This window comes from Gymnodraco acuticeps, unplaced genomic scaffold (genome assembly GCF_902827175.1).
Source record: "Gymnodraco acuticeps unplaced genomic scaffold, fGymAcu1.1, whole genome shotgun sequence".
NCBI lineage: Eukaryota > Metazoa > Chordata > Actinopteri > Perciformes > Bathydraconidae > Gymnodraco > Gymnodraco acuticeps.
The window spans coordinates 1,564,673-1,636,761 of record NW_022991818.1 but is presented as its reverse complement, the minus strand read 5'-3'; the positions used below and the strand labels follow the sequence as shown (position 1 = coordinate 1,636,761).

The window sequence follows — 72,089 nt, the reverse complement described above, 5'->3', positions numbered from 1 at the left end:
GCCTAATTTCGGAAGTTTTCTTGACAATAACAGTATAAGCTATTATAAATGTGTCAGTGGAAAGTCAATTTCATTGTAAGTGGTCAAGGAAATCATGTATTCTATCATGACTGACAATTCACATTTTTAAGGGGGAACATTATATATTTACTATTATTTTAGTCTTTATTTGACAGAAGACAGTGTAGATATGGGAAAGCAAGAGAGAGGGCCATGACTTGGATAAAGATGACCAAAGGCCGAATTCAAACCAGGGATGCTGAGGTTATTAGGCATGCGCAATAACCACCATTTTTGAAAATGTAAGGAACGACAGCTATTGAAGACACCAATACTATCTATAACAAGTGAGCACAACCAATGTTATTAAATGTTTCCAGCTTAAAAGTAACTAAACATCCCATCTGTTTTAAAGCATATGGCAAGTTTTGCATGTAGGGTCAGCCAGAGAACAAGATGCAAAGCCAATAAGAAGAACACACAGGTACCGTTCACTCTAAGGTCATAATCTACACATCCTAACACCAAGTGCATCGCTTCTCAAATTCGGAGAAAAAAACGTTGCTGGGAATTATCTGCAGCCAGCAACCATAAAGACTGGAAACAATGGGAAACAGCTAGCCTGACTTTGTGAAAAGGTCAAAAATCCACATACAGGGCCCCCTTATATTGACAAAGCACATTGTTTAATCTGTACAGAAAGAAAGTGTCAAATTAAATATTGAGATTTTATGCTGTGCTAAAATATGTCATGGGAAGTTGCCAGTCTTGGAGTGTCTGCTTATTTCCCTGACAATCTTACCAAGATAACATGACTTAAATCTCACATGCTGAAGAAATTACCTATTTTTTCTCATTTAATAAATAGACCAACTGATTGCTCTTCATTTGGGATTTAAATAATGTAAGGAACGTGGTTGTTATGTTGCATACATATAAGATAATCACTATTAAAATCGCAGAATCAAACCAACATTGATTGACCTTTCTTATCCACCCTAAACACAACAAATTGGTTCAATGAGTGCAGTTTAATAAGGTGTTCAATGCAACGCAAGCGCAACAGATGAAAGCCTTAATCTGACAATGAACCCTGCTGTCTGGTACTTAAGGACAACATTAGTGGACCATATGGTTTGTGTTTATTCAATACAAAACATATATAGGTCATGATAGTAGGACACTATATAAATAATGTTAATAGCTTTTTCTCCTGGGCAGTGAGAACAATAGCCTATCAGACCTTTTTGGTTATTTCAAACTCTTTTGGTGTTTATATGTATTTAATGTCAGTTTCTCTAATATTATCTTGATATCTGTTTTAAATGTTGACCAAAAGTAAAAGGGATTAAGCAGTGGGATGTTTACCTAAGCAGAGGCAGAGCTGACCACAGGAATACATTGAGCCTTACCCCCTCCTCTCAAGGATGACGGACTTAAAGGATTGGTTGGATTTAGTGCTATTTAACGAAGGATTGACTGCAGGGTCTTTGTTCGGCTAGAGCAACATGCCCCCCACTCAAAAAGTCAAGTCATTGTTGTCACACGTGTCACTGCAGAAGAAGAACATGTGCGTGACATGCAGCAGCCGCAGATCATTATGAAGCAACCAACAACAAAAAAAACACATATCTTGTTTTTAAACATTGAATAATGTTCAGATTGCATGAATATTCAGCTATTTAAATGATTACTATAATTATAATTATTTAGCTTTCTATATCATCTGTTTATACTACATAAAGAGATATCCACATCATTATGTATTTCATTTTATATCCTTTTTATCTTATTACATCTTATTTGATATTTTTCCTATTCCTGCAACTTACTTGTTCCATTAAGTATCTTGTAATATTTGATTGTACTATACTATTTCTTTTTGTATGAAGTATATTGTATGTTGCAATGTTTGAGGAGCCAAAAATAAGATATTTTGTATCCACCTTTGAATCCTTAATAAACGTACGGCCCGTCTACACTACAGGCGTCAAAAAATGCTTTCAACGCTTCGCCCATTCATTTGAATGGGGTGACGTAGGATATTTTCAAACTTCGCCGAACTGCATTGTGGGTAGCATGGCAAGGCGTTGCAAGCATCGCGAGCGTCTATCGGCGTCAAAAGTTGAACAATGTTCAACTTTTGAGGCTCGATGCTTGCTCGAAGCTGGCGTCAGCCAATCAAATCCCGTTTTTGCAATTCCCGCCAGTACAAGCGCTAGCCAATCAAACCGCGTGCAAGCTGGGAGAGCCAGACCGCAGTTCATTTCCTCATATTCCAAACGAGAAATTACGGTAGCAAATCACCCGGTTCTTTCCGACCAGAACTATTTACCGGGATACAAACCGGAGGAACCAGGCATGGAGGGAGGTGGCAGAGACAGTGGGTGAAACTGGTAGGTTTTCGCCTGTTTGGGGATTTTATATCCAGTTTACTTCGTTTTAACATTGCTATTGCTTTGTATGTCGGGGGCGGAAGATTCATGTGATTGATTGTTGGTCGCGTTGCTCGCAAAAAATCGCCAAGCCTCACACGCCCAGCTTCAAGCTTTTTCGACGCCTGTAGTGTAGACGGGCCATTTAATTTCCAACTCCTGCTTGCTTTTGTTTGAGCTTATCCAAGCTAACATAGAGTACAGTGTCCGGACATGGTTCAGTTTTCAAAGCCAATCCCAGCACCCTCACATGGATCAATTATCCAGGATGACTGGATGTACGTCCAACAGCTCGGCCTCCTCCTCCCCCTGTTCTTACCCTGACCTCACCTTTTCCCTCTCGCATCACATCACATGAGTCAATCTGCCCTCCCCCTGTCAGGTGACCCGGCTTGATGGTGAGTCATGTCAGTCTCAACGTGACACTAAAACCATCGGCCCCTTGAGGACACTGTGTCAGAACGAACAGTATTCATTTCTTTAAAGACTATGGGAGAGCGTTTTAACACCTACAGTAGATGGACATTAATCTCACCTAGGCAATTAAGGAGCACAATGTGATACAAAAAAAACGTTTTTTCAGGGAACAATAAACACAATGAGAATACATTTGATTCATTTTGTAGAAGTTGTTGAATATATTTGTTAATGTTTTCACAATTTCGGATAAATTTAGCGGCTTACGTTTAATTTTGTATTCCTTTTAGCAGATTTTAGAAAATTCATAGACGTGGATTTATGTGATAAAATGTATGAAAACATCAATTATAATTGACCAGAAAACACTTTTCTTTGGGAAAAGGTCATACACATTTTTAAGATCAGCTTCTTTAAAAAGAAAAACCAAAGAAAAAGTTCTGAGTCAACCTTTAGCACAACTTCATTTTAAAAGGTATAGGCTACCGTGACATGGCTATTTCTACTGATCATAATTCCATTGTATGCAGACAGGCATCTTGTTAAAGTTATCTTATCTTAGCCAGCGCCATATAGATAGATTATATCTATATGGCGCTGATCTTAGCTATCTCTTAGTGGAGGAAATCAATTGTGACATCACTTACGCGACTCTGGGATTTGTAGTCTTTCTAGTTGCGTATTTTTCATAGTCTTACATTTCAACAGTTTTACGACAAACTGTGACTTTTTTGACATGGAAATTATTTTTTAAGATTGACAAACATCACATGTGTAATTCATGGCACAATTCAAACGGGATCGAAAGATACGTTTTCTCTCTCCATTGACTTCAATACATTATTTTTCCGAAATAAGGTCCCATGGACCGGAGGTAGATGAGCGTGACTTCGCCACTCTATTCGCTCTCGATGATGCCTTTTCAAATGAGTGTGCAAGTTTGATGTATTGTCAGCCGCATAACCGATTTTAGTTGAACAATGCCGACAAACAGTTTTGGTTCAGTCCACCTCTCTTTGTCCGTCATCCTTGTACGTAACTGCAATACCAAAATGTTCCCAAACCGGAGACTTCAATGATGCTGGAGGATGCTGGAGGATTTTCGAGCTCAACTTTATCTGCGTTCGCCATTTCCTCAAATTACTGACTACATTTGAACGCATCCCTGTGACCAGCTCTCATAGTATGCCTCTTGTCCAATGAAATGACTTGGTCGCTCTATGACGCGTTGAACCCAATGTGAGCAAATTACACTGAACGCAGCACCTGAGATTACTTCCAAAAATTGTTCACGTTCTCAATTTTTTACGTTTAACGTTATATTCGTTCGGTACACTTCGGTACACACGTGTACCGAACCGAAGGGCCCGTACTGAATAATTTCGGTACGAATACCATTACACCCCTAGAATACACATATTATTATTGATTGGTGATGGTGATTCTATGATTTTCTTATGGTTGCTTATCCTCCAGGACTTTTTCAAGGCTGCAAACAGAAGGAGAACGTTTTATGTTAGTTTAGCGGTTCTGTCCTGGAGAGATGATCATTTTACAAAATACAGTTACTCAAGTACATCTTTGATCTTCACAAATCAGTTATGAGGCTTCAAACAAATCAATAATGGTGAAGACTTTTGGTTGGTTTTCGGTTGAATTGCCTACATTTTTTGTCGTGAGGGCAGAAAAAGCCATCTTCAATCATTTTTCCATGAAAAAAAATGTCCTTACATAAAGAACGTCTTCTGTCATGTCGGTAATTACCACGGCCCTGTGCGGTCCATCAAAGCTAAGAGGGCGATGAAATATGACCTAATTTAAGAAGTCCATATGCAACAAATTAGTGTGATGATTTATGACTTGGTGTCATATTGCCTGTTTAACATAGCTGTCCTCCATATTTCAGTCATGTCAGAAAAGCTAAAACAAATGATCACATGATGGATCCAACACGGTTTACCAGCATAATAAAACAGTAGTTTATAATTAATTTCAAGTTATAAAACGTGCAGTACTCCTTTGGTAGAAATACTTATTAAACACACCTTGTTCTAACATGGCTATAATACTGAATAAATGCTATTACTCCTACTTGATTAGTTTTTTCATTCTATATATTTTAAAAGTGTTCTGTGTACCAGAGAAATCTAACACACTGTAACATATCTCCACTATCTCTGATAAGAGTTTATAACCAGCTGAAAGACAAACAAACACTATCAAGAATGACAATATCCGCTTCTTATAAAAAAGAACAAATTAGAAAATTCAGTAGCAGGAAAAGTGAAAAAGGGCCAAAGACGATTTACATATGTTTTGGAACCCAATCTCGCCCAATTACTAAATATAATCACAGTGTAGTAGAGCAAGGGTCAACAGCCTTCAGTTGTCAAGCCGCTAAGTGCCATATTTGGCAAGTGCTTTTACTCTACCTTTGCACTTTCTTATTTTGAGCACATTTGGATGTGAGTAATTGGGTCTTTTGTGATTTCAGTATAGTGTTGTCATTCACTTCACTTCACACATCCATTAGCCTGAACAGACAAAAGCAACAGAAGCAGCAGACAGTAGTTCTCTGACTGGTAATAAAAAACGCTCAAATGTCTCCTCACCTCCTGGCTTTGCCATCCCTCTATAACTGTCTGAAGTTACATAAAACAAGCAAAGCATCAAGACCTGACTGTAACCCAAACCTCGGCATAACCATTACCATTTTATTATTTATTTTAAAAGCAATAGAACATCGGGATATTAATACATGCTTTATCAAGAGGATCCCAATTCAATCATTTGTAATTATAAAGCCAACATAAATAAATGTTCTTTTATATGAAATAAGATTTTTGTACAACTTAGATCGTTCTAATTATCAAAAATGCATTTTCACATTTTCATACATACACAGAACACAAATCAGTTCATCTAAAGTAATAAATAAGGTACTGCTAGTTAAAATGTTGTGCCTACAGCAGCTTTTTTAGAAAAAGTAGTAAGAATTCAGCTTTTTCTCTGGAAGCACATGTGGAGTGATGCTTTATTGCAAATGTGCACTTGGCATAAGTGAACTCAGGCTAAATCCTGCTGCTAGTTTGGGTGAGGCTGAGGTCAGCGCCCTCAACTTACCCTGAGGTTAAGACAGCCGTGAGTTTACACAGTGAGGACTACGTCGCAGACCTTCCTGCCTGCGGAAGCCCTCGCCAATCCGGTTGGGAATACTTGTGATGCTGTTGAAGTGTAGCGGCTAATGTGACAATACGCTGGCTTAATGCAGGCAGCTCAGGTTTCTCAACAGGTCCACACTTTCTATTTCAACAGAGAGACTTCAATGAGTCGTTATCCCAAAAGGGTTCAAAGTCAACAGCTGACTAACAGTGACACAGAGTTTTGCTTCTTTCACATTCTGGACACAACAAGGGACTAATCATGATGTTTTTATCCATTGTATCGTTTTGTGAAGCGCTCTAGTTCAACAGGCCCTTGGTGTGAAGTTGCAGCAGCCACTTAAACATGCATTAGTCACATATTGTACTCTGCAAACCCAGAATTAGAAAGTACTCATCCTAAGCATGTTGATGACTGATGGTAGTGCTTAAAGTTTGGTCAGTTGTAGAACCTACAATACTGGAAATAATCTTTGAAATTATACCATCCTTTATGCAAATGATTTGGTTGGCCGCCACACTTGTCAAGATTTCAGATGTAAGGGGTGATGGATGTCACATTTTGTTTGTATCCTGTAAGCCAGGCGTGTCAAACTCAATTTCATCGCGGGCCACATCAGTATTATGGTTGCACTCAAATAAATATATAAATATATAATATATATAAAATAATGTGTTATATTACATTATTGCCTCTGAATTGGATTATTATCGGATAGGATAATGACTTAGTAATTAACTACGTCTGAAAGCAAATAATTGCAAGTCTCTTCAGTGCGCATGTCACAAAACGAGATGCATTGTGGGACATGTAGTTTATGGGCAACCTGATTCTGTAAAGCGGCATTTAATCGTATAATAAACGTATTACATTCTTTGCAAGCTCTTGCGGGGCCACATAAAATGAAGTCGCGGGCCGGATGTGGCCCCCGGGCCTTGAGTTTGACACCCCTGCTGTAAGCTGTCTCTGGCCTAGCTGCAACTGATGAAGAGGAGTCAGAGCAAGGTCCCAGCACTGCAGGTGAGGAGTCAGAGCAAGGTCCCAGCACTGCAGGTGACCCCAAGTCCATCCGCTTTGCGTCCACTGAGCCAAAAGCTCAGCAGGATATACAGAAAGGGAACTAGAAAGGATGCTAGGGTCACCACAACAAAAGACTATATATGTGTGTTTGACCCATATTGCTAATTTAACGTTGGTTGAACATTTTAAGTACAACAAAGGTAGATTAACTCCAGCATTACAGTTTGTTTGCTAACACTAAGGCAAATTCTGAGAAATAATTTTGGTGGAAAATGAAAAAATACCATAACATTGGATTTCAAATGAATACATGTGCTACAGTACAGTCTTTCTGAGTGTCAGTACTACACATAATGTGTTAATACTTGTGAATACGGGAGCTAAAACACATAGGGTGATAGCATGAAGGCTTAATGACGAGGTGTCAAACACCTGAAGATTTAAGCAGCATGTCATAGAAATCAAAGGCATTGAATACAATGGTGTTGCACATGTAGAGATGGGGATATTTGTTGAATTAGCCAGATAATATCAACAATAAAACAAAATATTGCTCCTGTTTGGGTAATCCAACAAGGGAAAAAAAAGAAAACCACCTTATAAAAACGAGACAATGCCAATAAGCGCATGTTTATGATTATCTGACGCGGAATCCAGTTATTAAAAGACCTTTTAAAAGTACACAGAGTTCAGAAAAAACGCAAATGCATTCACCTTTTGCCAGTGTTTTCTCAAAAACTACCTTGATCGCCAAAAGTTCAGTGTTTTATTTTATTTTATAGAAAGTTCAGATGTATTTCCAGGCGCAATTAAATCATTATCGCTGCTTTACTGTGCTTAATATGCAGTATTTACACATAAGCTCACAGCTTATGGGCAACTGTCAACTTGGTCCACTTGAGAAAATCCTTATGAGTGCATTACATAATAAATGTTTTACTAACAATATTGAACAAATAGATGAAGAAGTTTCCCATAAAAGGGGAGCTGATTTGAACATATTATACTGACATCTCATTCAGTCCGCCGGAGCATTATTTACATCATCTGGGTCGCTGTAAACAAACTACCTTAGGAGGATTTCTGAGTCCCAGACAAGCACTGCTGAAACAAGTTTTAGCAGTGCAATTACAATTCATTAAAATAAATGTTTCCCAGATCCAGAGACTTGCTTAACAGGAAATAATAAATTATTTTATAGGAAAGAAAAACAAATGTTTCTTACCTGCCTGCAAGTTTGAGGTCCGCAAGCTGGTTAGTCCATTCAGCACACTTATCAGCTTGAGAGGGATTGGCTTTAGGGTGGATAATTGTAACTCTCCCTCTCTCTCCCTTTATCTCTCTCTCATCCACTCACACCTCTTAACTGTATCTTCAGTCAGACATGCTCATAACTGCCATTTTGTGTCAGGCTTTCTTACTTTTTTTAGTGACTTGTTTTAATGCAAACATGCAGTTCTGTACTTAAAAAAAAGGACATTTGTCCTTCTTTCAAAGAAAGTTAAACATGCTTTCAGCAGAAAAGTCCTCTGTGAATGAATTAGATTTATTTTAGGAGCGAGTTAAAGACCTAGCAAGAAAGCCAAAGCAAAAACAAAGCAAAAAAAAGGTCTCAAGGTGAATTGACCACCAACAGTTTTTGTACTTATACAAGCTGCTCTAAGTAAAGCTAGTAAACTGACATAGGTCTCCAGATGTTCAATACTTTTTTTCAGTTTCTACTCAACATATTTAAACTGTGTTAATTTACCATAAATAAATTGCAATGTCTTAAACTGTCAGTAAGTGCTTGCTGTTAAACACCTAGTTTAAACTGGGTCAAACTGTATTTGAAGTCACTTTGGCATTTGAAGACCTTTTAATTGAAGATTAGGGTTGAGTCTCTAGCCTGGATCCAGTCACCTTGAAGGTCAACTACGCCCATCTATTTACATTTTTGAGTGTATCCCAGGAGCTGGACCGGCCCTCCGTCACGGATTTAATCCGGAGAAGACCCACGTCACTGATTGGCCGAATGACAGAGCTATTGTCATGATGCCACCAGAGTACATGCATGCAGCAATTTGTGTGACAGTTCATCTTCTCATTTAGGAGAAAAAAGGTTCTACTCAATTTGACTTGCTCTTAAGACATGTGGATTGTATGTGGTAAACATTTTTGGTACCTGTGTCGATGTTTGCTGTACAATTAAAAGAAATGCAGAAACCGTTGCTGATGACAGCGTTCAGAGAGTGTTGCAAAGCAGGACTCAACAAGTATGGCGTTAAAGATGATGTAACAGTAGTTAATGCAGTGTGCATCAGCTGATCAGCGGTGTTACTATCTGCATTGAAGATAGAAACAGAGAAAAGGACGTGGTACCTATATAGAGTCGAGTCAAGTTAAGCCAAACCATGCATTGGAAATGAAGTATTAGTTACTGCGATCAGGATGGGGGGCATCGAACAGGAGGAAGAGAGTTTGAGCCTTTGAGGTCCACCCAACAAGTCATAAAGATTAAATAACAAAGAATTTGTCTTACAACATACCATGATTTCCTATCTATAAATGGTTAGGGGACAATCATTGTAATGAAAATGGTTATGGAACAATTATACTCATGGTTTAAAAGAGTTTGTTTGGTCTCTTTCCGCTTTGTAATGTTACCTGACTTTCTCCTTTTATTCTGTTGAAATGACTACAGCTTCTATACAGTAGGGCTTTCTTATTTGAACACGAACATCTTTCATTTTGGGGAACTTGGTAATAAAACTAATGGTGTTTTACTTATTGGAATGACTGCCTCAACTCTTCTACGACAAACCATCATTTAATAGTTTAAGGAATAAAGCATAGGACAGAAAGAGACTGGCTGGGTAGTGGTTAAGTAGATGTAAAGTAGCTACCTTGTGCCCTTCTGCAGCACTTTAGATTTTCTACAACTCCCCAGCTTTTAAATGTTTTGCATTAGGTTGTGAGTTTTGCATGTACTGTAGGTGAAGAGGCGTATTGATAGTAAGAACTATGAAAGCCTATTCCAACTCCACAAAAAAGTGAGAGCTACACAAAGAGGTATTGTGTGTCCTTCTTCTTGTCTATTTTCTGCAACGTGGGTGTAGAAAAAGCTTTCTGTGTTTCTCAAAAGGAGCTCTCCCTGAAGATCTGTATTAGCTGTAGAAGGAAACAATGGTTTTATTTGTGTGGGATAAACACTTACTGTACTTTCATTTAAGCAAAGGCATATTAACTTTGATAGATCATGACCACGGCACTGGAAATAAATATAAGTCTCTCAGCCTGTCCTTCTCCAAAACAAGACCAAATAGGTCGATTGTTCAGCAGCTTATTACGACCTATAGTCACGTTTTAAAGTGTAGCCCCTCTAGTGGTCGTGTAAGAAACAACATGCTCCCATTGATTGCAAACGCTCCGGAGGGTCGTTTATTCACAAATAACCCTCTCTGGAAAATCCTAAATTGTAGAATAAATTGATTTCTAGCGAGAAGTGTATATTGTACTTTTAGAATCCAGGTCCAGCAGATGTGTAGGATCTATAGTTTGATAGATATTACGAAGATGATTTGAGGTCCCGCCAGGAGAACGTGTACATTTTTCCCCTATTCATTTCTATTGATGGCAGCGTCCATGTAAAGTTGGCGTCAACCCTCACGGGGTGAAAACAGTATTTCCGGTCTCGAAGTTTTCATAATAAAACCGGAAGTATTCCCCTCACTGTCAAATGATTACACAGTGATATCTGCCGTATTCATCCACTAAAACACATCAGTTTATTCTTGTTAATTACACAACATTGGTTTAAATTGTGTTCAATGCTTTTGTGTTTTTAACCTTCGATTTGGAGAAACAGTTAGTTTTTTCGGAGTTTAGGATGGCCGAAGACACTACACTACCCATAATCCTCAGCTATCGTTTGGGACTACAACATCCGCTTTGCTTGACAAACCCCGTGATTAGTCCTCAAGCTCTGTGATTGGATGTTGGAGTGGCAGTGCGCCAAGGTTACGCCGAGTGTCAAACAGCTCTTTGAAATGGAATGAAATATTACATTACATTGCATTTAGCTGACGCTTTTATCCAAAGCGACTTACAATAAGTGCATTCGACCAAGAAGATACAAACTTGAAGAAAACAGAATCATATCAAGCACATCAGGTTTCATAGAGCTAAAACATTTCAAGTGCTACTCAACTGGCTTTAGATAAGCCAGTCCTTTGTTAGTATATAAGTGCTTTGTTAGTAATTCTATTGCTCGAAGTGGAGTCGAAAGAGATGGGTTTTCAGTCTGCGCCGGAAGGTGTGTAAGCTTTCTGCTGTCCTGATGTCAATGGGGAGCTCATTCCGCCATTTTGGAGCCAGGATAGCAAACCCACGTGTTTTTGCTGATGGGAACTTGGGTCCTCCTCGCAGTGCGGGTGCAGCGAGCTGTTTGGCTGATGCAGAGCGGAGTGCACGTGCTGGGGTGTACAGTTTAACCATGTCCTGGATGTAGGAAGGGCCAGATCCATTCGCAGCATGGTCCACAAGTACCAGTGTCTTGAAGTGGATTCTAGCAGTTACTGGAAGCCAGTGAAGGGAGCGGAGGAGCGGCGTGGTGTGGGAAAATGTTGGAAGATTGAAGACCAGACGAGCCGCTGCATTCTGGATGAGCTGCAGAGGTCGGATGGCACATGCAGGCTGGTCTACCACGGCAGACGGCAGACTATCCAGAACTGGACTTTAACGGGTCCAGCCCCACCCCCCACCCCACAGAACTACACATGCTGGCTAATTGTGTTTCGCAACATGTTCTATGGCACGTCTCTCCTGGGAATTGTAGTTTTAAAAGACGTTTTCGTATTTCCCATAATTAGAAGTTGCCAGAATTAAACTGTGTACACCCTGGAGGTTTAGGTGATACGAAACACAGTGGTGTTATTGAATTTAAAACATAATTAATAAATGGGTGAAAATGGCTTGTGTCCATAATGGGCAGCATTAATATATACCCACATGACAGCTATGGTCAGAATAGCCTTATTTAACCAGTTAAGCCCCATGCAATATATTACGTTAAGTACTTTGTCAGGCTTAATATTTATCTCTAGATACCCCCAAAGTTTTTTTCTTATTCAAAAGAAGACCTTAAAGTATTCTTTAATGTTTGAATAAAGCCTTATTAGTTTGTCTGTTTTGCACATCCTCCTGTTAATATCTTTGGACGTCCTGCACTAGCTGTTTTATTGTAGAGATCACTACAGTATCTTCTTGATATTTCTACTTTCCAGTATAATTTCCAGTTTAGTTTATGACGGATTTATTTTGTTATCCACACATATATTGTTTTGATATTTGTAACACCAAACCGACAGAAAATATGGTCTTAACAACATGACCCAGTGGTCTAGTTAAAACATAATAATATCAAACATAATATTACTATTAACTTTATTGTGAAATCAAAACAGAACGGTAAAGGAAAATACAGTTTCAGTCTCTCGATTTGAAGCTTATGCATTGTACCATGAGCCTGTATAGACCTGTAACAGTCAACTGCATGAGGAGTTGGAAAGGTAGTTTCTGAAGATGTTACAAATAACACACAGCATACAATGCCATAATAACTTTGTATTATTAGTGTATGACACTTATGTATGTATAACATCTGAAGATGTGTAGTTTTATTCATGTTTTCACATAATTTTACAGGATATTGCTATAATATTTCACATATTGTAGTTATACACATTAATATCTGATTTGTAAAACATCATAGACAGAAAGGTATATCCGTCATTTAATGGCAAGCTATTGAAATTCTGATTCCATAGATGTGTCTCCCATCACCCAAAACCCCTGACTATTCTCTCAACTCAGTTGAGTCCCTGTCTATCAGCTGTGAACCATTATGGTGTAAATATAGCATAACATAATATACAGTACCTCTTTGTCAAGTATTTAAATATTGTTTGTACATGTGTGTGAACTTTAAACCCCAGACCTTGAAGACTGTTCTGTTTATAATACATTATTCCATGAGACAGGGAGATGACAGTGGTTACAGTTATGTTTGAAAGCTTACATGAAGATATTGACCTCATAAGCCTGTTTGATGCTCGCCTCTTGACCGGCAGGCTAAATCCAGGTCCTGTCCCCTTCTCTGACCCATGTTATTCTGGTTATGGCAGCCTAGTGAAAGCCAGCCAGCCACCTAATTGTTATTGCAAGTTTCAGATTAGGGCATCATAGTAAAGTCCACTATGGTTTGTGCCAAATATAGAAAAATGCCTTAAAATAGTCCAAAGTGTAATTACTTTACTCTAAGGATATTCTGCAGCACTGCTGTTGCCTTATCTTATACATAACCTTATCAACAGCCCTAGAAAATGCATGTTTTTGAAGATAATCTGACAATTATTTCATGCTGATATCTACAGTTTATCTTGACATTGTGTTTGAAAACCGGGTTACAAGAGTATGCTGAATAAATTAATAATGTAAAATATGGGACAGGCATTACATAAACATTTAAGATTTCTCTTACAATAAAGGTAGCCATTTTATTATGAAAGTTTTAGCACCTCTTTTCACCCTCTGTCTGAAACCAGAGCCCAGTCTGCTCTGATTGGATAGATGGCTGGCTCTGTTGTGATTGGTCAACTGCTTGCAGATGTGCCACCGCTTAGCCTATCATGTACAATTTGTTGGAGTGCTAGCCAATAGAAGCACAAGTGTTACATAGTGATGTCACTACGTTACGGTAGTAAATAAAGGACTACAATGGAGGCATTGCAGGGCAGGAGAGAAAAAATCCCTCTGGAGGGAACTTTGGGATTTTTGCCTTTACAGACAATTTACATGCACAAAAAACATTTTAACACATTGCATGAAAAGGGAAACTCAAAAAGCATAATAGGGCCGATTAAGAATTATCCATCAGTTTCTATTATACACTATTTCCTCATAGATATAGTGAAAATACCATTGATTCCTTATATTCCCAATTTGCAGTTATACTTAGGCCGAAATGTAAAACATTTTTTAAGCCAGAAACCATGATATACATATCATGTTTTTTAACCATCACCGTCCCTCTTTTCAAGTACGTGTGCAAATCAAATGACTCTTGTGGATGATAGATTCTCTATGTAGGGACTTAAGCACTCATACTTATAATTGTTCTCCAATAAATAGTGTAAGAAATTAAAATCAATATTGAATGACGTAACTTAGTTTAAACATAGAGTAAGCTTAAAACAGTTTTTTTCTGAAAACATTTCCGGTTAACATTGGCTTGTGGCTAACGTTGTTGCTAAAGGAATGTACAGTTTATTTTGAAAAGCTTTATTGAAAGGAGTCTACATTGACAACAGTGACGTCACTTCCGGTTTTACGTTAACAACGATTACAGCCGTTAAAATGCATTAAATAAAAAGTCATGAATGAGTGTATGAGGAGAAAAGGCGTGTGGAGTTATACAATGAACACACTACGTCTAAATCCTCAGTTTTACGCGATATCGGACACAGAAGAAAGTGGTGGGAGGACCCCCATCGTCAGACCCGCCATTGAGAGGAGGAGCCAAGGAAGAGATATAAACTGAGAGGCAACGTTATCTCGGCCTCTCTTCACCCCGACCACAGCTGTGTCACTGTATCGCTCTGTTTGTTTCAAAACCATGTTACTTAAAGTACCCATTTGAACCTTTTCTGAGACTACATAGTCTCTTATTTAACTTCCTCCTGGACGCGAGAACAACGAGCACAAATCAACAATAGCCGTTGAGTGCCTGGTTAAAAAAAATGATGCTGTTATTCTACTCTCCCTTTCTCTAGTGCTTTTTAACGATAGGATATCATTTTAACCGCAAATGTATTCATGGTGGAATGGAACAAAGCGCTTTGTGTGGTAAAAGCATTTCAGTCGCTGTACGACTGACAGATACATTAAAGGTCTCCTATTATACTGTTTTTCATCAATATATTATAGGTCTCAGATATACAAAACATGTCCTTGTGTTTGACTCCAAATACCAAACAGATCATTGTAGCAACCCATAATCCCCTCTGTTTCAGCCCTGTTTCCAAAGTGCTGATGTTCTGTCTGTTACTTAAGATGAAAATAAGGAGCCACTCCCCACGCCCCTCTGAGAGATATGTGCTTAAAAAGGTTACCTTGGTTGGTGATTGGCTAATGGTTACACAAGCCAAAAAATCTTTTGACATCATAAAGTGGCCAAAATCTGATCAGCTCATTTTCAGACAGGTTTTTATATAAATGGATCAGGACAGAAAGAGAGAGAATCTTTGTTCCTGAAACTTTCAGAGTCTCTTGAGGGGACACATGTTTATGTATAAAAGACATGAACAAGTGGATTTTGCATAATAGGTGACCTTTAATGTTTCAGAATGAGAATGAGCACATTCCAAACACAACCACACAGAAATATAACTATGAATATATTAAAATATTTCTCTTCAAACTGTGAAATAGAAAACTGTATGATAAAACATTTGATTAACAGCTTACACAAACTGCAAAGTTATTAAAAGGGCATGACCTCTGAGAAGCTCAGCCTGTAGATAAATGAGAGAGAATACAAGTTCTTTATGCATACAAATGCGTTTCATTAGGGCTATGTGATGGCAAAGTTGTAAAATAACAAAGGTTATTGTGTTGTTGCTCTTGGAAAATAGTTGTTACTTTAATGATGATGTGTTCTTTATTGCTGCTGTTAACATATTTTGTTTCATTCACAAAATACATTTTGAGTTCAGAAGTGACTTGTCGAGTGGCTGAGGTTTTAATAAAAAAGCCAACGTTTATGGGTACAACAATTTGTGCTTCTCAGAAATTAACTTTGTGTGATGGAAAGACTTTGCCACTGCTGGTTAGGGTTGACCCCTAACCCCTAACCCTAATGCAACAATATGAGAGTGGCTAAATTAACCAACCATCTGACCAGGTATACTCTGTTGTAATCCACATTACCAGCGGTTTAAGACACAAAGGATCAATGATAATCATATTGTGTTCATTTTAGTGGCAAATGAGACATATCATCAAGGCAGCAGCTTGGGAAAATAACACAAAAATAAAAAGAACTGTGTGCATTGTTTCTGTGAATTTCTTTCCTAATTGTAGTTTGTGTTATAGAGACCCAAAAGCATGACTCACAGACTGGCAGGTTAAGATAACACTTTACTTTGACACTCACTGAAAACACAATGCCCCCTTTGTCTTGTTCTGCCATAATGACCGTATCACATGATGAAGACACTGGATCACTTCCACATTACAGTTATCAAAAACGTCCATCTCTGACGCAGATAGATAATTATGTCTAATTGTCTTTTATACATGAACCGAAGACGAGGAGCGCAGCTGATTGAAGGGGTGAACAGATGAATAACAAGGTCACAAAGAAAATGAAGAACAACATCAGAATAGGTTATATTACCTTACACATACGAGGAATTTGCTCTGTTATATGTTTATATACGTTTGTTCAGAAAAGTTCTGGTCTGTGTTTGTGTGCAGTTGCTGCAGTTATGATCATCATAAATCACAATTTAGGTGATCAGGCATTAGAGATGTGTTTGATTAGACATAACAGCCGGCAGTCATTATCTCCGTTTGTTTCTTCAAAAGTGCTCTTTTCTGTTTTCCAAACTTTTCATATCTCTCTGCTTTTTCCCCAATTATTTTCTTTGATGGCAATCTCCTTTTCTCCCTTCGCATCAGCAAGTGCCTTAACTCAATCTGAGAGGCACATGAAAAGTAGCTGACACAGCTCTGCTTTCACTGTGGTAAGAATATGATATGTCTTCTTTGGAAAAAACACAAATATACAAATTCCTCAGCAAATTGAGCTTCTGAACATAATAATACATTTGATTTATATAGCACACTTTAAAGACAACGTCATCTCAAGGGGCTTGAGACATTTTGAACATTGAACATTTAGTTTAAATCTGTAAGTCTAGTCTGATTCAGTTCTGATCCACAGTCTATTTAAGGCAGTTATTCACCGAGATTCAAGTCATTTTACAAAAATGATGTACAGATGCATTAATGTCATCCACACATGTCCCATTTTGCAAGTTTTTCTGTTGTTATTTTTCATGAAATGAGTCTGGTAAATCGATAGCTGTGGAATTGAATGTCCCAATTCTTAATCCTACCTACACAGCTGTTTAGTATCCAATTGGAAAGATAGGCAGCAATTTAGCGGTATAGAGCCAGGCTAAACCTTAGATAACCTGCTTTAACCTGCCAGAAAAAAAAAGAAAAAAAGTGTATTTCTCAAAGCATACACAAAGAGTTAAATGTACCCTTAACTGCTTTCTCTGCACTCCTGTGCTTTCTGCATATAGGCAATAATGCAAATAATCCTCACTGAAAATATAATCTCAAATATCAGTGCCAATTGCCACACAATGACAACAAAACTGTAAGAAATTGTTTAATTCTCTGATTCTGTTCTGTCTACTGTGTTTGCCGATTTGCAAGATTTGTTTCTTGCCACATGGATAATTTAAATCAGATGCCAAAAAGGGCACATTACACTCAGCTACAAAAGTTTACGGGCCAGTTTGCGATTGAATTTCATTAGCTCAAGATCTTTGTTAAATCAGAGTATGAAGCGGTTGCAAATTAAGAGGACTTCATGGTGCTATCAGCAGCCGCACTCCATTCTTTGTGAATACACCCCTCAGTTGGTAAACATGAACCTGAACTACAGTGCGCTACGCCCCCAACAGCTTTGTGTAGTTGTAATCCCATCAGACCTCCCTGCAACGCACAAGTTCAGGCTCCCAGCTCTCTGCACGTCTGAAGGATCAGAGCAGCTCAACCACCACCCCCCCACCCCCCCCCCCCCCCCCCCGCTTGTGAGGGAGTGCCATCTTATGGTTCAGGCTCACTACTGCATTGGGGACTAGTGCACAGGTGGATTTAATAACTTAAATCTTCATAAAAAGATAAGTGACTTTTTTTAATAAAACATTTCTTATAAAAAACGAATGCTGATTGGGACACCAGAAGTGCACTGGTTCAGCCTGATTGGCTGAGGGAGAGGGGAACAGGAAGTTAATTACTCTCTTTTTCCTGAACACTGAGGCCGTTTCTCAATCGCAAGGATGCATGCTTGGTAGCACATGTCTTCCGAGTCACTTCCTTCAGAAGCTAGGCAAGAATCCTTCCTGGCATTCGGAAAACGAAGAGCGGAACAGGCTAGCAAGTGTGCAGGTGTGCGTCATATGAGAGGCCCCGCCTTACATTTTCCGCCACAGATTTGGCGAAATTGGTCCGTGCGCAAAGCATTGTGGGGATTTGAAGGACGCGAAGTCTACCCATGTGCAGTCTCGAAATTACCCCCAAACCAAGGACGCGGCCTCGGTAGAATTCCAAGTATGCTGGAGATTGGAACAGTCCTTCGGCGGCACTCGATGACGTAGTATCCTTGAAATATTGGCTTGGAAGCCAGTTTCCTCGCGATTGAGAAACGGCCTGATTGTCCCATTGTCCTTGATCAAAGCACCCAACCTCCAGTCGCTCCTGTAGACCAATAGCTATCAAGTATGTTGTAAAGGCACATGTTCTGATTGAATAAATGGTCAAAACAGTAAAGTACGTTTTTCCAAATATAAATCTATTGCTTGTTCTTCAATTAATACGGTCAAACCTTTTTTATTTTCACCAGTGACAATCAAAACAAGGGTTAACTTGTGAAAAAATAGTATTTTAGAACAGCTGACTGTTAATCAATGAATTACTCTGAGCTCCTCTACATTACTCTCCAACCTCAGCATGCTGTGCATTTTAATTTGGCCGCTCCTGCTCAGCGGTGAGGTAACTGTCTGATGCTGTGTCCGTGTGTCCATCACTCTCTGGTTCTTCTCTTGCCTCTGTGTACTTGTCTTTTACTGATTTTCTCTCTCTGTCCGTCTTTGTGTGTCTGACCTTCTTGTTTGCACACACAGGATTTATCACAATGCAAGGCACACCTGACTGCAGTATTCTCTCTCTCACCCTTTCTCTGCAGGTGTCAAGCATGACCCTCTTATCAGATGGAATGAGAAATGACTTGACTCATATTTTTACGATTGTGTAAAGCCAGTGTTTTAGGGTTTATACTGTAGGTGCTATATCAAATACATTTAGTAAGTGAATGCTAGGATTGCATAGAAGCATTGTAGCTGTTGTTTATGGTGATGTTCTTATCATTCCTCATGGTAAAGTTATCTGATGTTGGATATGACTGTCAAGAGTAATAATGATGAGCTGCAATAATTGTCAGACATATTGCAGTTAAACAATGAACTAAAGAAGTGCCCCTTGGTGGACAGACTACTACAGTATGTAATCGCAGCCCAGGGTCTCACTTTGCTACTATACCTTTGACAGTCTACTTTATTGCTACTTATTGTTAACTTAATATCTGAAATTGTTTTTTTATATTCTTGCCCTGGAACATGAGCAGTAAGTAGCCAACATGGATTTGGCTCTGCTCCACATTTAGTTACAGAGGTAGATTGTGAACAGCGCTAAAAACAGCCTGTGATTGGCTGCCAACATGACTGGACATGTAGCTTTTTTCCCAATGTGACCTCCCACTGAGGGTCACGGCTTATTCAGGTCAAGCAGTTTCATGGCATCAAAACGTTTTTACATTAAAAACGATCTTACCTTATTGAGCACAAGACTATGGCCCAACACACTGCAAAAAACATTCTGTCAGGGTTCAAGCAGTAAAAGTAGAACGGCAGGTATTTATGACAAAAAACAAGCTTTTATGAACAAACTAAACAAAAATCAGTTTAACACAAAAACAGGGGAACAAGCCAAGATAGAAAAACTACGGAAAACTGAACATGTACAGACCAGGGAGGGCACGAGGAACAGGATCTCAGGGAGAACAGACAGGGCCATAGACGGGAACAAAGATGACGACAAAACAACGAACACAAGGAAAGACAAGCCTATATACCCAACCCAAGACTAATCACAGTGATAAAACACAGCTTGAGAGGGGATGTGAAACACAGGGGCAGCAGGTGAACCAATCAGACAATTACACAGGAAGTGAAACAGGACAAGACACAAGGAGAAAAGTAATTTCAAAAATAAAACAGGAAACATTAAACACAAAAAAACACAAAACCATGACACATGTCGCCAGTTTGACGGACCGCTGCAAGAATCTCAAAACACAACGGAAACGGCGATATTAAAAAGGGATGCACACAGTTGAGATCGGAACTGATTTTGATATTATTATTAGGGCTGTCAGTCGATTACAATATTTAATCGCGATGAATCGCATGATGTCCATAGTTAATCGGGATTAATCGCAAATTAATCGCACATTTTTTATCTTGTTCCTTAGGGATATTGTTCAAGTTTTTAATACTCTTATCAACATATGAGTGGACAAATATGCTTTATGCAAATGTTTGTTTATTATCATTAGATCAATGACAAATATTCTCATGAATATTAAACATAACAACCTCTGAACATTACAAATATCGAACCGGAGCTGCCTGGACGCTGCAATCATGTTATGCGCACTATCCGTGCTGAGTGTGCTGACTTTTCGTACAATGTCCCACTGTCTGGCTTCCTGCATAAAGTCAAGTGCTCTGCGCAGCTGTCGGCGAAATGTCGCTCCTCTGTTTTCATTGAAACAGCTCCTTATATCCGTTAGCGCAGCTAGCTAGCACCAGATGCTAACAGCAACAATACACGTAAGGTCTCTTTCTCGCTCGTGCCACACATACACACACCCTCCCAGTCCTCCAGATGGCCAGTCGGTGCCTGCCGGTGAGCGTGGAAGTGTGGTCTGCCGCAAGCGGACGGCAGGAGCGGGGCTGTCAGCATCAGCTTGTAGATGGTATTTTAAACTCGATAAGCTCTGAAACTACGGGGCGGCCGAAGACAAATAATACACATGCGTTAATCGCGGTAAAATAATTAGTGCCGTTAATTTTTTTTTGCGTTAACGCATTATTAACACGTTAACTTGACGGCCCTAATTATTATTATTATAAAGTTGGCCAACTGTCACTCTTGCGGTTTCATAATTGTGAGTGTTTTGTCAGTATTTTCTAAATGACTAGGCTAGCTCCGTTAGCTAGCTAGCTTAAAACCAACCCAGTCTCATGGCATTTCGTGTTCACCAACACGATTTTTAATCTATTGATTCGTGTTCACCAACACGATTTTCCCCTTTTTTCGTGTTGCACAGCACGATTTTAAAAGCAATGTATTTCTACTGGTAATGACGCTCATGGAAGCATGGCATTCGTTTGTGTCGGCTGCCCTTAAAGGCAATGTGAGCGTCCATTCTCATTGGATAACGGAGAATTGTACATCCGGAAGTAAGTATTCCCCTTACTGTCGATTGACTGTCGATTGATTTTACAGTGATATCTGCACTACTCATCGACTAAAAAACACCAGATTATCCTTGTTAATTACACAACATTGATTGGTTTAAATTGTGTGCAATGCTTTTGTATTTTTCCCCTTCGATTCGAAGAAACAAATATTTTTTCGGAGTAAAGGATAGCAGAAGACACTACACTACCCAGAATCCCCAGCTATCGTTTAGGACTACACCATGTGCTCTGTTTAACAAACCCTGTGATAGTCCTCAAGCTCTGTGATCGGAGAGTGTGCTCCGAGGGTTACCGAGCCTCGAACAGCACTTGAAATGGGATGGAACCACGGCAGACTGTCCAAAACTGAATTTGAACGGGTCCACCGCGTCCCCCCCTCCCCCACCCCGTCCCCAGAACTACACATGCTGGCTATTCTGTTTCGCAACATGTTCTCTATCTATGGCACGTCTCTACTGGGAGTTGTAGTTTTAAAAGACGTTTTCGTATTTCCCATAATAAGAAGTTGCCAGTATTAAACTGTGTACATCCCTGGAGGTTTAGGGGGTAGGAAACACTCAAATTTAAAACATATAATTAATAAATGGGTGAAAATTGCTTGTGCCCATAATGGGCAGCATTAATATATATATACACACATGCCAGCTAAGGTCAGAAGAGCTTTATTTAACAGCTGGTCTTATGTTTGTGACCCCTGTTGTTAATTGATAACATTACATTACATGAATTGATAAGCCTGAAACATGCACTTGTCAAGGTTCAGAGGCACATTTTGCAAATATGGCAGTAGCCATCGATCAGCTTAAGATAATATATACTTTATTGATCCCAAGTTGGAACATTTGCGTTACATCAGCATGTGTAACAGTTGTATGCAGTGGTGTTTATTTGTAAATCATTTAGTATAATCACACAAATTCTGTGTTTTATATTTAACAATTCTGTGTTCTTTATTTATTGATTGTTCAATTCAAAACCTTTATTTATCCAGGTAAAATCCCATTGAGATCAATGATCTCTTTTTCAAGGGAGACCTGCAGCAGTAGGTTCCACAAGAAGACAAAAACAACAGAACAACAAAAATACATCATACAGCAAAATGTACAGGGATTACAATTTACATATTTAACCACAAGTACAGGTACCAACAGCATCTGATTTTGTAGCATCCAACCGAGCTTTAAAAACATGTAGTGGTACTAGCTTGGTAATTTTCCATTCTTTTTGCAGACTGTTCCATGTTAGTGGAGCTGCACATCTAAAAGCTTTCTTCCCTAAGACAGTCCTAGCACTTGGCACATTTAATAAAACCACAGCATGCGATCTCAGGCAATAAGTACTTTCAATTCGCAGAGAGATCAGGGAGCAGATATAAGATGGTAGTTTATCCAACATGGCTTTGTAAATGAAAAAGTACCAGTGACTGAGCCTCCGTACAGTAAGTGATGGCATAACCGCCTTGGTATACAGGGTACAGTGATGCGTAAGTGCTTTACAATTTGTCAAAAATCTCAGTGCACTGTGATACGCAGCATCTAACTTGCTCAGGTAATTGGCAGGTGCATTCATATATAACAAATCACCATAATCCAGCACAGGTAAAAAGGTCACAGTGACTAGCCTTTTCCTGGCCTCAAGCGAGAAACAGGACTTGTTCCTGTAGAAGAAACCTAGCCTAACCCTCAGCTTTTTAAGCAGGTTATTGACATGAAGTTTAAAAGTGAGACAGTCATCAAGCCAGATACCCAAGTATTTGTAACAGGTAACCACTTCAAGTTGTATTTCTTGCGTAGTTACCTGACAAGGTATGAAATAGATGAAATATCTACATACATCTTATAAGAGTATAATACATTATGTATAATATCAGTTAAAATAAGTGCTTCAACATAGTTAACATTGCTGGAGGTATGCACAAATATTGATAGATGTCTTGTAATGCACTATTGAGGAACCTGCGACCCAAGTTTTTCATTCAATGCATAACTACACCATAGTTGTGTAGGCCTATATGATATGTCAATAAACCTTAGAAAATCTTGAAAGGGATGTGAAAAATAGTCATTATATACAGTCTTTAATTAACTATTAGTAGAGAATAACGAGTAATGAATATACTTTATAGGGATCCTATTCATATCTAATAATAAAAATAATGAAATTCAATAACATGCTTTAACCACTAGGTGTCCCTTTATATCAGCTGTGCACCTTTATGGTGTAAATACAGCCTATCTACCAATTGGATCAAATATAAAAGTCAGCCGAATTAGTGTTGATACTGCAAGGAGACGTATTGCGTGAAAAGAAATGTAAGATGTTGTTTAATGGCTGATATATTTATGATCCACGTCACGTTTTCAGTTCCTCATGTTTGTCTAGAAGTCTTCTCATCAGGGCTCTATAAATACAGAACTACGGCAGATATGTAATATTTAATGCAGCCGAAACGTGTATTACAATGCCGTTATGTGATGACTTTCAAAGAGAAAAGCAAGCACTCGGAATAAAGTATTATTATTTTTTTTTTTTTAAATGTTTTCGGTCTGTTTCCGGTATTTGTTAATAGGCTTGTTTGAGACAAGCGAGACCTGCGCAGTTGCGATCAACGTCTTGCTAGTGCGTTGCATGATGGTTAGTCATTTTGTCCGACTTGCTCTGGAGGCTCGCCTACATGAGACGTTGAAATCTCGCGGGACAAAGACGCCCGCAGCTTTGAGAGCGAGGCGCGGCGAGGCAGCGCAGTTGCTCTCCACGGGCTGCGGAAGCCAAATGCTTGATGGGAAACGACTCGCTGGTATCTCGAGCTGAGCGCTCATTGGTAGTTTTTACCACGTGCTGGTGATGAAACTCTCCAATTGGCTCGGCAAAAGTTTGTTGTTGTTTTGTGTCAGTTTTACGTCACCACATCCCATTCCCATTTTTCATCATTGTTCCACAATGTTTATCATCATGAAATGAATATCTATATATTTTATACTATACTTGCACTGCTTACCGTTTCATACTTTATATATCTAAGCATATTCATACACACTGTTCATACTCACAGGCTGCTGTGTATATCTAGTGTATTCATACCCCTCACTGTTTATTCATCATTCAATTCATTCTATATTTTATTCTGTAGATTGTGTACATTACTTTTCACTTTACTGCTTGTTGCACTCCTGGTTGAAAGCTAAACTGCATTTCGTTGTCTCAGTACCTGTAATATGTGCAATAACAATAAAGTTGAATCTAATCTTGAGCAGGAACACATGTATTTACTTAGTACATATCTGACATTAACGATTAAACACGTGTGCATTCTTTATAAATGCAAACCGAGTCAAGCCGACTCCGGAGGTGGCGGTATGCACCTTAAAGTTGTTTGCAATCCGCCAAATAACCGAGAAAAGAAGAAGAAGAAGGCGAAGAAGAAGAAGACGTAGCCGACTCCGAGCTGTCCGACTTCAGGCGAGCTTTTTGAGACCTCCCCCGGCTGCGATCGGCTATTCTCGTCTACTTTCGAGGCGAGCCGCAACCATAGACTGTATATATAAATGGACGTAGGGTCCGTGACGTCACCCATAGGATTCTGCAGAGTTGCCGTGAAGCCCTTAGTAGGCGGAGTCGGCCACTAACGGCTCAACAGTGACGTTAGAGTTCAACTCCCGCCTTCTCCAAATAAGGGCAAAGAGGCGGAGCCGAGGCAGGACCTCCTGCCACCGAGCTGAAAGTTCCAGAGCTAGCTGAAGCTACCAAGCTAAGCTAACATGCTCCCCATCTGCACGCTGCCGTCGCATTTTACGTTTCTAAGGTAAGCGGACATGAAACTATAAATAATAATAATAATAATAATTTTCATTTTCCCCCTCTCATATTCAGTGTGGACGGATTGAGACAGTCTGGTGTCCAGAGAGCAGGAGAGACTTCAGGGAGAAACCTCGGTGTGATGGACGTCCTGTCTGTTGGTTTGGAGAGGACTGAGGGTCTTCCCTCTGCGAGGAGGACCAGGCCTGATGGAGGAGCCCATGCTGGGCAAAGCTGATACCAACTGCACAGGCCTAGTCTGTCACTTTATTTGACTAAATGTGTTTACTTATACATTTAATAGGTTTACACCTTCTGTCCATATGTGCTTTTGGTTCACATTTCAATACATTGTATTTGTATTTGCTCTCCTTTTGTCCATTATTCTTACTGAAAATATTAGATTACACATTCACATCTGACTGAAGATTGGCCCCATTTATTTGTGACGTTGCAAAACAAGGTACATGTTGTGAAGCTCATAAAGTGAGGCAAATAGAAATAATCAGCTGATGGAGTGTAGATGTGGAAATAGCTGCATTCGATCAGCTGACTGTTTTTACAATAAAAGTAGTTTCTTAGTGAATGTCCTGTACTGGTCTTAAAGGTCCCATGTCATGGCCATTTCCACATAATCATAATTACATTGTTGAGGTCTACTAGAATAGATTTATACTGTGCAATTTTCCAAACTCACATTGTTTCGCATACAGCATCTCTGTAAACTACGTGAATTCACTCTCTCCACTAAACGGCTCGTTGCAGCTCTTGCCCCCCCCTCCCTGTGAGCCCAGTGTGCTCCGATTGGTCAGCTCGGCCCCTCTGTTCTGATTTGTCAACCACCAGAGAGGCTCTGCCCCTGTTGACATCTGCCGTAAAGTGGTTTGTCGGGTACTTAGCCCACGGTGTTTTATCGGCTCTGAGCGGAGTAGCAGAAATGAAATGGCGTCAGTAAAGCCATATATGTACGAACCGGAGTCCGACCCTGAGAGTGAAACGGACCGTGATGGACCTGATCCACCGTCCCAAACAAGAATACAGCAGGCGGTTTCACAGTGGAACGTTTTAATTTTGTATAGCTGCTACATTTCAGATGTAATGTTAGAACTTCATCATTTATCTACATCACAGTAACAAGTGTGTCCGCTGACTAACCAAACTTTCCAACTGTTGTTATTTAGGTGCACATGTGGAAACTGCGCAGTAATGCCTACCGAGGTGGAAAACCTCTGTTGCAGGGAGATTAGAAAGGTGACAGTGTAGTGCCGATGAAAGGGAGTCGGGGGCGGTGTGTTTAGAATCAGATAAAATACATGTCTGCTCTGTCTGACAAGCTAGGAATGACAAGCTAAACCTAAGAGCACACACTAAAGGGTCCGTGTGGCAACACTATACCAAAGGTGAATTATGGTCAAAACAGGGTGTCACCACAACAAATACAAAAACACCAACAGTAGCACACAACATTATATACACTATACATACTTGTCAAGTCAATAGACTATATGCCCTTTTATTTATTCTATAGTAATGTAATGTTTATTTTGTAAACATCGCCATAGTTGGATTTAATTGCTAAACGTATTATGTTACAAATATCTTATCCTCCTATAGGTTTTAACACGAATGCACCAAGTCCCAGAACCCATTGTGTGCATGGTTGACCACCCCGGACTAGAACCAAACTGCCTCAATCCCTACACCCTGCAGAACCTCCACAATATGTATCGGTTGTAGAACTGAAGAAGAGTAAGTTATTTTTAGCTATAATAAACTACTACTGTATTAGATGAAAAATCAAATAATGGTTTGCTATATATGAATGATCTAGGAGCAAATAATTCAGGGAAGAAAGGCTATCAAGTAGTTCCATCAAACTTTATTTTGATAAATGTACAAATTGATCATGTGTATATATACACTGTATGAGATAAGATGGACCTTTATTAATCCCTGTGGGGAAATTCAGTTGTTCAAGCAGCCAGAGGGTAAGGGTGAAAAACAGGACAGCACATATATGTTATCATCCATTCCTCCTCTTATAGGCGTTTTAGGCATCTGGCCTATCGCAGCTTCGTAAGCTGGTGCTGGGGCTTTTTGGGACGAGGAATCAGAGTGGTCATCCCGTCGTGTGTGGTCCGCCGGATACGCCAGGAGTTCCCTGATCTAGATGATCTAGGCATCTTTTGAGTCCCTCCTTTTCCATGTGGTAACTACCACCTACTTCATTGCTCTGTTGGTAAATAAGAAATAGGGCATAAATACACTGAAGCATGCATCAACAGCCAGCACGCCTAAAATTACACCCAGAAAGAGAATCCCACCTGAACAAGCTGGAAGTCCACAATGGTGTTGCTTCCCAGGTACATTAGTGTGTAGCTCCCAAACTTAGCTGAGTGGCCTGAAGAAAATATAATACAGGAGGTTTCAAGACTTTAACAGAATTTCAATGGATAAGTTCGATGAATTGTAATATACACCAGTAACTCTGGCACTAGACTGTCTTGTCTGTTTCTGCTTACCTGGAGAGTCTGCTCTCATATCTCCTGCAACTGTGACCTTTCCCCCCTGGTGGTGTAGTTGCTGGAAAATCTTCAGCTGATCAGTTTTCCACTTGTGGATAATAGCAGGCTCCAGATAATGCCTAGCATGCCTCATGAAGGTCTCATACTGGAAGATCTCCAGCTGCATGGCTCTGCATATCTATGAATAAATAGAAAAACAGGACAAGTATTTGAAAAAGTCCACTTCTGTCATTTTTCATATGCTATGGATGTAAGATGGTAAAATACCTTTTTTAGTTGGAAGAAGGAAGCACCAGTGAAGTATGTAGCAGCAGATAATTGTAAGTTGCCAACCGGGGTACTTCCAATGATGGGCTGGCTCTCCCATTGTCTGAAGTAAGTGCAGTTTGGACAACGCTGTTTGAACGCCACAAAAGTCCCATTTTTCGTTTTTGGACATCACAGTCTGTCTTACAAAACGGAAATGTTTCAAACAGCTGTCCGAGGCAGCTTTCAAACACAATGTACTTTGCGTCACTGTGCGTGGATCGTGTCTGAAGTCTAATGTAACAAAACAAAATTAACAATACATGTTAGATGTCAACTCTGAACAACAGTAATAGTAATGTGTACCAAATATACCAAACTTACGATACGTCAGATTCTTCTACAGTATCATCAGGGTGGTAACTCGAATCCAGAGTCTCTTCAAATTCAATCGAAGTCTCTCCTTGTTCCTGCTCCAACTCTAGTCGAGGTCTCTTGCTAGGTCCCAATCCTGGGCCCTTTATTGGTGTAGAGGACAAGGGGATTTCTGTGTAGGTGGAAGTTTTAGTGCCAACACTTTTGAAAGACACCGTGGCCTGGATGCCTGTTAATAAAAAGGGAAAAGTGCATAAATACTATGTACATTAGATAAGACACTAATACATTTTAAAAGGCCAACAACTTGTGTACATCTGACAGATTAATTCATGAAAAATGTACAAACTACAAACAGCACTGTATTTCTTGTAGTCAACATAACAGTATTTCTGTGATATACAATAATATCAAATAAGGTTTTATTTATAGAGCACATTTAAAAAAGATTTTTGGTCGAGCCCAAGTGCTGTACATGTAATAAAAGCACAATTAAGGTAATGTATCTGTGATTTGTGAGTGTTATAGTCTACCTTTGCTTCTCACGTGTGCCGATTTCAGTGTTCCCCGGGCCAACTGTGTTGCAACAGAAATGGCGGACACTTTACATTCCACTGTCTGTGTTCCCACAGACCGTGTCTCAACCCTCTGAGTTCCCACACAAACAGTCTGTGGACGGTCTGTTTGACATCCGACTGTACTGGAGCGGTGGGTATTGTGTTCCTGCTGTGATGTACTCTAAGAAAGATACACATAGTATTCATACAATTAATTTTGTATCGAGGAAAACAGTCAATTTCATAAAAGCAACACTTTTACAATTACAATGTTCTACAGATAGTCTGCTACGTTCGGTCATTCATTGTAGCTGGCATGAAAACAATGTTTTTCATAACATCTCTAGGTTAGAGCTTCTAGCTTAGCTTATTAATGGTAGCTCGGTAGAATACACGAACGGCAACTGTAATTACTGACCGTACGGTTAAATCACCCGGAGTATACTGTCTATGAGTATTTTGTGTGTGTTTGCAGACATTCTCCTGCTATGAGATACATGTAAGGCCATGTGCTAACATCGGTGTTGAGGTCTGGGAATGCTAGGTAGCCCTCGTGTTTACCTCGGTAGCATAGCATAGCATTTACACAGTCGTGGTAGATACATTGTTTGTTTTAAACAGACTAAATACACAAACCACAATGAATACTTACAGGTTGTGTAGCCGAATCTCCCGCTGGTCCAAACAAAGTAGGAACAGCATCGTCCTCCAATATCAGCTTTGCAAGTCCGAAGCTAAACATTGTTAAGTTTTTTAAGCTTTGGTCCAGAAATGCCGCGCACACACAACAGTACCGGCTGGTAAATCAGCTGGAACAGTGTTAAAAAGGACCACTGCCTTCGTCGTGGTTCTGCCTTCGGTACTGCAAACATTGTGGATTTCTCCACACAATACAGGCAACAGACCCTCCGCGACATGACTGGATAAAGCTTTGAAAAGAAGCAGGTTTTACGACACTTAATATGGTCGGCTGGCAGAGGAAGCGACGTCACGCGGTGCAGCTACGTCACGCGGGGCAGGAAGTAAACAATGGAAACTGAGAAATCTCCAACGAGGCTTTTGGGGGAGGTATTTTCTGTGTTAGAGTTTACTCGCTACAGGGTGTACTTTGAGGGTTTTGACTTTGCAGACTGTTTACATGCATAAAAACCTTCATAACACACAAGGGGACGGGCAATAACCGGAAAAGCATGACATGGGACCTTTAAAATCTCATAACATCAGCTTTTAATGTTCCTCTTGGATGTTCTTCTTGACCCTCAGAGAAGGAGAACATGTCGTGTCTTTCAGGCATGTCCTTTCCTAACAAAAATGACAGGAAACATAAAACATATTATTGCAGAACAAGTGTGTTATTTATGAAAGCAGTGTGTTTGTGTGTTTAGGGCAGTGGTTCTCAAAGTGGGGGGCGCTCCCCCCCTGGGGGGCGCAGAGGCATGCCAGGGGGGGCGCGAGAGACCAGGAGGAAAAATGGTTATATATATAAAAAAAAAAAAGATTTATTAAAAAAAAAAAAAAAAAATCATAATTACAAAAATTATTGATTCAAAAATAATATGATGCAGTACAGTACTATTACGTCTGGGTCTCTGTGTATCATTAAAGCTCGGCTCCGTGTGTGTGGAACGAGCCATTTTGTGTGCGCGAGAGAGAGCGCACTGGTACCGGAGATCGTTGTTGTTAGCTTCTGGTACTATCGAGCTACGCTAACGGATATAAGGAGTTTGTTCAACAACAAAGTGGAGGAGAGTCAGACTGAGAGACTCAGTGAGCTAAAGGACTCTCTCAGTGTTATCTCAGTGGGTCTCAAATTGTTGGTCACCATTAATGTAAACAATTATTTCTGAGGCACACGTTTATATGATCATTATAGTTATAAAAAAACAAGAGAATAAATTAAAAACAGGTATGAAATACTATATGACAGTAAAACAAGAATAGAGTTTAAAAGGGTGATTTGTAAAATATCCATAAAGAAAAAGTAAATCTGTTTACAGTTCTGTTTCATCTGGGTGTTGAGAGAGGTATCCATAGATCTCTTCATGTTGCTCTCAAAGTGCACCAGATTGATGCTTTTACTTCAATATTTAAAAATAAATCTTCCCGGGGGAGCATGCCCCCCTATGTGAGGTCCACACACCACCTACAAAAATAGCACTTTACCCCTGCTTACACCTATATGCCGTGAGCTGATTATCGAGCCAATTGTGACAGTCGCGGGTACACTGTGTGTATGCGTGGGGATTGTTGCAGTAGAACATTCCACTGTAGCGCCCGGTACATTAATGGGAAACCCTAAATGTTTGAGCACCCTCTATGAAACGTCAAGCTACCGCACAGCAGCCCCAAAATAAATCTCTGGCGCCGCCACTGAGCCTGACTATTTGTGTTGGGGGGGCCCGACTTTTTTTTTTCTCCAAAGGGAGGGCCTGACAGAAAAAGTTTGAGAACCACTGGTTTAGGGGCTGTAGATATAATTATTTTGTAATTGTAATGTTTTTTTTTTATTTCAACAATGAGCTACAAAGACAATCAGATTATGAATGAACAGTATGAAGTTCATCAACATTGAAATATATGTTATCAAAATAATATTTAACTGTTATCAAAACGTAGTGCAGCTGTAGAAGCTTGCTCTGTTGTCTCACTGAAAGAATCACTTTTACCACGTTTTTTACAGACAATATTGAGAGATAAATAGTAGCAGTTCTCACTATGTGTTAAATATATTTGCCTTCAATACATTAAATTAGAAAGCTGACAAAGTCATATTGCTAAATATCTAAATGTAACTTTTTGCATGGAAAAACCCCTCAACTTCACTGATGTGTAGGTGATCTAGTATTTAGTATTGTTTAATGGAATGTATATCAGTGTATTCAAGTCAATACTTCATTCATTTAAACCAATATATTTATTGATTCTTTGTACAGTATGAAAAAAGAGTCTTTGTACCTGTGCTGAAGTTCACTGCTGTGAGGAGTCCAGTTCTGTCTCTCACTCTCTGGTCCAGCCTGTCTGCATCACCTGGACACTTTAAACAAACCGATATATATGTAAAGTACCATGTGTACAAACAATATAACTGATTCTCTTCTGTTGAACATGTTGGATTGTGTATTGTCCGAGTCAGGGTCCTTTTTATTTTACTGTAACTTTGGAAATTGTGTTACCAATGCTTACTGTTTATTTGATACCCATTTGGTAATGCAATTAATAAAAACGTCAAGGTTTGGGTTCGTTCTTCAGATGACTGTGACGTTAACGTGTAAGCTCAATAATGAACTCCAGCTCAACCAACCATATTGTAATATCTAAGTAATCATCTTGAAATATGACATTAATAATTGTAATATACACACATCTTATTGTGAGGTTGATTTCACATACACTACTTCGACATTAGCTTGTCTACATACTTGAGCATAGCCAATTTAAATTAACCTTAGATGCATACAGTTCTACCTATATAATAAAATATCTCTAAGTTACAAGGATGTAACCTTATTTTATCAACCTCAAACAGAAGCCGTTTGTTCAACAGTATTATCCCACTTAACACTTGTCTATTTAGTTTTAACCTTTATATAGAGTCTATGATTTTAACTTGGAGGCTACGATTACAATCGTTAGCACCGATGTAGCTACCACTAGCCACTAACTAACCCAAGCCAAGCCTTACCATTCATTACGTAGCCGATTAAAATCATTAACACATAAATAAAGCACTCGAATTTCACTTACCGCATTCATGCACCGTCTGTTTTAACCGCAGAGCGAGTCACAATAGTCCGATATATAAGCATGAAGAACAAACAACCACGGCCGGCTACAAGTTGTGTTTCCTGGATGAGCTGAGCAGGCAGAGTCCCTGTAGCTAGCTTCACGGAGCAGCTAGCAGAGAGACAAGAAGCTAACAGCGGCAGGCACTTGACAGAGCCGTCACTCAATGTGACCACGCCCTAATTTATGCACAAACTTTAAGACCTAATATAAATAAAAGGGTCGCGTTAGAAAACAATTCACTCACAGATCCATAATCATGAAGGTGGAATCTAACTATATCGCTAATAAAATGTATGGAGCCAGGGGTAGAAACATCTTTTTGTCTGCTGTAAAGTTGGGCATTTTAACATGGGGGTCTATGGAAATTGCTCCTTTCTGCAGCCATCGCCTATCGGCCAATATATGAACTGCAGTGTGTAGCACTTCCGTATTGGCTTCCCGGCTCTACCCCACAGTTTGCCGCTTGGCCGCAACGCGTCTCAAACAAGCCTAATGACGATGTGCTGTGATTGATTGATTGATTGAAAAGTTTATTAACAGCTTGTATATTGGGTACAGTACAGTACAGCTCAAAACATACAATTGTTAAGGGGATGCAGACCAGAGAAAGACTTTCGTCTTGTTTACATCAGGGTCCCCCATTTCCAATTCATCATGTCATTTAAGACATATGACATATTTGACATACAGATGGCTTATTTACAATTTACATACAGGTGGTTTTTTACATACAGATTGCTTATTTACAATTTTCATTTTAGATTTCGTTCTAATACATCCTAACCGGACATTTAAGACATACCAAGTCTACAGATATACAGTTAGTAACAGAGTCTAAAATGCGAGTATATACATAGATGGGGGGGAGCTGTCCATTGAACGACAGGTTGAGATTTGTACCATTACCGGGGCCAGTTTTGCAATGCTCTCCCCCGAAGGTGCTCTTTAAGAGAGGTTTTGAAGGTAAGTATAGTTTTACTTTCCTTTACAGTTGTGGGAAGAGCGTTCCACCTTGATGTGGCATAATTGCGAAACGTGTATTCCCCCTTTTTTGTGCCAAATCTGGGTTTCACATGATTTGTGGAGCTCCCTCTGGTGTTATGATGATGGTATTCCTTGACCTTTGGGAAGAATTTTGACATGTACATGGGTACCATAGAGGTGTAGTGGATCTTGTAGACCAGGCCCATTGCAAGTAGCTGTACTCTGTCGTCTACTCTAAGCCATCCTAGGTTGTCAAAGTGGGCAGAGGTGAGGTGGGTTCTAGATGAAAGGTCAAGCAGTAGTCTGACCAGTTTATTTTGCGATGTTTGAAGTTTTATTTTTAGCGCCTTGGAGGTGCTATGGTACCATGACGTGCAAGCATAGTCATAGTACCCTTGAATGAGTACTCCTGCCAGAGTTTTCAGGGTGTTTTTGTTTACCAGAGAGGAGATCCGGTATAGGAATCTAGTTCTTTGATTGACTTTTTTTATTACATTGGATGCCATTTTGTCACAGGAGAGGTTTGCCTCAAGAATAGATCCTAGGTATGTAATTTCCTTCTTACTTGTGACAATAATGTCACCCACTGCAACTGAGAAGTCGTCGGATTTGCTGAGATTATGTTTCGAACCGAAGAGAATGGAGTCTGTTTTACCCAGGTGTAATGATAATTTATTATCGGCGAGCCAGGTGCAGATTCTGCCGAGCTCGGAGCTGAGGGTTTTTTCAACCTGCAACCTGTTCCTGTCAGAGACCAGCAGGACTGAGTCGTCCGCGAACAGGAACAAGTTGCAGTCACATGCTGATGACATGTCATTTACATAAATTAGGAACAGTAACGGACCTAATATGCTTCCTTGTGGAACACCACAGCTCACTGGGAGGGGGGGGGGGACAGAGTACCGTTTACCTCCACCATCTGTTCTCTCCCCTCCAGGTAGGATTGCATCCAGCTCACCGATAGTTTATCAAAACCAATTGCTTTTAGCTTGTCAATCAGAATGGGATGATTGACAGTGTCGAAAGCCTTTTGTAGGTCCAGCATCACCATGCCGCAGTACTTGCCCTCGTCCACCTCTTGTTTGATGTGGTCGCTCAAATAAAGAAGGCATGTGTGGAGTGGGATGTTCTAAAGCCAGATTGAAATTCATAGATTAGTTTCTTTTCCGCGAGGTACTTTTCGACCTGTTCATATACTATTTTTTCCATGACTTTCGAGATGGAGGTAAGTATAGAAACAGGGCGGTAGTTGCCTGGGTCCAATTTGCTGCCCTTTTTGTGCAGGGGGGTTACTCTTGCAATTTTGAAGTCTTTGGGTACTTTTCCCTGTTTTATGGAGAGGTTAATTATGTGAGCTATGACTGGTGAGATGGCGGTTGCTGTGTCTCTGAGGAATTTGGAGGGGATATTGTCGTGGCCAGTGGCCTTGTTAGGTTGGAGGGCGCTCAGTTTAATGAGTACCTCTGCTGTTGTTACCCTTGACTGAAATCATCTTTGCGTACCCCTAGGTTTTTGTAGTAGGTCATGATGTGATCTACTCCAAAAAGCCCTGAGTGGGAGGGTAATTTATTTACAAGAGTTGTGGCTATGTTTGTGAAAAAAATGTTCAAGTACTTGGCCACCTCCAGTTTGTCTGTGATGAGCCTGTTATCTGTCTTTATGTTTAAGTTAGAAAATCTCGTTTTGAGTTTTTTACTGCAGCCAAGCTGGTTATTGAGTAATTTCCAAAGTTCACGGGGTTTATTTTTGTTTTCCTCAGTTTTGATATTGATGAAATTCTTTTTGGCAGTTTTGATCATGGAGCTTACGTCATTTCTTAGTCTGTTTCTTTCAATTTTGAGTTCAGTCACGTGGGCCTGGAGTTCACTGCTCGTGCTTTTGGAAAGCATTGACTGACTTTTATGAAACTCAGAGCATTTTTTGTCTCTGGTTTTCATGGCGGTCAGTATGCCGGAGTGCATCCACGGCTCAGCGCGATTTTTTACCCTGGTTGTTCTTAGGGGGGCCAAATCATTGAGTATTACAGAGAATTTGTTTATGAAACCAAGCCATGTTTCTTCAACTTGTGTACCACTGAGCTCATCTGACCAGTCCAGGCTCTCCAGTTCTAGGTTAAAGGCCTCGCTAGAGTAGTTTTTGAGGTCTCTAGATATGACTGTTTTGTGACAGCCGGCCCTTTGTTTTAGCTTTTTGCGGGTACAGAATATCATATAATGATCACTTAACCCGCATGCTATAACCCCTTTACTGGAGATCCTGGACTTGTCAGAGGTCAGAATGAGATCAATGGTAGTTTGTGTTGTTTCACATACCCGGGTGGGTTGGGTGATTAGCTGGCTGAAGCCGTGCAGATCACAAATCCTACTGAAGGACTTGAAGACGGACGTGTCTTTACGTTGCATATCCGTGTTCCAGTCTCCAATAATAATTGTCCCCCACATCAGCCAAACACCCATCTAATGTATCATAAAAGTCACTCTGTTCCGGTGGTCTATAGATTGTCCCGACTATTACAGATTTAGCATTGTCAAAAAGAATTTCAACCCACACAGATTCAATATTTTCATGATGCAGGTCAGTTCGGTTTTTGAAATTGGTGTCTTTATGTATGTACATGCAGACACCACCTCCATTCACGTTCCTGTCCCTTCTCACTACAAGATCATCTTCAATTTCAATCTCTGAATCTGTAATGGAATTGTCCAATTTGGTCTCAGAAAAGCATAATATGCTTGCCTTACCGTTCATGAATAGCTGCCTGAGTTCAGCCAGTTTGTGTCTCAGGCTGTTAGTGTTCAGATGAAAAATATGTAGTCCATTTTTGTTGCTTAAATGCACAATGTCGTCAGCTTGCAGATATTTGTCTTTGTCCGTTACAGCAACCGGATTCAGATGGATGTCTCCCGCTGTGAGATGTGAGACTGGAATTGCACAGGGGAAAATAACGTTTACAGGCTATCTTTAGATGCGGATTTTGTTAAACTAATATGTTTGCGCTGTGGACCAACACTATACATTGACGGGGAAGGGGGTAGCAATAAAGATAACACCATTAAACAGTTACACAACATAACAGAAATAATATCGATATGAAATGAATGAAAACTTCCTGAAGTAATCTTCGTAATAACTAGCAAACTAAAGATCATGTACATCCACTGCACACATAATCTGAAATAACAACTGATATTTCTCGCATCAAATGACATCAAAACGCATTTTAATGGCCAAACTAACTTTAAAATAGGCATTTTCCACCGAGAATAAAACGAAGTTCGGCCATGTTTTGTTTTTTCTGCAGGGAGAAATTTGAAGATCACGTGACATAGACGCCAGCCATTGGAATGAATGGTGAAAAAAAACGGGGTTTGTCAAACAGAGCACATGGTGTAGTCCAAACGATAGCTGGGGATTCTGGGTAGTGTAGTGTCTTCTGCCATCCTTTACTCCGAAAAAATATTTGTTTCTCCGAATCGAAGGGGAAAAATACAAAAGCATTGCACACAATTTAAACCAATCAATGTTGTGTAATTAACAAGGATAATCTGGTGTTTTTTAGTCGATGAGTAGTGCAGATATCACTGTAAAATCAATCGACAGTAAGGGGAATACTTGCTTCCGGGTCTACAATTCTCCGTTATCCAATGAGAATGGACGCTCACATTGCCTTTAAGGGCAGCCGACACAAACGAATGCCATGCTTCCATGAGCGTCATTACCAGTAGAAATACATTGCTTTTAAAATCGTGCTGTGCAACACGAAAAAAGGGGAAAATCGTGTTGGTGAACACGAATCAATAGATTAAAAATCGTGTTGGTGAACTTAGTAGGAACAAACTGCAGATACATTTCTGCATTGCCTATGTCAGCAGACAGTGCGGTGTCTCGGGTTTCAGGTTAGGATTGTGTGAGCCAAGCAGCAGTGTAACTTGTTTTCGAGGTGATGAATCTACAATTCCCTCTTCAATCAGCGGGATGGTAGACGGCTGCAGACAGGAGCCTCACAGCCAGAGTGGAGCTGACACAAGGCCCCCACCGAGCCCTTTCCCCTGGGTCGGCTTTAATGTCATTAACAGGTGGGGGGCAAAAATAGATGTAAGAGAGGCATAACATGCACATACACACACAGAAAAGGAGTTAGGGTTGAGTGTGTGTGTGGTGTGACACATTTCCACACTGGTTCATTTACAGAAGCTACATACTTCCCCCACACACACACACACACACACACACACACACACACACACACACACACACACACACACACACACACACACACACACACACACACACACACACACACACACACACACACACACACGCACACACACACACACGCACACACACACACACACACACACACACACACACACACACACACACACACACACACACACACACACACAGGGGCTGCAAGCTAATAGGCAAGCATGTAAATGCACAGATACATGCACACACACATAGGCACACAGAGAAATATGTAACCCTATATTGTGTGTGGGTGTGCAAATGTACACTAATGCCACACACACACACACACACACACACACACACACACACACACACACACACACACACACACACACACACACACACACACACACACACACACACACACACACACAGGGGCCTGCAAGCTAATAGGCAAGCATGTAAATGCACAGATACATGCACACACACATAGACACACAGAGAAATATGTAACCCTATATTGTGTGTGGGTGTGCAAAGGTACACTCATGCCACACACACACACACACACACACACACACACACACACACACACACACACACACACACACACACACACACACACACACACACACACACACACACACACACACACACACACACACACACGTGACCATTTAGCTGATGCTCTTTTTCACCTCCTCCCACCCGTACACTTTCAGACCCCCCCAATCCTCCCTCGGGACGTAACACCGACTACGACCTCCGCCCTCTTTTCCCCTTCCTCACCCGCCCACCTCTCTTTCTCTCTCCCCTCTCACTCCCTCTCTTCTTCTCGCCTTGCGCTCCGTCACTTCGAGCAGAAGCACACACACAAAAACCAGGTCAGCAACTTGTTAAAATCATTGTTGTGATATTTGTGAAGTGGCGACGAACGTTGTGAAGCACACGTGCAGCACCTGATATGGAGAAAATAAATAAAGCTAATGTTTCTAATTTCAGCATGATATTCAATGGCTACTGTTTGGGGGGTATGGGCTGGTGGGGGGTGGGGGGAACTCTTCAAACACTGCCTGCACAAAGTGTTTATGGAGTCCAGTTTGTTTTGATATAACGCAATAACTTTCTCCTAAGGGTCGATGTCATGTTAACTGATTTTTGACGACAGTAAGACATATTGTTTTCACATTTTTAAAAGCATTTGTCGCTGCCGCTGTACCTTTCTCGTGTTCGATGCATCTGTTTCCACTGAGACCAGTTGTATGCCTAATAAAGCCAGCCATGTTCAGATTTCATGACTAGGGGACAGCAGAGTTTGCTTTATTTCAAGTTCCATTTTTTACTGCTAACACCAAACTTTAACTAACCAACTTATTCTTCAATGGCAGATGTAAATGTCTTTTTTTGTTTGTCGTTGTTTTACAAATGTACGTCCATAATGATTAAGTATGCCATTTTGGCGTTTTGCATGTACACTTCTTTTAGGTATAGATCATTTGTTTGTGTGACATTTTCATCACCTTACCGTTGTCATATCAGGAACTAATAAACCAGTAGTAAAACATTTTGTGAGTATTATTGGTAACATCAGTATTGCATGTTATCTCTTATGTAACATAAAGGTTGCAAGTATGATGCTGGCATCTGATGAATGTGCCTGTCAAACTGCCTTTGAGCAAGATGCAATATGTCTGCCTGCTTCTCCATATCTCTTTGGATTACTGCAACTGCCTGGACCTACAAAGTAAAATATACTACAACTAACAACTAAATACTATAAATTCTACCTCTAATCTTCTTCTTATGTCAATTACCATCCAATATGTCGTTATTTATTCATTAGTTTGGGTTGTCATTTCATATTTGTCTTTGGTGTAATCGAATGACTTCAACTCACTTTAATATCCCGTTAATTTCCAGATTTGTTTTGTTATTTATTATAATTAGTTGTATCATTTACCCAACCAATATATGACCTTTCTTCCTTTAATATGTACATAAATATAATATTTAAAACATCAAAAATCAGACCTCTTCTGACCCTGCAATGTCATTGAAAAAAACACGAAACAATGAAAATAACAAGTATAATCTTTACATTTACACAGTTTCTGTGACAAATGTACATTTAGGGCTTTTGTATACACTTTAAGACAATTCAAACCTAAGTTGTTGTCTTTTACAGTTTCTGTATGCATTATCATTGAACACCAGTGTACTGTGTACTGCTGCAGCATACAAATTATCATTCATTTTTTTCTTTTTGAGATATTTGGTGACTGAATCCAAATAGTATCGTCAAGTGTTTCAATTAAGCTGTCTGTATAACAGGATATGGTAAAAAAGTGTTTTGGATGTATTGTAGTGTGCATTTTGTTTTATCTGTTTTCCACAAAGAGCTTTGCGAGACAACAAAGCTACACTTCTACTGTGGCTTGTTAACGAGACAGACGCTGATGGGAAAGTAAAGCTATGTGTCCTCCCCAGGGGATGTGTTTCATTTGTTGCTAACAAGAGGAGGGGGCATGTCTTGTCTGTTGTCACCACTTCCTGGTGGAACGCAGCAGGACAGCTGCTTCATTCACCCTGCAGACATAAAGAGTTTAAGATTCGATTCATCTGCATTGTATCTGCGTGACTTCTCCATCACAGAGCTTCCTGGAATAGATAATTGGTTATGGCTTGAACATGATGAGTGTTTTTGTGCCGCTGAGGTTCCACAAAGCGTCTCAGAATAGATAGCAGGTTGTGATTCCAGCAACTGTTTTCTTCTGTGTTTGCAGCTGTCACATAACATCTCAAAATAGATAATTGATGGTGATTTCACTATGCTAAGTGTTTTTTAATTGTTTTTTCTGTCCTAATTGAAAAGTACCGACAGCACAGATAATTGTTTATATTCGGAGGAAGCTCTCTCCAGTTCTGAGCTTTTATTCTATCATAATCCCACAGCCGTGAAGCTTCTGAATTCGGGATAAACTTACACTTTAAAATAAATACTTATTTTGTTGTAGTTTTAGATGTGAGTTGTTTTTGTTAATTCAGCACCAATGCGGAGCAACCAATGCTTTTTAATCTTACGTTACTTCGCAGCAAGTCCCCCTCAACTGTTGTTACAGATGTGTGTTACAAATGTTTTCTGTTACATAGGTATATTATTATGTAACTTAAATTAGGCGGCAAACACAATCTTGAACCATACCATTTGAACCATGATATTTGACTAAATATAACCTTGTTGCAATTCAACAGTACCCTAATGTGTATAGTTGACCATAATCCTGGAGGAATTCCCTCTAAATGTAAATGAGAAAGTAGTTTCATTTGATGGGATCATAACATATTCAGAGTAGGGGTTCCTTTATAAAACTGGTAAAATATGTCAACCTTGCCAGGTCAAGGGAAGCGAGGTGTCTGAGAAAATAGTTGATCTTTCCTTTCCACTATTCCTTTACTGCATGGGCAAACTGTACAGATTCACAACCAAGATCTAAACTAAACATTTAAGTCACACCACCAGCTGTACAGGGCAACAGGGCAATCCAAGTCCTGTTTGGTCAATACAGCTGCAATAACTTGGTTTGTCCATATATAGACCATAAAGATGCAGATTGAATAATGCCAGGTTTGAATAGAGGGGGGGGGGGCTTGATTATAGACTCTGATAGTTGTCTAGAAGTATTTTCACTTCAAGATGTAACACTGGATTCATCTATATTTACTTTTCTTTTCTCCTTTCTTTTTCCTCTCTAGGAAGCACCACTTCATCCACTCCTTACTTCTACCTCTACACTCTCAGTGGCATTATTCTTCTAAACACATTTCCCTGACTTTTCCTTTTTTTCACTATGATACATTCATCAGTTTTGCATCTGTTGTCTAAGCCGCCATTTCTTCTGGGGCTGTTTTACAAGAGAAGGCTGATTCCTGCTGGTTCTTGCTAACGTTTTCAGAGACATTGCTTGTTCAGTTATTGTTAGCAAAGACTTTGGGTTTAAACTTTTTATTATACTTTTGTATAACACTTTTTTTCACTCAGTTAGTTCTCAACACAGAGTCTTCTTGCTTTCCTTCATTCTACCTCCTGTGCTTGCTCAGCAACACCAGTTATTGACTTTATTTTACTTTAATATTGTCTCAGGTGTTTTTCCTGTTTTCTTTATGGGCACAAACTGAGAACAACAACATTTTTCTTCAGGTTTTATTTACGTCTGTTTTTTTATTTTGCTCAAATTTGAACCAACCCTAGCGAGGGAAAAGCCCAAGGCATTGCTCCAACAACATGTGGTCTACCTTTATGGTGACCGATGAGGAGGGCCGCACAGTGGGTCCGGCGGCGTCAGGAGGAGCGATGATTGCACCGGGGGGAGCACCGCAGGGGCCCGCCGCTCTAACCGGCATGATGACTGGACGCAGTACATTCGGCGGGAACAAACGCCGCAGGAAAACATCAACAGGACACGCCATGAGTGAAGCCCAGGAGGGGAAGGTGACTGCTTTCATATTGTGTGAATGTGTGTTCTTCCTCAGGCAGTTTGAAAGTAGTCTGGGGCTCCTGGAACCAATCAGTCATACAGTAGCTCTTCCACTGAAATCTGGCCTGTCCACAGGGAAGGAAACACTCAACAAGAGCAAACCTCTAATGTTAAAAAAAAAGTTTGCAAAGAATCAAATGCAGTTATTTGACAAAGTGGAGACACACTTTATAACCATGACAGTAATCTGCAAGTAGGTTATAATTGTTCAAAGGTGACTTAATCAGATTAAATGTCATCCTCTTCAATGTAATCACCTTATTACAGTATTTAGAGGACCTTAATTCCCTTCCATATTATTCTAAACCTAAAGTAGGTTTTAAAAGGCCAGACACAAACATCTTCATTCTCAAGTACCACCCACACACCTGCTTGTTGGGGGTTGATGTTTCATCTGTTGAGGACATTAAAAATAACAGATTGTTTCTTCCCTTTGGTGTTGCTTACCTTACAAGAATCCAGGATATCTCCTCTTTGCTTTTATTAATTGCAAGTAACGTGGCTCTCTTTGGATATATCACAGCACACTGGCCTAGGTCCAATGCCCATCCTGTATGTGCTGAACTTAACCTGTTAAGCCCTGAGCCTGTTTTTCAGGTGTAAGGCTCGAAAATGACATTCCCAGACCAATTGACTATATCTTCACATCTAAAATGGGTAAATTAATAATATTTTCTCAAAGCAATGATAAACCTGTGAGTTGGATGTAGAAAAGTCAGAATCAATATAAAATGTTTTTATTTTAAAGTAAATTCAGATTGAACATAGTAACAAAATGTAAATTATAGTGACCGTCCAAAAAAAAAACATTACTTATAGTGAAAACCACCCTTGAATGATGGGATAGTAGACTAAAAGCTTTAGGAATCCAAATAAAATATAATAAGTACCCTGTATCAAGATTGATGCAAAACAAGTGACATTTGACCTTTATAGAGAGATTTAGAAAAAGTCATTTGGGTGCATTTTCCACATCTTTGGCCCCCCTCGGTCGATTTTGACGATTGGCACCTCTTTTTAACCGTTAGAGCCAATAGAATCGAGGGGAAGTTCCTCAAATCCATCTAAACATTACCCATTGGTGAATGAGTGATGCGTAGCCAGAATGCCTCGGAACCGGAAGCTGTCATACACTCTTGTAGCTATCGTTAGCAGCTATGAAAACGCCGGTATTGACATAAAAATGGAATGATGGATTATCAGTAATCATTTCAAAGTGACACAGACACATTAGATTAACCTTCAGCAGCGTTTTTATCGTTTTAATGCCATTGAACACAACTTTTGATCAGAACAACAGCAACGGTAAGACTCATTTTCCGATTTGGTCCCATAAAGCACATTTTTGTTGTTGTTGTTTGTTGTCGTTTCGCCGCGAGAACATTTATACTTTGGATCAACTTAAAAAAATGCTAATTTGTTACAGCTAATTTTTTTAGTTTATTCCAAATACATTTTTTGACCTCAAAAAATGTATTTGAATTAAGTAAAAAATATTGCTTCCGTCTAAGATATATATTTACATTCACACAAAGTAATAAGATAATTAATTCTGAAGACCGCACAAAATGTATTACTTTGTTATAACTTAATTTTTCCTTTTGGACTAGACTCATATTTATTATTAGATCTAAGTAGAGTTTTTAAGTTGGAGAAAAAAAAATCCTCCCCCAGAAGACATTTTTGAGAAATTACCCCTTAAATTATCTGGTGATGTTAGAGGATTATAATCCATAATCTTCAGTGTGGTTAGCTATGAATCTTCCAAAACTGTGCAACAGTACAGTAGGCCCACACAAACTGCAGAACACTGGTGCTTTGGGAACACTCAAATGATTTAATTCCCATTTAAAATCAGGAGACTAAATACGAACATTATGTGTGTGTGTGTGTGTGTGTCATACTTGCCAACCCTCCCGATTTTCACGGGAGACTCCCGATTTCATTGCCCTCTCCCGGTTTCCTCCCGGGGTCATATTTCTCCCGATTTCTGACAAAATCAGATTTACTCATGACTGTTTCCACTCGGACTTTAATACAGCTACACCATTGTTTGGTGTCCATGGTAGCGCGTCTCTTTAGCAGCGCACGCAACTCAAAGTTTGAGAGGGTGAGGAAGATGAAAACTGAACAAGAATCGACAACTCCACCCTCTGCTCACTCCTTTCCTGTAAAATACAGGTCCAGCCCACACATATGCTCCATGGTGCTACAGGCATTGCCCTTACAACTACAATAAGCATGTAAATGTTAATCTACAGCTCCGGCGATCCACTAGCACCGTAGTCTCCACCTGCAGACAACTACTGTAGCGTCACCTTGGATACGAGTCCAAACAACTCACAGACACACAGGCCAGGGCGCTAACACGGCGCCCTTTGAGCATCAGATCTAACGACGCTGATTGGCTGAAATTATGTTTCGGCGGCATAGTATACAGATAGCAACAGTCAGCTTGTTGGCTGCTGCTGCTCTGGCTGAGGGCTCCTTTCTACCGCCCGGACGAGAGAGGGGTTGCGTTCCGATAATTCAAAAATCAGCTCCTAAGTTCTAACCCTATCTCCTATTCCTTGACCTCTGAGTGAAACGTCACGGGGGTAAGGGATAGTGGATAGGAGAATTCAAAAGGACTTAGGAGAAGAGACCGCGGTACTTTAGAGAATCCGAATGCACTTTTACTATCCAACATGTTTATGATGCGCTAGCGGACGTCATGAATGTGCGTCTGCTGCTGTGGGGAAACTATGGAAACTACAGTTTTCTATACAGCGGACTACAACATGGATGTTTAATTGTTTAATAAGAACAAGGGACTACTGTAAACTCATCTAGAGACTCTGCACCGTGCTCTGATGCTGTTGTTTTATGCTTTATGAACGTGGACAACAGAGAAACATATTCTTCATGACCAAAGTTGGAATTGAAATAAAAAAGGAAAGTGAAACTTATGCTCGTCACCCTCTCCCTCCGGTCCACATTAATACAAATGATCCCAATACGTATGATTGTATGAACTATGAAAATATCTTAAAATAAATACAAATGTATTTATTATAAACGTTAGTCCTTAACATCTATCACTGTGTATATCATCATTCAAACATCTTTTAAAAGTTGAACAAACCCCACACAGCTCAGTAAAGACTGTGAAATGTTGACTTTATTTGATCATTTCAGTAAAAACGTTCATATTTCTCTTTTTGATTATAATACTGATGAACGTTTAGAAAAAAAGCACTTTGGCAACTTACCACATACGTTTTAAAATGCTTAATAAGCACCGTAACTTTCATGATATAATTTCTCGGTCATAATCGGTTATTTCCGTGAACGGCCGACTGTTGAGTGACGGCAAATGCTGCGGCTGCAATGCATTGTGGGGCAGCATTTTCTCCTCTCCTTTCGGTTAGGGAGGTCCAGTGGTTCCTAAGCTAAAGGAGGTTATAAAGGACGTTTGAAACCTCCTTTCCTTTCATTTGGAGAATTGGAACGGCACTTATCATGGCTGCCAGTGACGTACTTCCGGGTTATTTCACTCCGTTAGGAAGGTTCCTAAGCTAAATCAAGCCCCCAGGAAGTGCGCCGGAGTCTGATGAGAATATTCGTAGTGGCCAAACGGCGGTACTACACTTCCGTTTGGTTGCTGGGCCCGGAAACACTTTTTCCCATTGACTTACATTGGGAAAGAGTGTTCTGTAACTCGTTGGATAATATTTTTAAAACTAAATAAACAACCCAGTATGAACACTTGTATAGCCCTTATTAAAAACATTCGTTCCTCAAATTGTAAAAATGTGCTAATAACGTTATTCTGAGAGTTATTTCCCTCGGCATTATGAACGCGCATCTAACCCACGGGACCGCGCTGCCCGGCACGTTCATGTTACGTGTTCAGCACTACATGCGTTTATCTTTACCCATGGATGCACAATAACAACGGACCCATATCGCCTTACTGCCAGCCCACGGAGCTGTAATAATGGATATATTGCACATGTTTGCTGTAATTCATCATTTGTAAAATATTATACTACATGGGCTGTATGATGTAAATCTTGTACCGTAAATGTTGTATTAAATAAAGTTAATATTACCGACGTAGATTAACGCTCCTGTAGCTTCTTATTGCACTTGCAATTGTTTTAGTTACTTGTGGGCTACTTAACATGAATAATCACAGTTACTATCCTTTTACTGCATCACATTTAAAAAATAAATAGCTATTGTTATTTTAACTCCACCACAGTAATCCATCATCAGCTTTACTTTTTAGATAAAGTTTTAACTCACAATTGATCATAACAGGCTTCAACATACATTTTTATATATTACCAAGTGGTTTCATGTACAAGTTAACCCACACAAGTATCATGCTAAATGAAGCTCTGTTGCATGGATATCACTAGATCCTGATGTCAGCGTAATATAAAAGTAGGCTACATAACGATTGATGTGTGATTTAGCATAATTTACTAGCTAGCCGCTAGCTGCTAACTGCCGCCTCGTTCCCGTTCTCGTTCGTTAAATCCAGTACCATGCTGTCATGAACGCGCGGTGCTGTTACGTGTACGCAAATTCACGTGAACGAGCCTTTTGGGCGGCGTGGTTAAAGTTGCGCATGCGCTATGAGCGCACATACGGGTACTTCTCAGGCATGCCGGGTAATCTGTGACGTTTCGCTCTCTCAAAAGTTGGGCCATTTTGTCATCATGCGCTATTGAGCAACTCTCATAGGAATTAATGAGGCCCCGCCTCCCACGCTGTATCCAGTTCTTATTATACATCCATGAGCTAAATGGACTATTGGAATGCAACCCGGGTAATGATACACGCTGCGGCCAGGCAGGAAACATGTGACTTATCAGTAACTTTAGACATCGTAAAACAATTTTAAACGAGATTTTATTGTAGATTATACATTTTACTGATACCAATTATATAATATTTACCTTGTTCATCAAAAAAAAAAAAAAAAAAATATATATATTTTTTCTTTTTTTTAAAATATATTTTTATATTTATTTTTTATTTTTTAATGACAATCAAACATGTGGGAAGAGGGTGGGCGGCGCCCCTATGGGCCGGCCGCCACTGTCTAAGACACAGTTTCGTGAAAACCCCCCCTGGGTTGAACAGGTTAATGCTAATGGTCACATAAATATGTGTCCCCGGTGTGTAAGGAGACCCACAAAGTATGAGAAAATACAACCCTCTCTCTTTTCCTCCTTACCCACATCTCTAAAAACGGGGATACAACGGAGCTGATCTAGATTTGCTGCGGTCATGATGACATTACTAAAATGTGGGCTGGCATTACATTGAACTCCTGCCAACATTCCGCTCTGGGCCCAACCTATCGTCCCCTATCAGTAACGTCGCTGTATCAGAAACAATGCGTTTTGGAAGTAATATGGTCTGTGTTTACATTAGCAAGCATCGCTAACACTCAGAGCTAACGCTGTACTGGAGAGAGTATGTGTAAAAAAGCAGGATATCCTACTCACCTTGTGGTAAACCCGCAACAGAGAAAGCGTTTGAGCTCCATGCTGTTTCAGAAATAATGCTTGATGTGGTTTTCAACATAATATGGCGTTAAATCACGGCAGCGTTTAGCTGAGTTTCTGCTGGTAGACAGCCTTCTCTTCACAGCGCTCACTGCTTGCCTGCATGCTCCAAAGGGGCATGGCCAGCAGCAGATCGGTAACATTGTAAACTACAGAACCAGAATTAGCACTTTAGTAACAGGGCTGAAATAGAGGGTGATTAGACAAGCTACAATGGGTTATCTGTTTGGTATTTTTTTTTAAAAAACTTTTATTTTTTTATTTTTTTATCAACAAACAGCCAGACAGACAACACAATAGCAGTTGGCAAACAAGTTAGGATGACAACAGTGTGATTTGTGTCCGACAGGATAAAAAACAGAGACAAAACAAAAAATAAATGAATAAAATGAAACAAAAAATGGACTGCGACAGGACAAAAACAAAAAACAAACAAAAACAAAGTCAGGATCTAAAGGCTCTGAGTCTAAGTCCATTATTAATACCATAATGCAATTTAGAGATCAAATAATGTGTATAAATGGAACAAAAAGACCAAGTATATCAAATAAAATAAAAACACAGCACTTGTTGGTCAGTCTGCTAATCACAGTTTAACACCGCAGGTCCATCACCCTATTGTACAGAGACATCCGGCATGTCCAGCTCCCGTATATACTTGTAGAAGGGGTTCCACATCTTATGGAATTTCCCCAAGGAGCCCCTCACTATGCACCTTATTTTCTTGAGTTTGGCTGAATTTAGGACTTCTTTTAACCACGAGGTGTGTGAAGGGGATGTTGGAGACTTCCACATGAGCAATATCAGGCGTCTGGCTAGTAAGGTAACAAAGGCTATGTAGGCTGTCTCCAGAGAAGAGAGTGGGCATGTGGGTGGGGTTACACCAAACAGTGCAGTCATGGCATTAGGAGTGACCGGTTTTCCAGTAATTTCTGACAGTGATCTAAAGATGTCAGTCCAATAAGAGTGTAAGACCGGACAAGACCAGAACATGTGTGCATGACTCGCCGGTGCTTGTCTACATCTGTCACAAGTTGGGTCCACTTCTTTATATATTTTAGAGAGCCTAAGCTTAGTGAAGTGTGTGCGATGTACTACTTTGCACTGAATCAGTCCATGTCTAGCACAAATAGAAGATTTGTGTACATTAGCAAGGGCTTTTTCCCAAAGTTCTTCTGAAATCTCCTCCCCAAGATCTGTTTCCCAAAGAGATTTAATGGAGTTCAGGGTAACCAAACGAAGAGAGTAAATCTGAGCGTAAATACACGTCATCATTCCCTTCAGAGTAGATAACGGCCTAAGGAGTGCGTCTAGCGGCGAATCAGCTGGGTGATTAGGAAACTGAGGAAATCTATTATTAACAAAACTGCGAATCTGTAGATACCTGAAGAAATGTTGCCTGTAGTGCAAATGTGTCAGATAGCTGTTGGAAAGAGGCAAATGTGTTGTGAATATAAAGGTCTTTGAATGTTTTAACGCCTTGGTTAAACCAAATAGTAAATGCGCCATCTACTAAGGATGGAGGAAACACATGGTTTGCAGTTACAGGGGCTAGTGTAGAGTATGTTTGGAGATCAAAGAAACGTCTGAACTGATTCCAAATGTTCAAGGTTGCTTTGACAATTAAAATTTTAGTGTAAGCAGAGGAGGGGGTCTTAATGAGAGAGTGAGCCAATGCTGAAAGAGATACTGGACTACAGGAAGCAGCCTCCATTTCAAGCCAAACAGGCGGAGAATGCTGTGAGTCAGACTGCAGCCAGGACTGTATTATTCTCAGGTTTGTAGCCCAATAATAGAACCTCAAATTCGGCAGAGCAAGTCCACCCCGCGCCTTTGGTCTCTGTAAAAATTGCTTGCGTATCCTTGGGGTTTTCTTGTTCCAAATAAAGTTAGAAATAATAGTGTCAGTTTTACGAAAAAAAGTTTGAGGTAGGAAAATGGGCACACATTGAAATAAATATAGAAATGTGGGGAGTATATTCATCTTTATAGAGTTAATTCGGGCAACCAGAGACAGATTTAACACTGACCAACGGTCGAAGTCTTCCTGTACGCGGGACAAAAGGGGGGCAAAATTAGCTTTATAAAGATCTTTAAATGTATCGGTCACCTGGATCCCGAGGTAAGTGAAGCTGTGTAGTGCAATTTTAAATGGTAGACTATGTAGAGGGAAATCACGCGCCGCTCTATTTAAAGGGAACAATTCGCTTTTACTTAAATTGAGTTTATAACCGGATACAGCACCAAATGAGCTAAGGATAGAGAGAGCTGCAGGGACAGACACAGATAAATTAGAGACATAAAGAAGAAGGTCATCCGCGTAAAGAGAAGCTCTCTGTTCTACCCCATTTCTGAAAATACCTCTAATGCGGGAGTCACAGCGAAGAGCGATGGAGAGGGGCTCAATAGCTAAGGCAAATAAGAGAGGGCTCAAGGGACAACCCTGCCTGGTGGAGCGGTGGAGAGGGAAATATTCAGAGTGCGTATTATTTGTTCTCACTCAAGCTAGGGGAGAGGAGTACAATAGCTTCACCCATGAGGTAAAGTTCTTTCCAAAGCCAAATTTCTCCAAGGTGTGAAAAAGATACCTCCACTCCACACGATCAAATGCCTTTTCTGCATCTAAAGATATCACAGCTTCAGGTACAGAATTTGCAGAAGGTTGGTAGATTGTGTTAAAAAGTCGTCTTAAGTTAAAAAATGAGTGCCTATTTTTGATGAAGCCGGTTTGATCGGGAGAGATAATGGTTGGTAACACGGTTTCCAATCGTAAAGCGAGCATTTTAGACAGTAATTTAAAATCCACATTTAACAGTTTAACTGTTTGGTATTTTTAGCAAAACACTTCAGAGACATGTTTTGTATAATTATGGCCCTATAATATGTTGTTCAAATATAGCATAATAGGTGAGCTTTAAAAACAGACATTTAATGACGCCAAGGGCATCGTTGTTGGAAGTGCCAGAGAAAATAATATTGCAAGCAGGCTATATGTATTTTAATAAAGCTTACAACTATGAGCATGTAATATTGCAAGTGTGTTATTTTAAATGATTCCTGCATATTCATTAAACATGGCACACTGCTTGGTTTTGTGTTCTGTCACCAGATCAAGTTGGCTTTCTTCGTGGCAATTGTAGGCGTTGTGCTGACTGTCCTTGGGGTGGGGACAGAGTTCTGGGTGGAGCTGTCACCGTCAAAGAGTTTCTATAACAACCAGGTGAATTATTGGATTTACTAACCAGGGCCTTTGTTCGTATCCTTAATCCAGAATGCTGCTATTTCACTAAGTTCGTTTGAGTGCATCTGTTTCTATGTTCATTTTTACCTAACATAAAATACCCTCAGTAGAAGGTTTTATTTTCTAAAATATTCAACAGATTTATGCTTGGTTGGTATTTAGAAGCAAAATGCAACAACATGTATAGGAAACAGACTAAGTTATTTAAGATGTCTTACTTGAAGGATGTGACTTCAGCATCCAAACAATATATATATACACACAACAAATAGAAACATTAAAACGGGCTTCTCTTTTGCTACAATTTTGAGAGGGGTCTGCCTGCAGGCCTCCACTCTCAGGACAGTTCCGGTGCAGGCTCCACTCTCAGGACACCTCCACTCTCAGTACAGGAGGTGACGATTCTGACGAACACGTTTTTTTCCCCGCCCCGCGATGGACTCGTCTCATGGAAGTTTTAAAATCACAATGGAGACTCATCACAGAGGTGATGAGTCCGCTCACCATGCACTTTGGGTCGGCCTTGGTCAAGCCCTTTTGACCCCCCCAGCCTGGTTCTCGTAAAAGTTGACTTACCCCTACCCCTTATTCCACCGGGTCCGTCTGCGTTGCGTTACGGCCGCGTTACGGCTGCGCCACGGCGTTCGCAAAGATCGCGGCCACTCTAGTCAATGGGTGCTATTCCACCAGACTCGCTGCGTTACGGCTCAGAAGCGTCCCAGAAGCGTCTTGGCTTTGGGTTCCGCTCAAAATAGGATTCAAGTCTATTTTTCTACGCGACGCGAGGCGTTGCAGAGGCACCGGGCAGGAAGTGGACCGGTCAGAGCTTCCGGCCCATCCCCAAAATAAACTAATTTTCCAGACCCTATCCCTCCGTAGTCTTTCAAGTAGGAGGAGAAATGCCAGCGTTCTCCTCCGGTTTACAGGCACTGTGTAAATTAAATATATAGAATAATTATGATGATGATGAATGCATTTTTTTACCACTAAAATACAGCAACACATCTTTGATTCATGTCGTTTATAACTGGAATATTACAATTATTATTAACTTTGTCTGTACAAATTAGCCTGTCCAGGAAATATGCCCAAATCAACAAAAACTGCGAGCCGGCAGGCAAGACGCTCCGCTTCTGAAATGCTTCTGAAACGCGCCCGGCAGGGTATGACGCGGGAGGAGGCCAGACCAAAACCGCGGCGCAGCCGTGACGCGACGCAGACGGACCCCGTGGAATCGAGGGGTTAGCCATTTTCCACTCACATGATAACATGGAGGAATGTAACGGGAGTTGACAGGGGACTCTGCCTGCCTCACGAGCAGAGTTGGGTGTAACGCGTTACAAAGTAACGCGTCACTGTAATAATATCACTTTTGTCGGTAACGGAGTAGTGTAACGCGTTACTTTTATAATTCAGTAATCACACTACAGTTACTAACATTGCCCCGACACGCGTTACTTCGTTACTTTTATAAAATAATCACACTCACTGACAGACAAGAGGGGTTTCCGCCGCAGGTTTATATCGGTTTATATACATGTAGGCCTATGTAATCTGCGCGACTTGCGAGACCACATCTCCACGTGCAGTGCTGCATAAACATGGCTGAGTCTTTTCATCTGTAAACTCCCTCAACGGGGCCGCTCGCTCTCTTTTGTTGATCGCCCTCTCACGGGTGAACAGTTCAATGCCCCGCTTCATTGTAGGAATTCTGTCTCTACCACTTTAGTTTGACCATCTCTGTTACTAAGTTATGGAATACTAAATAAATAAGTAATTAGATACCTTACCGTTATGCGCTCATAAAGAATGATAAGAATAATGCGTCTTGAACTGGTTTAATTAATTAGTGTATTTACGTTTCACAGACTGTTAGCTTGTTGTGGTAGGCTGGTAGCCTATTTTAGAGCATATAAAAAGAAAGACTTGTGTTATGTCTTCCTTAATGCAATAGTAATTGGGGGTGCAAGTGGAGTCTCGCAGAGGCAAAACTGTGGCGCGCTTACACTGTAGGTGCGCCGCAGTCTGCGTGATCTGCCTGTAGGGAGGGGCGGGCCGGCCCTGCGAGTAAAGTAACGGGTAAAGTAACGAGCAAAGTAACAAGTTAATTTATCTAGAGAGTAACGAAGTAGTGTAATATATTACTTTTTTAAAAAGTAATATGTAATATATTACTTTTGTTTAGTAACGACCCCATCTCTGCTCACGAGTGCCTATTTTCGGAGACTTGTTTTTCACTTTTCCCCCTATTTTCCTATTTTTTGGCTATTTCACCCGGCTCCTTCTACCGGGGACACTGCTCAGTCTCGGGTGTCCCCCCACGGCCTGTGTCCAGCCGTTCCCCCCCCACTCATCCATATATTAACGGATTTTGACATTTTTTGTTGCATTTTTCTCCTATCCTCTCACTGATCGAATGGCAAACACGACCCCCCATCGGAGGGCCTCCGCCGGACCGGCCTAGTGCCGGTGCTCTGGCAGTCGGTTCCTCCGAACTGCGGGTTCGACTCTGATGGCCGGGAGGGTGTGCTGCGTTGCGGTGGGGGACTTCCCCCACTCTGCGTGTCTCTTCCTTCCCAGGCCGGCCGATATTAAGCGTGACCAAGACGCACCGTCTGACTCAGGGGTCCCACCACAGGTCCCGCAGCGGGGTAGAGGTTCCGGGCTGGAACCTCCCCACCTCCGCCGCGCGGCACCCGGCAAACACGGTTGTTTCTCGAACCCTCCACTGTTGTCTAGCGCAGTTGTTTCCAACCTGGGGGGAGCACCCCCCTTGGGGGGCGCCAAAGATTGCAGGGGGGGGCGCCAGGCCTCAGATGATTTGAGGCCAAATATCATATTTAGACTTTATTTTTATTTTTACACATAATTTTAACGCAATACATGATTGTCACTACAAGTCTTGTCTCTACATTACAATAAAATATAAAAAATAAGTGATTAATTAATTTGAATACAAATTCAAGTTAGTAGCTATTAAAGGAATAAAAAGACAGAAATATATAATTCTTTCTTTAATATAAATGTTTCTTCTGCCCGTAAAGTGTCCAAACCTGGCTTTTCTGGATAAGCGCATTTTTAAAACATAGTCATTGTCCATGCCAGTTTCAGTTGGATTATTTGTCACAGTTATTTACGACTTTTGAATCCACATAAACACATCGGCAAAATCTGGCTTACTTTGAGCATGTGTTTTAAACAGTTTAATCCCTTTGTGAATTGTTTCCACTTGCGCCGTCCTTTAATTTCTTCATACAGCGGGAATCCAAATGAATTAAGCCTGAGTCCAATAACCATCAAAGTCACTCCAATAGTGCTCCTTAATTATGCTTTCATCCTCCTTTAACAAAATACTTCACATTCATCCAGTTGGTGACAGTAGTTGTAGCATTTTTTAGACTTTTAAACTTTAATTACCGCTGTTGCGTGTGGGGGGGAGGGGGGAGCAACTTCCAACAAGAGTCATTTGGGTGGGCTCTTGGGAAAAAAGGTTGGGAACCCCTGGTCTAGCGGGTGTAACTAAAATACAAGATGTCGTTGTTTATATAAATACATATATATATCTATATATAGATATATATATGTTTATAATAAGTGTCAGTACGATTTTATTTTGTATTAGTGTGCATTTCCTGTTCGGAAGTTGGCGCTGTACTGATAGTGGCGATTTTATTTTGTAATTCTTAGCGTGCACAGCTTCCTGTCCTGAGAGTGGAGGTGTCCTCAGAGTGGAGGTGTCCTGAGACTGGCGCCGGCAGGCTCCCATGACAATTTTAGCAAATTTATATTCATCATTTTAACAGTTTGAGGTTTGACTATTGTTGTTTTGATCACGTCTTGTTGTAAATTCTTCTTCTTCTATGGTTTCCAACAAAAGATTTGCCCCATCAACTGCTTGATGAACCAACTCCTAATATTAAAATACTGGTAGTGGATGGAAACAGGTTCATTCACATTGCCAATTTTCCTCAGATTTCAATAAAAAAAAATGTATTTGCTGATTACTAACTGTCCCTTATATTATCAACCAGACCTGACATGTTTATGCAGATAAAAGACATGGGGACAAAAACACAAATAAACAGTGTTTCCTCTTAGAAATGAATCACTGGTGTCTCGATGCACCATGAGGGATGGTAAATAATTATTCATAATAATAATATGAATGCTGAAAAACCTCTTTGATCTTTTTTGCAGACATGTCTGACAGCTCACTATGGCCTGTGGAAGGGCTGCACAAAGTCTTTGTGGGTGTCCGAAATCGACCCAAATAGAGAGAGCTGCGGACCTGCTGAACTACCCGGAGGTGACTCACAGAAACAGTGACCAGTTGGGTGGATGACTCTCTAAGTTTGATGATAGCTGACTGGTGTAACGACTGAATGAACACAAGTGGAGGACTCAATAGCACGACTCAGAGACAGAGGATTAGGATGCAAAAAAGGTCTTTATATCCAAGGTTCGGTACACGGGAGATCAGTCAATAAGGCTAACAAAACAGACGAGGAGTAGACAGGGACCGGGTCAGGACACAAAGCTGGGTCAGGTACACGTGGAATCAGATACTAAGAAAAACACTGCTGGAACGCTAGGAATAACTAAGACGAACTGGCACTGAAGGGAATGTGGATGCAGACTAAGTAGACAGAGGGAGAGATGATAATGGGGCACAGGTGAGGCTAATTAGGGAAGGGAAGCAGGTGGGGTTCAATCAAGGGCAGGAAAGCTGAGACTGAAATGAGAGAAACAACAATGAAAACAGGAACAATAACAAAAACATCAACATGCTGGCTAAGCCCTTGCAGTACCCCCCCACCCCTCTAGAGACGGCACCTGACGTCCCAGGTAGTTCAGGATGTTGGCGTTGAAAGTCTTGGATGAGGTCCTTACTGACATTACTGGTGGAGACCCATGACCTCTCCTCAGGACCGTAGCCCTCCCAGTCAAACAGGTACTGACGTCCCCGGCATCTAGGTCGAACTGCCAAGAGGGGTTTCACAGTATATACAATCCACCATCAATAAACCGGGGGGGGGGAGGGGGTCTGGAGGTGAGAACCAGTGGACTCACATTAACCGGTTTGATGTGTGACACATGGAATGTAGGATAGGCTCTCAAGGATCGAGGTAGTCGAAGCCGCACTGCCCCAGGATTGATGACCTTGGATACCGGGAAGGGACCCACAAAACGAGGAGCCAGTTTGCGAGACTCCACTCGAAGGGGCAGGTCTCAAGTAGAGAGCCACACACTTTGTCCAGGTTGGTAGGCAGGAGCAGAGATACGTCGGCGATCGGCCATCCTTTTATAACGGGCTGAACTCCGTAGTAGCACCTGGCGGGCCCGGCTCCAGGTGCGATGACATCGGCGGATGAGGGCATGGGCAGATGGAACACTGACCTCCTTCTCCAGGTCGGGGAACAACGGTGGTTGGTATCCATAGGCACAATGAAAAGGTGAGATACCAGTAGCAGAACTAGGCAAAGTGTTGTGTGCGTACTCCACCCAAATAAGATGCGTGCTCCACGTGGCAGGGTTCTGAGACACCAGGCAGCGTAGACAGGTCTCAAGCTCCTGATTCAGCCGCTCCGTCTGGCCGTTAGACTGCGGATGATATCCAGAAGAGAGGCTGACTGTGGCACCGATGAGTGAGCAGAAAGCCTTCCAAAACTGTGAGGTAAACTGTGGGCCCGCTGACACAACATCCCTAGGGAAACCATGGAGACGGAAAACATGGAACAACACTGCCTCTGCTGTCTCTCTGGCAGATGGCAACTTAGGCAGCGGGACAAAGTGGACCATCTTCGAAAATCTATCCACAATTGTCAAAATAGTGGTGTTACCTTGAGACGGCGGCAACCCTGTGACGAAGTCCAACGAGATGTCAGACCAGGGGCGATGTGGCACTGGGAGCGGGCGCAGAAGACCAGAAGGGGGCTGACGGGAAGTCTTGTTCCGGGCACAGATTGAACAGGCTGCCACGTACTCCTTGACCGACCTCTCCATGGAGGGCCACCAGAACCGCTGCTTAATGAAGAACATGGTGCGGCGAACGCCAGGATGGCAGGAGAGGAGGGAAGTATGTGCCCAGTGGATGACCTGTGAGAGAAGAGGGTCAGGAACAAACAACCGGTTCTGTGGGCAACCATCGGGAACCAAAACATTAGCACTCGCCTGCCTGACCCTCTCCTCAATGTCCCATGTGACTGCCCCCACTACACAAGAGGGGGGAATGATTAGTGAGGGAGTGCAAGGAGCTGGATCGGAATCAAACAGGCGGGATAGAGCATCAGCTTTAGCATTCTTAGAACCGGGACGGTATGACAGGGTGAAGTTGAATCGAGTAAAGAATAGGGCCCACCTGGCTTGTCTGGAGTTGAGGCGTTTTGCAGATCTGATGTACTGAAGGTTCTTATGATCGGTCCAGACTAGGAAAGGGTGCTCGGTTCCCTCCAGCCAGTGGCGCCACTCCTCCAAAGCCACCTTAATTGCCAACAGCTCCCTGTTACCCACATCATAGTTTCTCTCGGCTGGGGAGAGTTTCCGAGACAGGAAAGCACAGGGGTGGAGCTTGTTGTCTTTCTTCGACCTTTGAGAGATGACTGCCCCAACGCCCACATCTGAAGCGTCCACCTCAACCACAAACTGCTGAAGTGGGTCAGGAAGCGTGAGAATTGGGGCCGAAGTGAAGCTCCTCTTAAGCCTCCGGAAAGCCTGTTCTGCTAGGGGGGACCACTGGAACTTCACCTTGGGAGAGGTTAAAGCATGCAGTGGGGCAGCCACAGAACTATAGTTTCTGATGAAACGTCTGTAGAAATGAGCAAAGCCCAAAAATCGTTGCATGAGTTTCTGATTGGAAGGTGTAGGCTACTCAGTGACTGCACTGACCTTTGATGGGTCCATCTGAATGCTGTTCTCCGAAATGACAAATCCCAGGAAAGAGACGGTGGAGACGTGGAACTCGCACTTCTCTGCCTTCACAAAGAGTAGATTATCCAAGAGACGCTGCAACACCTGGCGGACATGTTGAATGTGGGTCGTCTCATCCGGAGAAAAGATGAGAATGTCGTTGAGGTAGACAAAAACAAACTGGTTGAGCATGTCACGGAGAACATCATTAACCAGAGCCTGGAAAACAGCTGGAGCATTTGGCTACAAAGTGACCCCTCTGTGAGCAGTAAATGCACCTCCCCTCTCCTCAGGAGTCAGCCTTGCTCTTCCCAACTGCATGGGTTCCTCCTGGGCAGTAGGCGGCGCTGGAGAGTCGGTCGTCTGGAAACGCTGCTTGGGGAAAAAAGGACTGGTCTGAGACTGCCCTCTCTGGCCGGGCGGAGAAAACACAGCTCTCGACTTCTCCCTTTCTCTCTCTACGAGGCGAGTGTCAATTCTTATTGCCATAGCAATGAAACTATCCAGGTCAGAGGGAAGCTCTAGAGGAGCCAACTGGTCCTTGATGGGGACAGACAGCCCATGGCGAAAAGCGTCGAAGAGGGATGAATCATTCCAGCCGCTGTCTGCAGCCAAAGTGCGGAACTCCACGGCGTAGTCGGAGACACGCCTCCCTCTCTGGTGTAAATCCATTAGAGCTCTCGCTGCTTCCCTGCCTGGAGTTGTGTGATCAAATACTTTGCTTAAAGTCTCTGTAAAACCTCTCAGGGAATTACAGACTGGGGAATCTCGAGCCCACTCCGCCGTAGCCCACGCCTCCGCTCTGCCGGTGAGGTGGGAAACGATGTAGGCTACCTTAGCCCGTTCAGACTGGAAGGAAGATGCTTGCAGCTCGAAGTGTAACCCACACTGGACCAGGAACGCACGACAGTTATCCGAGTCAAACGCTCTGGTCTGGAGAGGTGAGGAACCGAAGGCAGCGGTGTCGGCACGGTGGCAGGAACAGGACCGGGAGCTGTAGCCGGATCCGACGCAGGAAGCGGAGTAGCAGAGCGTTGTGGATTGAGATGTGCCACCAGCTGCTGGATCTGATCTGCCAGCTGGCAAACCCGGCTGCCGATGGAGGACTGGAAACCCTCATGACGCTCTGACAATTCTCTTACTCCCTGGCAGACGACGCTATTCAATCCCTGGGATTGAATAGCGGACCGCAAAATCTCAGAGTCGGCTGAGTACATGGTTCTGGCCAGTTCGTACTGTAACGACTGAATGAACACAAGTGGAGGACTCAATAGCACGACTCAGAGACAGAGGATTAGGATGCAAAAAAGGTCTTTATATCCAAGGTTCGGTACACGGGAGATCAGTCAATAAGGCTAACAAAACAGACGAGGAGTAGACAGGGACCGGGTCAGGACACGAAGCTGGGTCAGGTACACGTGGAATCAGATACTAAGAAAAACACTGCTGGAACGCTAGGAATAACTAAGACGGACTGGCACTGAAGGGAATGTGGATGCAGACTAAGTAGACAGAGGGAGAGATGATAATGGGGCACAGGTGAGGCTAATTAGGGAAGGGAAGCAGGTGGGGTTCAATCAAGGGCAGGAAAGCTGAGACTGAAATGAGAGAAACAACAATGAAAACAGGAACAATAACAAAAACATCAACATGCTGGCTAAGCCCTTGCAACTGGTCTGTGTGAGGGATGGAGTTCTTATTTATTTTTTAACATTTATATTTTATTAGACATTTTCAAAGACAAAAACATAAGGACAAGGACATAGCTCACACACATCACAAACAGGACAGGACAATAACATGAAGGGTGGGAGGGTAGGGGGATTACATTGTCAGTTACATTTTATGTATGCATATGGCGTTGTATTTATGCATGATTTGCTTCACAATATAGATATACTTTATTGTTTCCTCATTATTATTATAAAACAAAAAAATGTATAATAGATAAATAAATAGATAAATAGTCAAATAAATAAATAAATATATATATATGCACACATACACATTTCTTCCATTTCTGATTCATTCACCTATTCATCCATTTCCCATTTAATTTCACTTCTTTCATTATTATTACCATTATTTTTCTGTTTCTTCATAGCTTATTTCTCTTTATTTATATTTATTTATTAATATTATTATAATTTATTGTTGGCAGCCGAGATGGTTTGAGTCCAGGGGCCTATACTACGAAGCTGGTTCAACCTAACCTGGATATGTTTGAGTTAGCCGGTTGGCCTAATCCAAAACATACGCGCTCTCGCTAAACTGTACTACGACGCTGGTTATCAAGTGGATCGCTCAAGCCAGCCGTGTCCTATCTAGTTAGGTGCGCGTTCACATGAAAGGGGTGGTATTTGGAACATTCGACCAATCACAAACATGGAGAAGCGTACTGACAGCGCAACGTCATACTTCCTGAATGAAAAGTTAACTTTAATACTAGTCAAATATGAAGAAGTTAAACTTTAAACATCCATGACTTAAACACTTTATCCAGGATAAAAGCCATATAGCTGCACCTGCAAGGTGAATACAGCTGGCAAAAGAAAAAGTGTTTGAATGCGTACATTAACAGGTTTATGATATCACTGCCCCGTCTAAAACACGATCTGACTTTAATTACATTTGTCTCGAGTGTTTCGTCAACTTAATGTGTTGCTTAAAATAATACTTCTGCATACAGTATGTGACACTGTGAGTGTTGCACGGCCAGATAGGGCTCAGCTGACTCAGATAAGAAAATATATGATACATTATGAAGTGATATGCCGCGGACTGTACTTAATGTTACTCTGATCCGGTTACTTATGTTGTGGCATATATTTAAGTAAGCTTTCTTAACGCTAATGTTATAATAGTCAGATTGCTCTGAAGATGGGAGGTGATATTCTATTAATGTTCACGTTCACACAGTCGGTGATTTTTGCTGGCCGTCTTTCCTGCAACGGCAGCTTTTCTGTATTTCCTTTCTCCTGTAATATGACTTGATCGCTTTAAACTCCGCACACTGAGCTCTGATTGGTCAGCAGGCAGTGCTTTCACTGAGTTGAGCTCTTAGCCTGCAACCTAACCTGGTCCCGACCAGGTTAGCCGCTAAGCACAAGTTACCATGGAGATCTAGCCTGCTAAAAAGAGAACCAGCTTCGTAGGACCGGAAAGCCGGAGTTTTCCCTGAATTTAGCCGGCTAAGCGAAAATCCTGCTTCGTAGTATACCCCCCAGGAAAGCCCTTATCTTATCCCAAAGCCTGTTGTCTGGCTTAACCAAATATAACAGGGAGAAAGCAGCTTCTTCCATACTTAAGATGTTTAGGAAGTCCTCCAGCCATATTAAATTGAAGCAGTTGGGCTTTCTGAATTTCCAGTTCATAAGAACGAGGCGTTTAGTTCAAAGGCATGCTAGGGCTATGAGTTTACTTGCACATTTTGATTTTATGCCATTGATCGGGATCTCAGCGAGTGTATCTCCAACTACGTCACAAAGAGATTTTACAGCCGGACAGGGCCAAAGACAATGTAAAAGGATACCCACTTCCGCACAACCATGCCAGCATAGGCCCGAGAGTGTTTGATCCATCTTTTTGAGTCTACCTAGCCTCCTTTGTACATATTTAACCACACTGATAGAAAATTGAATTAATGAATTATTCAGACTGGATTTGGGGCAGTCCCATAATGAATTTAAAGATATTGATTTATTGTTTTCTTTAATTATTTGTCCTTCCAGCCAATCCCAGTTAGCTTTTTTCGGTGTCGCTCCATAACCCCATACTATAGGGAATCTGGAATTATATGAGAGATAATATAAGTAAAAATTGGGTACCCCCAATCCACCTGTTCTCCTCGGCATAGACAACTTTTTATGGTTGATTTGTGGTTTTTATCCTTCCATATGAATTGAGAGAATATAGTTTATTTCTTTAAACCAATATTGTGGGATTTGAAGGGGAATTGAGGATATTATATAGGCCAATCTTGGTAGGACATTCATTTTTAACACATCCACCCTTCCCCACAGCGATAAGGGTAAAGAAGTCCATCTTCTCAAGTCATCTTTAATAGTTCTAAGTAAGCCTGGACCATTAATTTCGAAAGTCTTGTTACAGTAATTGATGATCTGATGTTTATGCCCAAGTATCTCAATCCATCAGCTTTCCAAACAAAAGGAGCAGAGCTTAAGTGATTAGAGTGAGTCTGACAGTTCAGTGGCATGGCTTCACTTTTACTCCAATTTATTTTATATCCTGAAAATAAGCTAAATTCTCTAATAACCTCTAGCACCTAGAGTTTAGTGGAGTTCTTATCTGATGATTGACAGACCAGCGGGCTGACTGGACGTTTGTCAAACTCTTAGGCTTGTTGGACTGCTCTGTTTGAGGGAGCGAGTTAGCATGAATGAGAGGTCTACCTGATTCTCTGTCTGGAAAACAACCTTGCTTCACTGGTTGATGGATGGCTGAGTGACAGCTCTGACTGACTTACTCACTGAGTCATTGATACACGAGTGAAAGAGCAAGTCCACAAATTTGATGGGTCAAGTTAAAGGATACAGCATTTGGATTTCCGAAGTAATCTAGGGGATCGACAGCCATATTTCTTGGTGATTTGTATTGACGAGTATTTTGTATGTGTATTCACAGTTGTCAAAGTTCTGCTTCTTGATCAACTTTATTTTACATTTAGTTTAATGGAGGTCAGAAACCGATAGAAGAAGGAGGAAAAAGGATAGAAGACCTGGCCAAGAGGTGTACTAATCATAAAACAAAGACAAACCATATTTAAATATAGAAGAAGTAGAAAAGGGTATTTCACAATCAATACAATATTTAAATAAAATACAAAAAAAAAGCTATAGAAAAAGATTAACAGTTTGAAAAAGTTACCAAAAAAAAAATCACTAACATGATCTCATCCCCTCACGTCATATTTTGTAGCATAGTCCAGTGTGAAAAAAGACTATTAAAGCAATTTGTAGTTTAGTCAGTTTCCATGACTCACCTGTTTGAGCTTCCCTTCAAAGAATGACCATCAAAAACAGAGTCAGACTGGGAAATGTCCACCAAGAGATCTGTGTATGTTTATCATAGGTTTCAGACAGGACACCCATTTGATTTGCAATCACTTTCATCTACAACAAGTCAGAGAGATTACTGGCTTTGTGGTTCAATGTGTGAAATAGTGTCCTGTAGTTGGATGTGATCAGTCCATTAAATTAGTATTATACCAGTGCTAATCATTGGTTGGAAGAGGCCTGCTGCTGTTCTTTTAACCTAATTAAAGAAGTATAGATTGACAACATCTACATATTATCGTATTTGGTCACTAGTCATTCATTCACAGCGAAGTGGTAACTGTTTTTGGGTGTAACACCTGTGTATTAATAGTAAATCAATTTAAGCTACATTATTCAGTAAAGTGACATATCCTCAGACTATTCAGTTGAGATTTTACACTTTGTCACTCTGAGTGGTTGTTAATGACTCAGGGGCCCACGATAGAACAACATGAGCCATTCATAGAAAGAGGTGTACAGAGAAAAGTCAAATGATTGTCTGACTGGCCGGTTGCAGAGACCCCTCATTTGATTTGAATATGTGTTGAAAGGATTTGTGCAGAGCCCCTCTCAACGCTGTAACACTGATAGCTGTTGAGGGCAAGCAAACAACCTTTGAATACTCTGAGGATGTGGCTTTGATCACACTAATTAAGAGTGACGTGTGTGTGTGTTTTGCTTGCGCTTGTGCAAACGTGTGAGGGGAACAGATAGAGGTGTCACATTCCATTTGACGGCCAAAGTCTAATTACTGTAACACATCAACAGGACGGCACAATGCGATTAGTGCAGGAAGCGTTGGATTGTCACCTTGAGATTGTCATTGTGATTCACGGCTGATTATGTTTGATGAAGAATTGCTGAAACAGAGCTGAGAGAATTGGTGACTTGAATGCTATTATGCTGTTCATCAAGATTATCTGCAACTACAGATTATCTGACAATGATTGTTTATTTATGGTACCTGTTTCTTTCCTGCATCTTATTCCCTCTAGCATCTAACTGCACCTACTTCAAGTTCTTCACCACGGGGGAAAATGCTGTGCTGTTTCAAAAGACAACAAGGAAAAGTGAGTCATGCTGCTCTTATGGCCTTTTCGATCCGCTGTCCAACCTTTCCGCCCACTCCCTACTTTCTTTATTCCTTTTCCTCTTCTCCACCTCTCCTTTTCGCTGCCTCCCTGCACCCTCTTTGCCCTTTCCCTCGTCTGATGCTCTTTCTTTGCTCTTCAGTCCCCTATCTGTCGTCTCTCCCACGATCCATCCCTGTCATTTTCTCTCTGTCTCCCTTCACCTCCTCGCTGCACTCTTTCAGGTTGGCCATTGTCTGCTCTGTGAGTGTTTTAAATCTATTCCGCCTACGCTGCGTTCAAGTGTCTCCAAGCTGCCGTCTAACCTCTCATTTCACTGGCAGCTCTATAATGTATTAAGATCCCACAGTACCCTACGCTGAATGAAGAAAGACAGACTACATTACAATGTCATTGTTTGCTGGTGCCACATCGCTGTCATGCTGGATTTCATTTGTTATAATTTATTGTGTCTTACTTTATTTAAATCTTCTTTTAAGATTGAAATGACACACTATCTTATCCGATGAAATACAACGACAACATTCTTGTTACTACAGTATAATAAATTAACTTAAAAAAATGTACTGCGGTGGGAGACCTTGTCAACAACCAGCTGACATCATATTATTATTACTATTATTATTATTATTATTATTATTATTATTATTATTATTATCATGAGTTCTGAGGGCAAGCTTTTCATTCAGGGTTAGGGTTAGCGATTCTCTTTTGTCTCTTTTTCATATGATTGGACGAACCCATTTTGATTTTGATTGTTAACATTTTGGAAGCTTTGATGCATCAGCTCCTCTGCGAGCGTCCATGGCCAATGGTTACCCATAATGCTCTTCTATGCATAGATCTACAGAGATGCTTAAATGTATCCTTACATACAGTAAATATTATATCTGTTTTTAGCAACTTTCAGACTGAAGATATTGAAAAAAGGGGCAGGATATTAGGAAGTCCAGTTAAAATATATCTTAGAGATTTTAAGTTGATCAAATACCAAAACTGAGCAGAGCTAGTTAGCACATTTTACAGCTTGGAATTATTACCTTTTTTTTATCTTAACAATTGCAAGCTTACCAGTTGTTATACAAATGAGTCCACCAGGAATATGCATTGGCGCATATTTGATTGGTCAATGCAATGCACAAGATTTATGTTGAATTGTGTTGCAGCAAATCAAAATCCGAATCTGAATACCTTTATTCGTCCTAAAAACTGCTTTCTGTTTTCTATGTTCCTTATACAGTACAAGGAATGTAACAGTTTATGATAACAACACTACCTTCTTTCCCGTGCAGATCTGAACGTAGCGGCAGCCATGTTGGCCCTGTTCAGCCTGTTCCTGATGGTGATGGGGGCCATATGCATCACCATGGCTCTCAGTAAAGAATTAATTTTCTTCCTCAAACCAGCGTCTGTCTGCTTTATTATGTCAGGTCAGTGAAGGCATCAAAACAGGGCAACCTTGGGGATTTTAGTACACAAGATCTTTCTTGTTTTGAATGCTAGAGGTTGCTAATTGTTTGTCTTCCGCAGGTGTCCTGGTGCTTCTCTCTCTGATTGTTTTCCACCAGTCTGTCCTTGCCTTCCTGGCCAGCGACCACACGGTCCCTCTGCAGCACAACCTCTCCTGGTCAGTGTCGTGTGTCGGCTGTGCCGGGGCCGTGCTAATCGTGGGTGGGATCCTCTTCCTGCTTCTGGCGCTGCCCTACAGCCCCTGGCAGAGGTGTCTCCCTCAGAAGAACAGCAGCAGCTAGTGGCCTGGAGGTGGTGTTGCACTTTATCTGCCCTTTCTGTTTGTACAACACAGTCTCACTCCCTGATAGTCCAATAGCGACGCTTGGTCAGGGTCCTTTGGCGCGCAATTGTGACGCGTCGAGTCTCCTTGAGCTTCATAAACGGACGCAAAGAGCTTTCAACTGATTGCAATGTATTCCCATCAGCGGCGGTATTTGACGCTCAGGGAAGCACCGCATCCGTCCATGTCGGCGGCAGGTAAAGGCAATGTGAGCGTCCATTCCCATTGGATAACGGAGAATTTTACACCCGGAAGTAAGTATTCTCCTTACTGTCGATTGATTTTACAGTGATATCTGCACTACTCATCAACTCAAAAACACCAGATTGTCCTTGTTAATTACACAACATTGAATGGTTTAAATTGTGTGCAATGCTTTTGTATTTTTCCCCTTCGATTCGGAGAAACAAATATGTTTTCGGAGTTTAGGATGACAGAATACACTACACTACCCATAATCCTCAGCTATCGTTTAGGACTACACCAGCCGCTTTGCTTGACAAACCCCGTGATTAGTCCTCAAGCTCTGTGATTGGATGTTGGAATGGCAGTGCGCGAAGTTTACGCCGAGTGTCAAACAGCACTTTGAAATGGAATGAAACCCATCGACGGCACACTATCCAAAACAGGACTCGAAAGTGTCCACCCCCCCCCCCCACTTGTATTGGTCATGGTACATAGCTACAGCGTAGTTATGACGATGACATCTTAGGTCACAGGCTCCTCCAACAGTGCAACACAATAAAACAGAAACAAATTTGATTTCAAAATTGCAGGTGTTTAATAGTCTTATGGCCTGTTGGATTAAACTGTCCCTGAGTCTGGTGGTCTGTGTCCACTCCGGATGCTGCGGTACCGCCTGCCAGACGGCAGCAGACAGAACAGTTTGTGGCTGGGGTGATGGGGGTCTTTTATAATCCTGAGGGCTTTCTTTAAGGTTAACCTTGTATTTTTACTCCACTACATTTATTTTAGTTACTTTGCAGATTCTGATTAATGATGTTAAATATAAACAACCCTTAAATAAGTAGAGTAAAATTCAGTGAAGGTGATTGTCAAGTGCCAACAATCAGGCGAGATATTTGATAGTGGGTGCTTGAAAAGACTAAACAAATGTATCTGCAGATCCCTAGGCTATAAAGCATATTCATTACTCATTATTCTCTACTAATAGTTAATTAAAGACTGTATATACTGTAATGACTATTTTGCACATCCCTTTCAAGATTTCAAGATTTTCTAAGGTTTATTGAAATATCATATACACAACTACAGTGTAGTTATGCAATTAATGAAAAACTTGGGTCGCAGGTTCCTCAACAGTGCATTACAGACATCTATCAATATGTGTGTACCTCCACCATTAAATTGTCATATTCTGCATATTTCTTATTCTATCTACATATATCTTATAAGAGTATAATAAATATGTATAATATCGGTTAAAAGAAGTGCTTAAACATAGTTAACATTGCAGGAAAGTTTACGACGGATATATTTTGTTATTGTTTTGAAATTTGTAACACAAAAGCGATGGAAAAAACCCACAGCAACACAGAAAAGATGGTCTTAACACGACCCAGTGGTCTAATAGTTAATAAAAAACAATAATATCAAAACAAAATATTACTACTAACTTTATTGTGAAATAAAAACAGAACGGTAAAAGAATAGTTTCCGGTCTATTCTGAAGCCCAATCTCTGTAGATAAATAAAGAAATACGACAGATGTGTAATATTTAATGCAGCCAAACCATTTATTACAATGCATTCATGTGATGACTTTCAAAGAGTAAAGCAATAAAAGTATGATTTTATCTTTTACGAACCTTTTTTTCATATGGAATGCAGTTGGAGGTCAACCAATCACAGAGCTTGAGGACTGATCACGGGGTTTGTCGAGCAAAGCGGAATGATAGCTGAGGATTATGGGTAGTGTAGTGTCTTCGGTAATCCTAAACTCAGAAAACATATTTGTTTCTCCGAATCGAAGGGGAAAAATACAAAAGCATTGCACACAATTTAAACCAATCAATGTTGTGTAATTAACAAGGATAAACTGATGTGTTTGAGTTGATGAGAAGTGCAGATATCACTTTAAAATCAATCGACAGTAAAGAGAATACTTACTTCCGGGTGTAAAATCCTGCGTTATCCAATGGGAATGGACGCTCACATTGCCTTTAGCTGCCGCCGACATGGACCAATGCGGTGCTTTCCTGAGCGCCAAATACCGCCGCCGATGGGAATGCATTGCAATCAGTTGAAAGCTCTTTGCGTCCATTTATGAAGCTGCAGGAGACTCGGCGCGTCACAACTGCATGCCAAAGGACCCTGACCAAGCATCACTATTGGATTATCAGGGAGTGAGACTGTGTTGGTTTGTAAGGAGGGAGGCTCAGAGGGGCGAGGGGGTTTCCCAAAGACGTCTTAGCAAAGAGATTGCTTTTTATGTGAGCTAAAAAGGAATCAATATCATGTTCATGGGAGATTTGGTAGGTTCAGTGACGTGCAGAACACCTGCTGTCTGTCTTGTCATTACAATATTCTTGGTTAGATTAGTTTCTTTGTCATAGTCATTGTGGATCACTGTTGCCCATACATTGATTAAATATTGTTGAAGTTCTTCCTGTTCCCCAAAATGGAGACAGCTACCTTCCAAGTTACAGGGTTTGAGGAAATGTACTGTAAGCTCATTCAAGTCCTTTGCAAAATGCTAACTTTTTTTGAATTTCTAGCTATTGCACCCTACTTCACTTTTTGGGTTTTCCCTTTCCTGTAGTGTGTTATAGGTTTTGTTTACATGTAAATGGCCAAAGTTCCCTCCTGAGAGAGTTGCTCTCCCAAGTTTCATCGATTAATATATTCACTGTCTTCATGAAAGAAGAGTTATGTTAAGGATGAAGTAACACAGTGTTAAATCAGCTAATATTGTGAGCAGCAGCAGGCTTTTTACCTTCAGTTTTTTTTCCTCAGTGATTTATGTTAGAACAAAGAGCTTCTCCGTGCCTGAATGGAAGGTGAACTGCCTCTGTGACTTTTTTTGATCTGAATCGATTGAGTATGAATGACTTCATTTTATTATTAAACACGACATGAATAATTAATGTCATCCTCTCTCAGGTTCCATTTCTCTCTTATTCTGCACTCCCAACACGTTCGCAGCTTACAGTTCCTGCATCCTAGCTGTTTTTATGAACCATCACACTTTAGACCTTGTGATAAAACACTATGCTAACAAGTTACATACTGTATTTTGGCTGTTTCTCATACACTGTTCTGAGCTATACAAAAGGCGATGCACTGTTATTTGTAAAAATTAGTGTTGTGTAATCCATGTAATAGGGAACTAGAAAGTATAAAGCCCGAAAAAGTATATGTAGGGTGGCAGGATGTAAAAAATACACCAGATGTACACCTCGTAGGCTGCTGTTTGTGTCTAACATGAACATTATTGGGGAAGCAATATTAAATGAAGTGCAGGTGTGGCATTAAATCTTCATCAGCTTATATAATGGTTGGGCTAAACTTTACAAAGACGGTACAGTACAAATCAGTTTAAATTCAGACACAACAACATTTTTATACAACGCCAACCTGGCTCAGACTGGCCCGGGTTTTGAAGCGCACCCAATGTTGCTATTTTCTTTGTATTAAATCAGGCTAAATGGAATAAGGAAACAAAAAAGGTGGATAATACACATGTTGTGTGTACCATAACTCTGTCACACAGGCTCACTTATAACCCATGCACTGCTTATATTATACAAATAGATTATGCATTTTATTATTACCATATACATTTTAAATGAAGCTACTATGTTCCAAACATACGGAGTCCTGGAGGGTTCATAGAGAGAAAAATAAATAAAACGTGGCCACGTTTTATTTTCTCGTTCGCACGAGATACCTTCTCGTGTATGGCGTTATATTTGTGCCTCTATCCTGAGCACGCAATGAAACATGTTGAGCATAGAAAATGCGATTGAGCGCGCACTTGAACATTTTTGAGCACAGAGAAATATATTTTCTCCGCAGGTTTATATCGGTTTATATACATGTAGGCCTATGTAATCTGCGCGATTTGCGAGATCACATCTCCACGTGCAGTGCTGCATAAACATGGCTGAGTCTTTTCATCTGTAAACTCCCTCAACGGGGCCGCTCGCTCTCTTTGGTTGATCGCCCTCTCACGGGTGAACAGTTCAATGCCCCGCTTCATTGTAGGAATTCTGTCTCTACCACTTTAGTTTGACCATCTCTGTTACTAAGTTATGGAATACTAAATAAATAAGTAATTAGATACCTTACCGTTATGCGCTCATAAAGAATGATAAGAATAATGCGTCTTGAACTGGTTTCATTCATTAGTGTCTTGACGTTTCACAGACTGTTAGCTTGTTGTGGTAGGCTGGTAGCCTATTTTAGAGCATATAAAAAGAAAGACTTGTGTTATGTCTTCCTTAATGCAATAGTAATTGGGGGTGCAAGTGGAGTCTCGCAGAGGCAAAACTGTGGCGCGCTTACACTGTAGGTGCGCCGCAGTCTGCGTGATCTGCCTGTAGGGAGGGGCGGGCCGGCCCTGCGAGTAAAGTAACGAGTTACTTTATCTAGAGAGTAACGAAGTAGTGTAATATATTACTTTTTTAAAAAGTAATATGTAATATGTAATATATTACTTTTTTTTAGTAACGACCCCATCTCTGACAGCAAGTAATCAATACCTCAGAAGGGTTCATGTACATGTATGCTACGGTTTGTTAGCGGTTTGCTTAAACTACCCCTATAGCTATGTTGCCAGCTAGCAAACTCAGGCATTGCAAACAATAACGTGATATCAGAAAACTAGAAATGTATAACTCACCTGACACCGTGGCGTACTATTCTCTTCATTCGAGTCTGTCATGTCCTGTAAATGTCAACGATAAATGTGTAATAAGAACGTCAACAGCCTGATGGCAACCGAAAATCCCTCTCTCATCTCAGATAGAAGATATGATTGGAGACGACCAGCCAATCAGAATTGACCTTCTCGAGTTCTCCGATTGGTTGGTTTTGTGGCACATTTGTAACGCTGTGACAACTTGAGCGAGCGCAGGCAAAGCTGAGCGCGCACAGGCTGGAGAGGTCGAGCGAGCGGGGGAGAGAGAGCGCGTGCAGCGGTCTGCTTGCGCACGGAGCAGGAGTTTTACGAGAGAAAATATATTTCTCTGTGCTCAAAAATGTTCAAGTGCGCGCTCAATCGCATTTTCTATGCTCAACATGTTTCATTGCGTGCTCAGGATAGAGGCACAAATATAACGCCATACTCGTGCAAACGCTTTAGTAACTTGTGCGCACGAGTTACTAAAGCGTGCGCACGAGTTACTAAAGCGTGCGCACGAGTTAATAAAGCGTGCGCACGAGTTAATAAAGCGTGGCCTCGTTTTGTGTGTGTGTGTGTGTGTGTGTGTGTGTGTGTGTGTGTGTGTGTGTGTGTGTGTGTGCATTTGTTTATGATAGTATCGTTCGTTCCGGTGCACTCCGGCAGGACTATAGCACATCGAGATTAAACGAATTTCTTTCACTTGGGAATACACATATAACTATGGAGAACCAGATTTGTGTAAGTTACTGTTCGTGGTAATTTGAAAACAAATGCTGGGCGGTGGTGTCGGACACACACAAACACACCGAAAACGCACACACAGAGCGGAGCTGAGCACAACCACACACACACACACACCACACACACACACACACACACACACACACACACACACACACACACACACACACACACACACACGCACACACACACACACACACACACACACGCACACACACACACACACACACACACATCATGCGCCCCGGTGACAGGACATCTCCTTCATAAAACGAGGGAGAATACTCTGGTAGTTCGATGTGTGTAGAGGTGTGTGTGGTTAAATGTAGCAGCCTCGATCTCTATTCAGCTGTTCTAATGAAGGGAAACGCAGTGAAGTAAACAGTAAAAGGCACAGCTCTTTGCAGGTGGTGCTGCTCTT

General features: G+C 41.0%; 2 protein-coding genes across 3 annotated transcripts; one reads left to right on the top strand and one right to left on the bottom strand.

Annotated features, from left to right (window-relative positions):
* Positions 1 to 27,329: 27,329 nt before the first annotated feature.
* LOC117535302 lies at positions 27,330 to 29,830 on the bottom strand. Its single transcript, XM_034199729.1, has 7 exons — positions 29,819 to 29,830; positions 28,890 to 29,094; positions 28,366 to 28,585; positions 28,003 to 28,105; positions 27,733 to 27,913; positions 27,535 to 27,611; positions 27,330 to 27,443 (listed from the first exon to the last, which is right to left on the bottom strand). The coding sequence occupies exons 1-7, from the start codon at positions 29,828 to 29,830 to the stop codon at positions 27,330 to 27,332; spliced, it is 912 nt and encodes a 303-aa protein (XP_034055620.1).
* Positions 29,831 to 38,692: 8,862 nt separating this feature from the next.
* On the top strand, positions 38,693 to 66,076 carry LOC117535275 (voltage-dependent calcium channel gamma-6 subunit-like). 2 transcript variants are annotated; one of them, XM_034199674.1, is made up of 7 exons: positions 38,693 to 38,758; positions 41,628 to 42,363; positions 51,083 to 51,193; positions 55,412 to 55,520; positions 64,173 to 64,247; positions 65,561 to 65,698; positions 65,799 to 66,076. In XM_034199674.1, the coding sequence occupies exons 2-7, from the start codon at positions 42,157 to 42,159 to the stop codon at positions 66,017 to 66,019; spliced, it is 861 nt and encodes a 286-aa protein (XP_034055565.1). In that variant the 5' UTR covers positions 38,693 to 38,758; positions 41,628 to 42,156; the 3' UTR covers positions 66,020 to 66,076. The 2 variants fall into 2 exon arrangements, with proteins under 2 accessions (XP_034055565.1, XP_034055566.1); XM_034199675.1 differs by lacking the exon at positions 51,083 to 51,193.
* Positions 66,077 to 72,089: the final 6,013 nt, after the last annotated feature.

Excerpts from the sequence above, each read along its gene's own strand:
- LOC117535275 (XM_034199674.1), top strand. The coding sequence starts at position 42,157 with ATGTGGTCTACCTTTATGGTGACCGATGAGGAGGGCCGCACAGTGGGT. Across the intron at positions 51,194-55,411 it reads AGAGTTTCTATAACAACCAG|ACATGTCTGACAGCTCACTA; the intron begins GTGAATTATTGG and ends TCTTTTTTGCAG. Across the intron at positions 64,248-65,560 it reads TCAAAAGACAACAAGGAAAA|ATCTGAACGTAGCGGCAGCC; the intron begins GTGAGTCATGCT and ends TTTCCCGTGCAG.
- LOC117535302 (XM_034199729.1), bottom strand. Across the intron at positions 28,586-28,889 it reads GGCACACGTGAGAAGCAAAG|GCATCCAGGCCACGGTGTCT; the intron begins GTAGACTATAAC and ends TTTTATTAACAG. Across the intron at positions 27,914-28,002 it reads CCTTCTTCCAACTAAAAAAG|ATATGCAGAGCCATGCAGCT; the intron begins GTATTTTACCAT and ends ATTTATTCATAG.